A 72,089-nucleotide genomic window follows, 5' to 3' on the forward strand; every position below is an offset into this window, starting at 1 on the left:
GAAACAGGCAGTAAATGACATGTTAAAAATGCTAACATGATTTAATGAAATCATTATCTATACCTCTCTTATCACTGCTGTATTTTTTAATTTACATTTTGAAGCTACTTGAACAGTTTACAAATATTAAGCACAAAACACCTAATAGCCATCTTTCTGAGAACAACAAAAAAAGTCAAATTATCAGTTGTCAACTGTTTGTCTGAATTCTAATGTGGGTATTAAATATTTTTCTAAAAGTTTAAAATGATATTGTACTAGGGACTTCCCTGGCAGTCCAGTGATTGAGACTGCGCTTCCAATGCAGGGGACACGGGTTCGATCCCTCCTCAGGGAACTAAGATCCCACATGCCACGCGGAAAAAAAAAAAAAAGGTATTGTACTAAATTGCCATAATACAAAAAAGAAGAAAATAAGTTTTCCAATATCATAGCTATTTTTAAAAAATATTCAAGTATCTCATGAGATTATATACTTATTTAGCCACTCATTCATTCACTCACTTAATAACAGTGTTTATTTGTGCCATACACAATAATAATTTAAAAATACAAGTTGTAGAATATATGTGAGTGTGAATGTGTGTATGTTTATATTTAGAGAAAACAGTTTAGAGACATGTTCACTATTCCATTATCAAGCTTCATAATAATTACCTCTAGGAAGTGGTTTGGGATTAGGGAAAGTACAGAAGAACTTTTTTTATTTTACACAACTCTATATTGATTGATTGTTCCAAAAAGCATTTGTAACTTTTTAATTTTTAAAAGTCACATGTACAGAATGAAAAAGAAAAAGGTTTGAAAGAATGCAAAATAAAAATAAAGATTGGGCTTCCCTGGTGGCGCAGTGGTTAGGAATCCGCCTGCCAATGCAGGGGACACGGGTTCGTGCCCGGTCCGGGAAGATCCCACATGCCGTGGAGCGGTTAGGCCCGTGAGCCACACCTACTGAGCCTGCGCGTCTGGAGCCTGTGCTCCGCAACGGGAGAGGCCGCGACAGTGAGAGGCTCGCGCACTGCGATGAAGAGTGGTCCCCGCTCACCGCAACTGGAGAAAGCCTTTGCACAGAAACGAAGACCCAACACAGCCAAAAATAAAAATAAATTAATTCATTAATTAAAAAAAAAAGTAAAGATTGATGAGATAAAACTAAAGAAGTAAAGTTAGAATTTAAGAAACATGCTTAATTTATTGTCAGACTGAAAAGGAAGGACAAATAGTTAAAGGGAGGATTCATCATCCTTGATCATAATTTAGGAAAATTAACATGCATATGTATTTTTGTTTTTCAGACACATCTTAACTACTTTCTGAGATTTAATTAGAAGGAATGAAATTTTGTCTTTTAATCCATTGAAGCACGCTTTTCAACTCAGTAGAGAAAAGGTTAACTTCAAATAATAGTGGCAAACCAGTCAAGGAAAAACAAGAGTTCACAATTAAAGTCAAGGAGTCAAAAAAACGTTATATTTAGAAAGTCAAGAGCTTTGTTTTGGTTGCTTTAGAGGTTTTCCCCAATTTATGGGAGGTTCAAGGTTACTACACAGCATCTAGAGCTCAAAGTCACTCCAGAGTTTATTCAATATTACTGTTCAAAGATTTAAATCTGTATTATAATGAAAAAATTTGAAATCTGGGGCTACTGACTTTATGTGTAAGAAAATTATAGTAAAAGGTCACATGGGCCAGCTTACCTCTAGACAGTGGCAGAGAAAGCTACATTTAGAGGTTTAAAATCAAAGAACATTAAAACATGTTTAATTTCTTAACAAAAATTACAAGTTTTTATATGCATATTTAAAAATAAGACACTTCCTAGAACATATAAATGAGTAAAAAGAACTGAGATATTATGTGACCTGAATTCCATTTCTTCCACTCTAATAAACATTCTTACATGACTTTTTGTTTCACCTCTGCTCTTGACTTTCTGGCTTCATTATATAGTATCTACAAACTCCTTGGTTAATATTTGGAAAGACTGTTGTACCCAAGGAGATAAAGTGCAATAGAAATGCAAGAAGCTAGTGATATTTTACTTAACCTTTTAATTTTGATCAGTTACATAAATATATTGACTTAACTTCCTTAGAATTTTCCAGAATTTCTTGTAGATTGGTAACATTGTGTGTCAGCATGATTACTGATTTCCAGCAGAATGTGTTGGACTGTAATGAAGAGATCAGTTTCTAGCACAGTGATTAGCAAATATCAATGGCCAATAAACATTACTGAACGAATGAATTGTGTAAGTAGACATTATGCTCATAATGAAATTAACTGGTTGGCATACTCATATGAAGCAAGCTGTAGAAAAATGTTAACTCTTCTGAGGTCTACAGCTTTCTACTCCTATCTTTTAACTTTTATGTTACCCTCCTATCCTTTTCCTTCCTTTCATTAACAAATTTAAGTTTTCTCAAGAAAACTGAAAGAAAAAGAAAAACTTTGCAATTAGTCCATCTCTACTTAATCTCCCTCTCAAGGACATGTGTTTGGTTTAGTAAATACCAAACACAGATCTTTCCAATTACTTCTTTTCTATCACCTTCACTAATTCCTCTTTCTCTGTCAATCTCTGATCTGTTTCTCTAAAGTTCTAGTCACAATTTTTCCCTCATTCTGTACCTACCTACTTTTAGCTTCTATGATCTCCTCCACTGAATCCCCAGTTGATATTTCCAATCTCAAATAATCAATAAGTGATATGCATTCTTATTCATCTGTTTGTTCCTTCATCCTTTCTTTCATTCATTTACTCATTTATTCATGCAAAAAATGTTTGTGATTCCAGCCTTGCCCCCCTCTATCTCAATAAAGCAACTATGGAATCCTGTAATTCGAATCATGTCAGTTCCCGGCACAAAATCTCTACTGACACTTCATTTCACTCAGAGTCCTTACAGTTGTCTACAAAGCCCTAAGTTATCCTCCTTCCTCTTAAATTCCGATCTCATCTAATATTAGTACTTCTATTCACTCATTCTGCTCAGCCACCTTGATGTTGTACAAACACAAAATACACTCTTGCTGAAGAACTTTTACACTGGCAGTCTCTTCTTGGGACACTCATCTACATGGCTTAGTCCTTCACCTTCTCCTAGCCTTGGCTTAAATGTTACCTTTGCAGCATGATTTCACCTGTTCATTGCATTTAAAAATGAAACCCTTCACTCAAGTACTCCCCATCGTCTTTCATGCTTTGTCTTCATTTCAATCATCCTCTAACACAAAGGTTGGCAAACAATGGCCCGTGGGCCAAATCCAGCCTGCCACCTGTTTTTGTAAGGTATTATTGAAACACAGCCTAGCCCATTCTTTAACGAATTATCTACGGTTTGTTTTGTGCTACAATGATAGAGTCAAGTAGTTACAACAAAGACCACCTGGCTCACAAAGCTTAAAATATGTACTATATGCCTCTTTTCAGAAAAAGTTTGCCAATCTCTGCTCTAACATATCAAAAAGCAGGAGGATTTTTTTTATTTTTCCATTTTGTTCATTGCTATATCTGTGTTGCCTAGAACAGTAGGCACAGGATAAATATTTGTGAATAAATAAATGAATCTCCTAATACATACATGCCAAATGATGAGCAAGGACCTGCGCATGCAGAGGTTTTATTCTCCCTACACTGTCCTTGCAATCCTACTACATTTTTGTGTTTAATTGTGCTCTCTCAGTAAAATATCACAAAATCAAAAACAATGACAATTATTTCACATCTCTCACTCCTTAAACCTCAAACACCCCATTCTTTTTCACTCTCAACCAATGACGTTGCCTAATATTTACCTGAGTAAACAGAGGCAGTCAGAAAAGAACCACATCATATCCCAACAGTTATATATGACAACCTATTTGTATTCATCCCCATGTATAATATTTCTGTCTTCATGTTAGAGTTGATGATCAGTTCCACATCTCCCACCAGCTAAAAGCACTTTTTCTCCACTCCCCCTTAACAGCAAAACTCATCACAAAAATATCTTATACTTGCTGTCACTACTTAATCACTTCTCATTCTTAATTTGCCATAACAAGACTTTCATCCTCACCACTCCAATGAAAGCACACATATCAACGTTACCAACAATCTATCTTGCCAAAGCCAATGTTCAGTTATCAGTCCTCATGTTACTTGACCTCTAAGCATTTGGCAGAGTTGATCATTGCTTCTTTCTTAAAACACTTTCTTCTCTTTCTATCAAGAACACCACATTATTCTGTTTTTCTTTCTATTTCATAGGCTATTACTTCTCAGTCTCCTTTACTGTTTCTTTCTTCTCATTCTTCATCTCCAAATTTGGGGTGCTCTAGGCCTCATTCCTCCTTTTTTCTTTTCACTCCTTGAAATTATCATTCATTTCTATAGAGTTAAATAACATCCATATGCTTTTACCCACCAAGACTCTAGCAGAACATAGATGGCACATTCTATGTTGGTAATTTGAGGAGAGTTTAATTAAGGAACTATTTATTTACAAGGTATGGACAAGATATAGAATACCATAAGGGATAATACAGTACCCTGCGATAAATAACAGCAGAGCTGTTTTACAATGGTGTGGCAGAGCAGGCTTGCACTGGCTAGTGAAAACAGACTATTATAGTTTTGTAAGTTTGCAAGTCTTTGTCAAACAGCTATTATTAAAAATTAAGTTCTATAACCTTACAATTAAATAAATTACGTTTAAAGGAAAAGTAATAAATATTCAAAATCCATCATTTCTCAATTATTTTACTACATTTTACCGTTACATGTATCCTTGAGATTTATGTCTATTACAAATATATGACAGAAATAATATATAATAGGCTACTTTGCACCTCTTTCCAACTTCACATTCAATGATACATTGTTAGCTTAAAATTGGCGATGGATGGAGAAATTACACCACAGAAATTAGCATAGATTTGACAAAGTGATAGAGAAAGTATTAATAATGCAGATTATATTTAAAAGTGTTTCACGTCTGTAGCCATTACATTGTGAATAATAATTTAAAAATTTGGTAATATATTCTTCCAGTAGTCAAAAACTATTATCTGATTTAGTTAGGAAGTCACTCACATCATTTACAAACAAGTTCCAAAATCTATTTTGTTTCACTTTCATCACAAGTATTAACATAAATGAAAATATCAACCAAAATCCATGCTGGATCTACACTTACTTATCAATTGTAAGAGTTCAGCAAAAATTAACAAAAGCATTCTGTGAAAATCAATTGGCTATAGGGAATTTATCGTACTGTATATTTTATTTTTACTCATAAACTGTATTCTACACATCCTTTGTATCAGAAAAATTTAAAACAAACTTACAAACTTATTAATCTATTTGTCTATGTATGCATATTGTTTTTAGAGATCTAGCTGTTAAATATTTACCAGCATATCACTGTTAAATATTTACCAGCATACCACTGTTCTGTCACCTCTCTGAGGCCTGAGGGAGCAAGAAGAATAAGTACTTAAAGGAAACAAGAAAAGAGAATTATGTAGAGAGAGGGCTGTCAAATAGGAGTTATACCTTTTGGTAGAGGGATGCAGAAAGTCTTTAGTGAGGGGGTATAGGAGGGAGATAGGAAAATAAATACTTTGACCTCACCCTCCTCTCTCCCTTCCATCTCTCACCATGATCCCCATTTGGGCTCAACTCAAGTACAAGCCAAAGGTCAAAAGAGCTTAATATGTAGTCTATATAGCTTAGTCTCGCAGAACACAGAATGAGATAGAGAATGGTAGAGAGTGGATGTGGAGGAACAGATGGAATTTATATAGGACGATCGACCTTTTTGCATCTCAACATACATAATTGTGCTTCAACAGGTAGAAAATTTGTGTCCCCAAGACAAACGTCATATGTAGTAGGCTGGATAATGGTTCCCAAAGATATGAGGTCCTAACTCCTGGAAACTGTAAAATTACCTTATTTAGAAAAAGGGATTTTGCAGATGAGATTAAGTTAAGAATTTTATCCTGGATTACCTGAGTGAGCCCCAAATGCTATTACAAGTCTTCTTATGAGAGAGAGGCAGAGGGAAATTTGATACAGACCCAGAGGAGAAAGTGACGTGAAGACAAAAGCAGAGATTGGAGTGATGCAGTCATGAGCCAAGGAATTCTGGTAGCCACCAGAAGCTGAAACAGGCAAGGAAAATATTCTCCTCTAGAGTTTCTGAAGGGAGTACAGCCTTGCTGACACCTTGATTTTGACTCAGAGATACTAATTTGGGTCTTCTGGCCTCTAGAACTGTGAGAGAATAAATTTTTATTGTTTTAAGCCACCCAGTTCATGGTAATTTGTTACGGCAGCCACTAGAAACTAATAGAACACACAAAGTCCCATCAGGTGCCATATTGTCAACCGAGTGATATCAGTTTGGTCATATTACCACCTGAAATCTAAAACATTAGCCATCACCAATGTTATTCATATAAAGTAGCAATGGAGCATGGGATAGAGTTAATTAACATAAAACATTATGTTAATTAACTGAGACCTATGTTGACACATGTCATAAGGAATTTTCCATAAGATCATAGGCATGAGTTGACAGAAAGGTGGCAAAGCAGTTCAAGCCAGTACAATAGGAATCTGAGCCACCTGCTTCTGCAATTTACTTATGCCTTCTGAACTTGGAAGACATCATTTATACCATTTCCACTTTATAGCAGAATTGTTCTGTGCACTTCCAATTTTGTGGTTCCATGAATTAGATAACACCAATTAAAGATCTGCAATTGAGTTGCATAGTACTATGGTATCTATTGTTAAGGTGTTCAGTTTCTATCAGGTCCAGTAGCAAATGAGTCATTGCTTTTTCTTCTGAGTTTAGTTTATTAGCAGAAGAGAGCATGTCCTTACTCCAAAATTCTATGGGTCTATTCTGATTCTCCTATTGACAACTGCCAAAGGTTCCATGTTGAGGGCAAAAGAGGTTGTTATTCAGTCCATATAGTTTAGCCTCCTGGGGCACAAAACAAAGTGGAGAATTGAGGGGATGTGCTAGTCTGCCACAAACACTTCTAATGCCCTTGGGTTTGCTAGGTCATAAGGCCAAGCTGTAGTGCTTTTTCTTGCTCCAAGTCCCATTCAAATCTTGCAACTTTAAGGTTACTCACTAAATACATGAGAGTAGCATGCCCAAATGTGTTTCCTCCAAAATCCAAAAAGGCCCACCAAGCATTGTATTCCTTTCATCATGGAGGGTAGTGCATCAAATCAACTCCACTTTAAAGAGGATCTCCTAACATGACCCAGATCACTGGATTCTGAAACTTCATTAAAGTGACAGGCTCCTGCATGTTCATGGGATCTATCTCTTAACTCTTTGGTACTCATGTCTCATATTTAAGATGCCTCTTCTTTTGATTTAACAAGGCCAACGATCATGTTATTCTGTGAAATATCAAGGCAATCAAGTTCTCTCAGGACAGAGATGACATAGGGTAGGCCAAGAGAGTAAAGGCATATTGATATCCCTGCCTTGTGAAGGAAACTATTGCCTCTGTTTAACTTTACTAACAGAGGAAAGGGGAAAATGCATTTGTTAAGTCACTGGTGTCAGAGGCCATGTTGATTTCCTCCAGTAAAGATACTACATTGGGAATGTCAGATGTGATTGGCATCATCACTTGATTAAGCTTTTGATAATATGTCCTCATTCTCAAAGACCCATCTGACTTTTGCATTGGCCACCAAGCAAGTGGGGAAAATGAGGATATCGTAGCATTCATCATCTCTGTAATTGTTTAAGTATCTGGGGTGGCATATACTCTTGGGATGAGGTATTGCTTTTGGATTATCTTGGCAAAGGAGGACAATTCCAGGAGCTTCACCTTGGCTCTTATTATGCAACAGAACTCACTCCATATCAGGGAATTCTCTGTTACGAAATTTTCCTATTCTTACTATATATTCTTGGCCTGTAGGAAAAAAAAAAATGGATCTGAAGTCTCTCTGGGCACCTTCTGAAAATGGACTTGGGCCATCTGATAACACAGAATTTATTACCAGGTATTCATAAATCTTAACTCTGACCATTGAACCTCAGTGGTATTTCAGGTCTCCAGGCATTAGCATCATTTAAAAAACAATATCTTAAAAAAAAAAAAAAAACAACAACAACCAATATCTAATAACCCCACAAGGTCTATCTGCTTTCCTTCTCAAGTGCAATGATTCCCAAAGTGTGGTCTCTAAACCAGTAACATCAACATCACTTGAGAACTTGTTAGAAATATAAACTCTGGTTTTTCCACCCCAAACTTACTAAATCAGTAGGACCCAGGGATCCATGTTTTAAAAGTCCTCCAGGTGATTCTGATGCATACGTAAGTTTAAGAACCACCTCTCCAGGCACAGTCATTGTTAAATAGCTGCAGGTACCTCTGAGGCAGATGTGGAGAAAGAGTCATGCTATATATCTCTGACCCTATTGCCAGGTCATTCCTTATAGGGCCCAGCCTCCTTCTCAAATAAAGATCTGTAGGTCTGCAAAGTAGCTTAAATCTAGGAACAAGATAAGAAATAAATCCCCATTATTGTAACTCAAGTTAATTTTATGCTCACCAGGCCTAGGATTTTTCTTCCTGTATATGCCAAGAAGCTCCCTAGTTGGCTGCCCTTTTGTTTCTAAAGGCTCCATGATCAATGCCACCAAACATCCCCAGAGGTCAAAACATTCTGATTGTTACTTTGTCTCTGTGGCTTATTATGGTAATTGTGTCCACTTAGTCTATAATGAATAAGCACCCCTACTTGGCCTCTAACTGTCTGGCACTATTATTTCCACTATCATCAAGGAATGCAATTCCATTGTTCCATGCCCTACCATCACCTCTCACATAGAGAGAATAACCATCATAGAGCATTACTTCAGTTTTCAAGGATACTGGAACTCCTCCTTACCAAAGGATTCCTTAAGGTCTTGGTAAAGAGTGTTTCCTCAGGGTCTTCTTGGGTAATATAAATAAAGACTGGCTGATCAGGTTACACATAATAAACCCCTTCCAGTGTTACCATTTTTCTGAGGCTTGATTTCTGCCCCTATGTTGTGCCAGGGAAGTAATGTTATTCAGCCTCACTGGATTGGCCCCAACTGATTGAGTCTAGACTTTGGATAGCCAAGCTAAGAGACTATTAACACCACTCCTAGGTTCTCAAGACAACACATTAAATCACAAATCCTGAGTGAATAAACCCTTATCAACCTAATCCAGCCTAATATTTTTTCTTCCTTGGTCTACACTCATATAATTCACTCCTACATATACTCTCTAGATTCCTGCCAATTGAAATCAGTGACATTCTACAAGTCTTTCATTCAGTCAAGTAGATTCAATGTCAATAATATGGCTTAAACCTGTTTCTTCCTTTTCATTTTCTGTGATACTTTTCTGGCTCAGGACCTCTTGCATGGTTTATTAATATTCACTAATCTTATTCGTTGATTTTCCAATTCATCTTAAAAAGTGTTTTTGGAGTATGTTCCTAAAACCTGGTTCATCAACTTTATGTGTCTCCATCCTTAATCATCCAGCTCTTTACTACCTGCATCTTCATACCTCAAATTTATCGCACACACTCATATCTCCACATTGCACTACTTCTTCCATCTTGGAATTCTCCTTCTTTCCTTCTTTCCAATTTAAGTTTTCATACGTCTTTCAAAGGTAAACTTAGTAGTATTTCCTTTATAAAGTATTCCTTAATTGCTCTGGTCAGACTTAATTGCTCTTCCCCTTTGACTTCAATGCACATTGATTATGCCTTTATTCTCCCTTGAATTATAGTTATCATTATGCCTGTCTTTGTTACTATCTTGAAAGCCAGGACCATGTCTCATTCAGTTCTTTGATTTCCCCAGATTCTCAGCATAACACTAGGTAATATATGTAATAGGTGTGCAGTACACACTTATTTAAATGAAATTACAAGTAAAGATTGGCTATTTTGCTTTATGCTATTAAGGATGATTTTTACTTGATTTCTACTGACAAATTCAGAATATTTTTGCAACCTTTCTGGTGACCTCCAAAGATGAAACAATGACTTCAAACCTCCAAAGTAGCTTCTTACTTTTTAAAATGCTTTCATAACTACTCACTGAAGATCTACAACAGCCTCCTCAACTGCATAGCCATTGGTCTCAATTTTTCAGACAAAGTTACTAGATTTTTTTCCAGCTTTACTGAGATATAATTGATGTATAACATTTTGTAAGTTTATGGTGTACAATGTGTTTATTTGATACACTTATATATTATGAAATGATTACCACAGCAGGGTTAGTTAACACCTTCATCACCTCACATAATTACCATTTTTTGGTGTGTGTGAGAACATTTAAGATCTCTCAACTTTCACTATTGTTAACTATAATCACTATGCTGTACATTAGATCCCTAGAACTTATTCATTGTAAAACTGTAAGTTGGTGCCCTTTGATCAACATCTCCCCATTTTCCCCACCTCTCAGCCCCTGGCAACCACCATTCTACTCTGTTTCTGTAAGTTTGGCTTTTATAGATTCCACATATAGATGATACTATACAGTACGTATCTTTCTCTGTCTTACTAATTTCACTCACCATAATGCCCTCCAGGTCCATCCATGTTGTTGCAAAAGGCATGATTTCCTTCTTTCTCATGACTGAATAATAGTCCTTTGTCAAAGTTACTAGATTGATTCTTACAGTTCTTCATGGCAACTGAGACTTATCCTACTGCATAAGCATATAGACATGCCAGTTTTGGTAAAAGTTGTCAGAAATGGTAACAATCAAAACCTAAGAAATCAAGAAATATGATTTAGTAGCAGATCACCTCTCTTACATTAGAACTCTTAGTAAGTTACAGTATTTCTCAAAAACAAACAAAAATGTATAAAGTGGATCCAAATATTAAATATTAAGACAAGCAAGGAATCTATAGTTTATGTGAGTTTTATGCAAATTTTGAAGTGATAGACAATTTAAGAGAATCATTTGCCAGCCTAAGAGAATCATTTGCCAGCCTAATTTAGTAGTCAAAGCTTAAGCTTTTGCATTAATATTAAGCTAGCTTTCCACTAGATGCTTAAGGAGACAAATGTCAAATGAAAGAATAAATTCTTATTAAATCCAACATTCATTAGAAAACATCTCTCTTAATAATGATGCATTGCTATTTATAGAACAATAAATGCCTATACTGGCATCTATAGCGTTAAACTGTTAAACTGTTAAATTGGCAAGAGTCTTAATACAGTATCTTCAGTTGTATTCATCTTAATAGTTCTAACACAGACTTCTAGGTTTCCTTGATTGAAAACAAAGATTGCTGTACAAGGCTTTTAGATGCCTTCCCATTGTTTTTTTTTTTTTTTGTCTGCATTGGATCTTCGCTGCTGTGTGTGGGCTTTGTCTAGCTGTGGTGAGTGGGGGCTATTTTCTTCATTGTGGTGCATGGGCTTCTCATTGCGGTGGCTTCTCTTGTTGTGGAGCACGGGCTCTGGGCACGCAGGATTCAGTAGTTGCAGCACAGGGGCTCAGTAGTTGTGGCACGCAGGCTCTAGTAGTTGTGGCACGTGGGCTCAGCAGTTGTGGTTCGCGGGCTCTAGAGCGCAGGCTCAGTAGTTGTGGCACACAGACGTAGTTGCTCCGCCGCATGTGGGATCCTCCCGGACAAGGGATCGAACCCATGTCCCCTGCACTGGCAGGCAGATTCTTAACCACTGCACCACCAAGGAAGTCCCTCATTGAGTTTTTAAATGTAACCATGTTGGAGAAATAAATCTGGATCATAGATGACCTTACTATTATTCTACACTTACAAAAAGGTGGATTTCAGGAAAATCTATACATATATTTCAAGTTCTGACATCACAATTTCTGGAGATTGTGTTTCACTTGTAAGGATGCATTAAAAATACGTTTTTTAAATCCTCTCCTAGAGTAGTCAGAGGGGTTGTTGTCAATGTAATTAAAAGTATTCTCCATAGCATATGTCAGTATTTTGGTTGGGAAATCGCCTTCATTAAGAGCAGTTACTGGGCTTCCCTGGTGGCTCAGTGGTTAAGAATCTGCCTGCCAATGCAAGGGACATGGGTTCGAGCCCTGGCCCGGGAAGATCCCACATGCCACGGAGCAACTAAGCCCGTGTGCCACAACTACTGAGCCTGAGCTCTTGAGCCCGCAAGCCACAACCACTGAGCCCACGTGCCACAACTACTGAGGTCTGTGCACCTAGAGCCTGTGCTCCACAAGAGAAGCCACGACAATGAGAAGCCTGTGCACTGCAACGAAGAGTAGCCCCCACTCACCGCAACTAGAGAAAGCCCACACACAGCAACGAAGACCCAACACAGCAAAAATATATCAATAAATAAATTTATAAAAAAAAAAAAAAGAGCAGTTACAACAATGGCAGTTAGTAATACGAGAGAAAATACAATTATATCAGCTGATGGGTCTTAAGTGGCAGAGCCAGGAAATGGTTGCTATTGGTTTCCATCAGTATAAGACAGCAGCCATATTTTCTGGATGTCATAAGAAATTAACTAACAAATAGGGATTCAATACTATAATTCATTCCACCTAGATGATTAGAATCTTTTGGAGATATTATAAATAAGTAATCATTCTATTCTTCATTTCAATACTTTTAAACTTAATATTTAAAGGTTAATACTTTAAAAGTTAATATTATGCTTGTGAGTAGATACTGAGCAGAAAGAACTAAAAATAATGGTTTATGCTAAGGTTACCAGATGCCCAATATTATTAAATAACTCAGTCTTGATCCCATAAAACTTCTCTAATAGACTGGTATTGTTGATATTTTGCAAAGGTTATGCTTTCCAGCATAATTTTGGTTAAGTCAGCAAAGCTACTATGTTGTAAGTTATAGATGTGGAAACACCTTAGAAGATAATTCTAAAAAAAAAAAAAGAGAGAGAGAAAGATTATTAAGAGTCCAAGAGTCCATTTACAGGTGAAATAGGTGGACTGGTAAAGAGGTAAAGAAGAAAGAAGAAAAGAAAAGACTTAGAAATAAAACAGATGGAGAGATGAAATTTGTAGGAATGTGTTGAGAGATAGCTGCTGGTAATTTGACAAATATTAACAGACAGTCACCATGAAAAAAAAAGAAACTGCCCAAAGTAGATAAATTGCAAAACATAAGACCATTAGAACAGCTCAAGCATTTCCAGGAAAGAGCTGGAAAGGCAAGTCTAAAAACTTCTGGAATGCCAGGAATTAAAAAGAGCAGAGAGTAAGAGGACAAAATTTATTATCAGTTTTCTGAGAAGAGTGAAGACAGGGTTAATACAGACTTTTTTTTCCCAGGTAAGGGGCACCAGGCTAGTAACCCTGATTTTACTACCAAATAGATCTAGCATAGGAGTGATAGAACAGGCTTCAACCCTAGAGACCTACTCTAGGAGTGGCATGATAGCTCTTTAGAGTTAAGGGAATAGTTGATGGGATGCAAATTATGATGGCTTTTTTTGCATGATATTAAAAACTATACAGGGACCACCAAATGGGATTTAAATTGAGCTAGTGCTGTTTAGAGTTGTTATTTTAATTTTTTTATAAAAAGATGTGAGGTATAAATTAGAAATGTTCCCTTTGACATAAGAGGAAAAATATATAACAACATGTAACATAGTGAAAATGTTAAGCAATACATAAAATATATAGAATTTTCTAGCCTATGTGTCATTTTTACAAAATTGCTCCTACCCATTAAAGAGCTGTGGCAACTCATCTAATATAAGCCTTCCCCCCCCACCCCCCATTTAGGAATTTTGTTACTAATCAGGCATATTCAGGTACTCTGAATTTGGCTCTTGCAACTTTTTCTCATCTTAACAAATGCATTTCTTTTTGGCCGCTTTTATTCCTTTCTAAATAAAATTCTTCTTTACATTAATACTGACTAAATTACAGCTTGCTTTCTTTTGCTCAAGTCTGTCACCATACAATGATAAGAGGCTTGCCAACTCCGATAATGTGTAAAGCATTGTCTTATTATTTTTTATCTGTAAAGAATTCTAGGATTTGAGTGGAAGCAATAGTAACAAAAAAAAAATGATAGTAAGAACTGAGAAAGATGCTCTTACATAATATAATAGCCTTTTAAAAAGTCATGATGTGAAATTCAAGTTGATAATATTTGGCAAAAAAGAACACAAAAACAATGATAATCATTTTCACTTGTAGTTTTGAGAAAACATGAAACCATTTCATATCTTACATTCTTAGGTATCAAATGACTATTCTGTAAAAAGCTCATTTAAGAAGATAAGTCTGAATTAGAACCAAGCTCTAATTTTGTTTCTATCATACCCAAAAGAGCTCCTTTCTACAGTCAAAAACTACCTGTATAAGATTAGTGTACTAGCGGTTGTAGAGCAAAATGAGTATTTGGCTAATGGCTAATAAATTCCTTAAATTTGTAACTGCAACTGTAAAGTCATTTTGACACTGGTCAATGACAAGCATATGCACAATGAAATAGTTACTATAACATTATTAATGGCCTGCTATATCACTTTATATTTATGCTCTACAAGCCTTCCATAGCACCATGAACAGATAGTCACTGAGTAAACAATTTTTTGATGATGAAAATTATTATGTGCCAGTTTGGCTTTTTGCTTATTTCTTTTATGACAAAATGGGTCTTAGCATTAGATGTTTCTTCTTCTAGGAACATACATCCTCAGATATTTATATGGTTGATTCCTTTGCATCATTTGGGTCTCAGTTTAAAAGCTGATTTACTTAAAAAATAAACAAATGGGACCTAATCAAACTTATAAGCTTTTGCACAGCAAAGGAAATCATAAATGAAAACAAAACCTATGGAATGAGAGAAAATATTTGCAAATGATGCAACCAGCAAGGGCTTAATTTCCAAAATATACAGTTTATACAACTCAATATCAAAAATATAAACAACCCAATCAAAAAATGGGCAGAAGACCTAAATAGACATTTCTCCAAAGAAGACATACAAATGGCCAACAGACACACGAAAAGCTGCTCAACATCACTAATTATCAGAGACATGCAAATCAAAACTACAGTGAGGTATCACCTCACACCCGTCAGAATGGTCATCATCAAAAAGTCTACAAATAATAAATGCAGGAGAGGGTGTGGCGAAAAAGGAACCCTCCTACACTGTTGATGGGAATGTAAACTGGTGCAGCCACTAGTATGGAGGTTCCTTAAAAAACTAAAAATAGAGTTACCATATGATCCAGCAATCCCACTCCTGGGCATATATCCAGAAAAGACAAAAACTGTAATTTGAAAAGATACATGTACCCCAATGTCCATAGTGGCACTATTCACAATAGCCAAGACACAGAAGCAACCTAAGTGTCTGTCAACAGATGAATAGATAAAGAAGATTCATGGGCTTCCCTGGTGGCGCAGTGGTTAAGAATCCGCCTGCTAATGCAGGGGACATGGGTTCGAGTCCTGGTGTGGGAAGATCCCACGTGCGGCAGAGCATTTAAGCCCGTGAGCCACAACTACTGAAGCCCATGCACCTAGAGCCCGTGCTCCGCAACAAGAGAAGCCACCACAACGAGAAGCCCGCACACCGCAACAAAGAGTAGCCCCAACTCGCTGCAACTAGAGAAAGCCTGGGCGTAGCAATGAAGACCCAACGCAGCCAAAAATAAATAAACAAATAAATAAATAAATAAAAGAAGATATACACACAGACACACACACACACACACACACACGAATATTACTCAGCCATAAAAAAGAATGAAATAATGACATTTGTAGCCACATGGATGGACCTAGAGATTATCATACTAAGTGAAGTAAGTCAGAAAAAGACAAATATTATATGATATCACTAATATGTGAAATCTATAAAATAATACATATGAACTTATTTACAAAACAGAACCAGATTCACAGACATAGAAAACAAACTTCTGGTTACCAAAAGGGAAAGGTGGAGGGAGGGATAAATTAGGAATATGGGATTAATGGATACACACTACTACCTATAAAACAAACAAGGATTTACTGTGTAGCACAGGGAACTATATTCAATATCTTGTAATAACTTATAATGGAAAAGAATCTGGAAAAGAATATATAAATATCTATATATATCTGAATCACTTTATTGTACACCTGAAATTGACACAGTATTGTTAATCAACTATAGCTCAATTAAAAAAAAAGTTTCTTTCTTTGACCACCAATCTAAATAAACTCCCAGTTATTATTTTATTTTCATTTTAGCACCTGTATTAGTTTGCTGGGCCTGCCATAATAAACTACAACAGATTGAGTGGCTTAAGCAATGGAAATTTACTTTCTCACAGTTCTTGAGGCTGGAAGTCCAAGCACAGTTGGTTTTCTCTAAGGCCTCTCTCTTTGGCTTGGAGATGGTTACCCTCTTGCTGCCTCTTCACATAGTCATCTCTTTGTACACACGCATGCTGTTGCTCTGTGTGTCCTAATCTCCTCTTCTTATAAGAACACCAGTCAGATTGGAGTAGGGTCCACTCTAAGGGCCTTATTTTAACTTAATTACCTCTTTAAAGGCCCTGTCTCCAAAGACAATCACATTCTGAGGTACTGAGGTTAGTGCTTCAACATGTGAATTTTGGGGGGACACAATTCAGCCCATAACATCACTTAAAATACATGAAACTATAACATTTATATTTACTTGTTTATTATCTTTCTTCTCTCATTAGAATGTAAGCACCATCATATACCTCAACTGTATTACTAATTTCTGTATTCTCAGCAATTAGATCACAGCCTGGTACCTTCAGTATGTATGTGTAGAATGAACAGATAAATGAATGATAAAATGATTTAATTATCAAATCTTTCATATTTATACTACCATTACAATTTTAATAATTTGACATTCAAGAGTCATGAAAAGGAAGCATTTAGTTTTTTTAATCTTAAGAATACTAAGCAAATATTATTTTCCACACATATTCAAGACTCTTAATTTATAATTAAAAGATATCTTATTTTTATGTTTACTGATTATATCTCAGAATCAGAAAGTAGTGAGAATCTATGCCCTATCTTCAAAACAGATAATGTTGCAAAGATTTCAATCCGTTCAAAAGGAATGAGTGTCTTTGGGAAGGTTAAGGCAGAAAAAATCAAATATTATTTTTCTCTACTAATAGTGATTGCCACCTCTGTGAGCTAAGAAAACTAAATCATGACTGTGACAGACACTACTAGTTGCTTTCTTTATTAACAGAATCCATGTTTTAGGTGAGTACATTGGTCACTTATCCAAGTGACTACATTTCTTAGCCTCATTTGCTGCTAAGTTTATGGCCATCTGATTTAGTTCTGGCCAGTGAGGTATTGGGTTGACCAAAAAGTTCCCTTAGTTTTTAAGTAAAAATAAGACACATTTTTCATTTTCACCAAGAACTTTACTGAATAACGTATTCACCATTTTGTTCCACCACCTTCTGCCATTTTTCAGGCAACTTCATAATTCCATCTTCCCAAAACTTTTTATCTTTTTGAGCAAAGAACTGTTCCAGGTGTCATTTACAGTCTTCCAGGGAATTGAAATTTTTTCCATTAAGAGAATTTTGTAAAGACCGTAATAAATGGAAACACAAAGGTGCAATGCCTGGTGAATACGATGAATGAATCAGAACTTCCCGGCCAAGCTGTAACAGTTTTTCCCTGGTCATCAAAGAAACATGCGGTCTTGCGTTATCCTGATGAATATTATGCGTTTTCTGTTGACTAATTCTGCATGCTTTTCATAGAGTGCTGCTTTCAGTTGGTCTAACTGGCAGCAGTACTTGCTGGAATGATCTGTTTGGTTTTCCGGAAGGAGCTCATAATAGAGGACTCCCTTCCAATTCCACCATATACACAACATCACCTTCTTTGGATGAAGACTGGCCTTTGGTGTGGTTGGTGGTGATTCATTTCGCTTGCCCCACCATCTCTTCCATTCTACGTTATTGTACAGTATCCACTTTTCATTGCCTGTCACAGTTTGTTTTAAAAACGGAACATTTTTGTTATGTTTCAGTAGAGAGTTGCCTGAGGAAATACCGTCAAGAAGGTTTTTTCGTTTAACTTATGTGGAACCCAAACATCAAAGCGATTCACATAACCAAGCTGGTGCAAATGATTTTCAATGCTTGATTTAGATATTTTGAGTATGTCGGCTGTCTCCCGCTTGGTATAATGTTGATTGTTCTCAATTAATGTCTTGATTTGATTGTTAAAAACTTCAACTGGTCTACCTGACAGTGGAGCATCGTCCAGTGAGAAATCTCCAGCACGAAACTTCGCAAACCACTTTTGACACGTTTAATCAGTCACAGCACCTTCTCCATACACTGCACAAATCTGTTTTGTGTTTCAGTTGTGCTTTTACCTTTCTTGAAATAATAAAGCATTAATATGCCAAAAATGTTGCTTTCTTTCTTCCATCTTCAATATTAAAATGGCCACACAATTCACCAACTTTGATAAGTTTTTTTTTTAAATGCACACTGATATGACAGCTGTCACAATACAATCTAACAAAATTGTTTCAAATGAACTTAAAGACACTACTAGAGCCATCTTATGGAAAAAACCGAACCAACCTTTTGGCCAACCCAGTATATAGGAAAGTGTTCAGTGATACATCAGGGGAGTCTCCTTAAAAACAAAAGAGGGTTGAACCTTTTTTCTTTTCTTCTTTCATTTTCTTGCCTGGAAGATGGATATGAAAGCTAGATTCCAACAGCCACCTTGGACCATGAGATTGAGGACCAAATCCTAGGAGTGGTAAAGTATTGTGCTGGAAGGAAGGAGCTGGCATCTTTTATGACTTTATGGAGCTGCTACAGCAGCACTGGACTCCTTTAATCTTAATTTAATGAATGTAAGAGAAACAAAATTGTTTGAACTACTTTTATTTAGGGGTTTTCTGTGATTTTAACTAATATAATGATCAGCATCTCTTTCTATAATATTCATTAAAAGCCTGGATAATCTCCAACTGGGTAGTGTCTATGATCTTTGCAATCCTTGCCTTGCCTGAAGGTTTTTTCTTAAAGCCACACCTTTAATGACTTTAACATTGCAGCATTGACTTCCCTAGAATTCCCACATATACCTCTGCTGTACAAAACAGCTTAAGTTTACAGAGTTTAATTTTTTTTTTTCTCTATCTTTGAGGGCAGTCTTATGCACTCCCACAGCATCATGAATTAACTCTTAACTTACCACAATGTATTATAATTGGCAGTTTACTTTTCTGCCTTTCTCACTATACTGTATACTCCTGGGAATAGGAGACTTGTTTACTGTTGTATCCCTAGCACTTTGTGCAGATCCTGGCTAAGTATTAAATGCTCACTTAATGACTAAATAGGCTTGCTAATATTTTATCTATCTATTCATCTATTTTTCTCATATTCCAGGAGAGGTGTATTAAAGGCAGGTTTTATTACAATTCCAATGGACTGAGTTAAACGTTATTCATGATACTGTAGTGCTATTTAAACCTTTTACAGAATTTGTAGTGCATTAGTAGTGGTTCTCAAAGTGTGGTCCTGTACCAACATCAGCAGCATTATAGCTCTGATGAGACTGTTTAAGAGGCTAGATATAAGGATAAGGATAAACAATGCTACATAGTCATAGGGAGGCAGTATGGCATAGTATTTAAAGAACACAAACTTTGAAATGAGGACTAAGATCAAAATTCCAGTTTTACTACTATTTCAGCGAAGTAATAATTCTACTTTATAGAAGTGTTATCAGGATTAAATGATTTAATAATCAAATCACAAATGCATATTTTTAAAGTGCCAAGTTCTTAATATGGCATATGGCACATAGAAAATGCTCAATAATTATTAGCCGTATTGAGCATAGTTTGCTACTAGGAGTTTAACAAAGAACTCAGTGTCACATTTTTTTCATCTTTCTGTCTAGTACAAGCTGCTCTCTTTCTTTATTTGTTATCAATTCTTTATCAATAGTGCATTCTATGATGTACTGGTTTAAGTGGTAAAATTTGGCAACAGCTTAGATTCCCAATTTACTGATAAAAATTAATGACCAATTATAGGGTTTCTCTTGTAAAATAGATCTATAGTGACTTTGCAAAGCAGTATGTTTGTTTTTATGCCTAACTTCTGCTTGCAAAAAACATAATTATAGAGAAACATTATATTTCAGATCTTAAATTTTGAACATATATTTATATATTAATTGTAAATTTTATATTTTTTTAAAAAGATTTTTTTCTGGAAATTAGGCATTCATTTTCACTACGAAAATAAAAACTATTCTCAATAAATTCAAGTCGACAAGAGTTTTCACTTTTTATCCCTCAAAGACCAAGAAAAACAGCTCTTAGTAAAATCTCATCTCACTGTACCGAGTGAGAATATCAGTCATTTAGTAATCGGCTTAATATAACTCTCTCAGTGAGAGCAAAAATAGGGAATTATTAGAAGAAAACTTATAAATTTAGCATGACATGGGAATAAATATCTTACATCCAATTTATCATTGTTTTTGTGCATTCACTGTACTGTAATCCTATATTTTGGGAATCCATTCACTATGATGAAGCACCCAAAATCATTTGCACAACTTTTCACTAAAATTAGTAAATAAAGTGGAACAACATATTTTTTCAAATTGTCATCATAATTACAAGGGAATTAAATCTGTTAAAAAATGTAGATTGAACTTTGTCCTAATTGGTTTACATTTAAAGATTCTTTGATCTGTGATAACAGTAATATATATTAACATGTTGCATTTTAAAGTGACACTGCCTTTCATTAATCAAGTGTCTGTATGGTTGATTAATTTGTACAAGATTTAAATTGCTATGAAAATTTATCATTCATAGCCATGATCTCCATTTACATATATGTTAATTATGGTAAATGTAATCTTTTTCTGAATCCTCTGGGCTGCATACTAAAAAGACAAAGTGATCAGAGTGACTACTTTTCCTATTACAAAGTGAACTCTTACTGTTACTCAGTACAGTCTGTTGTAGTTGTCAAAGCTAGGCTAAAAACATTAAAATATTTTCTGCTGAAGGCAAGTTCAGATTCTAAAGATGGTATTTCCTTTTCAAGTGATTGCTTTATTAGGCAGTCACAGCATTTACGCAAACAGAATTACTATGTTTATTTACTACAGTATTTAGTACTATCTCTGCATGCTGCCAGATATTTCTTTTGCTTTGAAGCATTTTCCTGTATTAACTCTATGATAAGTTTTTAATATATCTGTAAAGCAGAATGACTTGAAGTTAGTTGGAAAAGTCTTTGTAATAGAGTTAACATTAATTGTTAGAAATAGAAACTTTTGAGGTTACAATTTGGAAAATTTAATTATTCCTATTAAATGTCTATAATTTTATGCTTAAATTGTTACTATTTACATAATATATTCACTTCAAGAGAAGCCTCATTTTTTAGTGACAAATTAATAGAATTAAAATACCCATCTTGGAAACCTTTGCAAGCATAGCATCTCTGACTACCTGACGAGGCTATATTTAAAGACACTTATTTGACAATTTTCTTATAGTCAGCCTAATCACGAGAAGCAAACTAATATGGCACCTGTTCTGATAGATGTATGTTGTACCTTTCATCCCCTGATCTCAGACCTTGCAAAGAAGCAACACTTCCCTCACCACAGAAATGCATCCACCTCTAAACTGGAAATAGCAAAAGCATAGGACAGAAGATGAGGAATATATTATCCAACTAAAATTACAGAGAAATTTTAAGTAGGCAGAATATAATTGCCCAATTTGGAAATTAGCCAGGACACAGGGTTTAACATCATCTTTACTCTTTTGAAAAGTGCCATGGGATTTTTAATAACTGCTGGTGGTCAAGACCTTGGTTTTACCCTCATCCATTAGACGACACCTCCAGCAGTGCAGTGCCCCCTCATACCATGCTGGGGCATCAGTTCAGTACTGACTCAGTGAAAATTGTGCCACCTACTGAATCATCCACAGCTCATCTTAGAGTGCCCTGGCTTTTAGGATTTTCTCTGGAGAGCTGTTATGAAAGATGGGACCAGGCTCAACGATGCTTAATTTATGAGATTTCAAGGTTTTAAATGGTTAAGATCTCAGACCTGAGTTTTACTTTCAATTTAAGCCAACAGATTTTTCATGATTTTTCCATACTCATGGGCTATAATTATGGTCTGAATGATTAAACTATACATTATACACATCTCTCCTTGGAAATAAGGGAATAAAGACAATAACACACATACCTATATAAATATGTGTTTATATATACTGATGCATTCAATAAAAAGCAGATTCCCTCATTTGTAATATATTTGATTCTTTTGAAATGGAAAAAGTACCACACTTTCACTGAAAAAAAAAAAATCCATGTAAACTATATTCCACAAGGAGTTTATTTTACTTTCTAGATTTTTAAGGACCTAGGAATATTTTAAAAAGTAAAAGCAATCCTTGGAGGGAGTGGACTTCACTGGCCAAGTAAATAAATTTTTGTAAAAGAAAACCTTTATTCTAGCTTTCCAGATAAAACCTTGTCATCTACAAAAGAATCTCAATACAGCTTAATTGTTCCAAAAATAACTGAAAGAAAAATCAAGATTTTTAGACAAAAGTCAGATACATCCAAACATAAATGGTGAAACACTGATGCTTCCTAGTCTCTAGGCTTCATTTTACCAATTTTCTTCATCCATGTTAATGTGTGTACACTGTATACAATTTGTTTGGGGGAAAAAAAAGGGCTCATGGTATTTTCAGAAACCTTGGTCTTTGAAATGATTTTCAGAAATTCTTTTCTGGCTGCTAAAAGTATCAGTATCCTGGGATTGACAAACTGTTTCTGAAAATGTTTCTTGAGGTGTTACTTCTGGAAATGACATTGAGTAAATCCTGTTGGTGTGTGAGAAAAACAGAGAGTTGGAAATGATTATAAAGAATTGATTGAGACAATATAGCTGAGGCTGCAAAATAGATTCCAACATATCCCTGTGTTTTTGCTCACTCCTGTGTCAAGGATTCTCAACACACACACACACACCCCCACACCATATACATAATCTTCTATTTTCCTTTTCTGATCTCATCAGTTTCTAACTCTATCATCTGCTTTTCCTTTGAAGAATCATCTATAATGAACAATCCTTGTTAAAGAGAAAATCTTTCTCAACTCAATCCACTTCCCAGAATTCCCTTACATTGTTCGGCTATGACTTGATTATTCCTTGCCAGTAAATTAATAACTCAAATATTCGAGGGTTGGAGGTCAGGGAAAGAAAAACTATTCCAGGCAACTTAAGTCTGATTTGGTGAATTGCTACTGCTGTGATATAGTTAATATGCCTCCCTAAGTGCCGGGTTTGCTACCAGATGGAAATATCAATCACTTTCTTTCATTATCAACACAAAAATCACAGATGATAGATAGTCTTCCATTGTAAAAATGAAAATCTGAGACACAAAAACTCTCTGGCTAGGTCAAATAGCTCCTAGCTAATCCACGAAAAGGTTTGTGTAAACTGTAGACTGTCATGGCTTTGATACTATGTTTCATGTTGAGATGACCATAACCTTCTACAGAGTTCAGTTAAAAATACAAATTGTCTTTTATTTTCCAATCAAACAAAACAGTGCATTTGATTGTGAATTTTTTCCATTTAAGTACTGTTTTTCTAGTATTTTTATACATTTTTCATATATAATATAGCTGTTTTGAATTCCATTATATTTTTGTTTCTAATGTTATTTTCCTTTTCTCAAAGTATCATTCTCTAAACCATTGTTTCCTTCCCCAATGTTCTTTATTCATGCTAATTCCTAACTTCCAAGTACATTTCCAAAAGAAGATAATCTTGGCTAAATATAATTTAAAAAAAGAGAGAAAATGTAATCCTGGGAAACAATCAGCTCAGCTGTAATCTGTCAGTATTTCAGCTAACAAACACTAGGGTCTATTTCTATCAATGATTATTATATATATATATATATTTTTTTTTTTTTTTGCCGCTTTGGGCCTTTGTTGCTGCGCATCGACTTTCTCTAGTTGTGGTGAGTGGGTGTTACTCTTCATTGCTGTGCGCGGGCTTCTCATTGTGGTGGCTTCTCTTGTTGTGGAACACGGGCTCTAGGCGCGTGGGCTTCACTAGTTGTGGCGTGCGGGCTCAGCAGTTGTGGCACGCGGGCTCTAGAGCGCAGGCTCAGTAGTTGTGGCGCACGGGCTTAGTTGCTCTGCGGTATGTGGGATCTTCCCGGACCAGGGATTGAACCACACCATGTCCCCTGCATTGGCAGGTGGATTCTTAACCACTGCGCCACCCGGGAAGTCCTCTATCAATGATTTTTATATATGTGTACAATAAAAAACATATTTGTCTTTCTAATCTTTTATAAGTAAGGCTATCTCGTAAGTATAAGAAATTTAAAAAAATATACATAAACAACCATAATGGATGCTCATCTTGCTAATTTCCCCAATTATTGTTAACTACAATTTATATGTTTCTCTAATGTATTTTTCTCCTATTAAACCATTAATTCTTTGTCAATGTACTTCAAACAAATGATTGTAACATATGGTTGATTTTGATAGCCATTACCTCGGCCTCTTCCTCTTAGATTATGAAAATGAGCCGACAAAGGACATATGATTTCCTACACCCAATACGAACCAAATATTTTCCTCAGTGAAATTCTTATAGTCCTAGAACCAGGTCATCAAAATTTTATAGAAATTCCTAACCATAAAATCTGATAGATTAAATACAGTTTTTAAGCTAAGTGTTGAATATATATATTAGTCATTCAAGCTGTATTAAGGCATCATGAATAATTTGTTTTCAAAATGAAAACATACGAAAAATAAGAAATATCAAATGAATAAATCCCCATATATATTGGGTTAAATCTATGTTTATGATATGTCCACATCAAATTCCTAGAAATTCTAGGATATGTCCCAAAGATACGTCCACATCAAATTCCTAGAAACTCTAAATGTTACTATATTTGGAAAAAAGATATTTACGAATGTAATTAAGATAAGGTTCTTGAGGAGACCATCTGTATTACCTAGGTGGGCCCTAAATCCATAATGTGCCCTTAAGAGAAACAGAGGAGAGACACACGACAAAAGAGGAGGAGGCAAAAACACAGAAGCAAGGATTAGAGTGATATGGCTACAAATCAAGGAATGTCAAGGATTAAAGGCAACCACAAAAAGTTAGGTGGGAGGCATGGAACGGATTTTCCCCCAGAGCCTATAGAGGAGCATGGCTGACCTTGATTTCAGGCTTCTAGCCTCCAGAACTGTGAAAGGATAAATTTCTGTTGTTTTAAGCTACCTGATTTGTGGTAATTTGTCAGAACAGCCTCAGGAAATGAACACTATACAATCTAGAGATTACATAGAGACGATCAGAATTTCTAGAGCATGACCATTCTCTTTTTCTCGGTGAAAAGAAATCACTTCCTTCTAATTACAAAGTTACAGAACTCACAGAAAGAACTGTTATATTTGAATTTCAATAATAATTAGATAACAAAATAATGTTTCACAATTGTATAATCTGTACTGAGATACACAATTGTGGTAATGATAGTGGCACAGGAAAAAAAATCAACTAGTAAAACCTATCAAACAGATGAGTGACAGTATGAAGAGTTTATTTCATGCATTTAATATACAATGTTATCAGAATCCAGTGGATTAAGAGATCAAAATTTCCCACTAGAGGTAACATCCACCCATAAAAGCTAATACCTCTACTTTCCTCATAGTAAGTACAGAGGTGAACTATATAATAAAATGTTATAAACTTGAACCACAATCATTCCAAAGGCCCTGAGGAGAAAAAGAGATGACATGTTTCAACAGCAGAGAGCAAATAACAAAACCCCCAAAACTCATGTGTTTAGAATGTGATGTGAGGGAAATGGAGCACCTAAAAAGAGGTCTAAGAGATCAGCAAGGTCCAAACCATGCAGGCCTGGGCTCCTGAAGAGATAACAGTCGCCTATACTAAGTTAGTGAAGTAGGCCACTATCTTGGGATACAGTCCCTATTTTATTGATTTTTATGTCTTTAAATTCTAACAATGTTCCTGGGACACAGTGAACATTGTTATATAGTCTGAATGGGCAAATTAATTTTACAAGTAAGACTTCAATGTTTACTTGACAACAGTTTATTTTTGATCATCCTCAAAAACCCACTTAGTGCTGGTTCCTTCCACTACATGGTAAGTTACTTAAGATCCTTTCACTATTATATCCTGGCAAGTAGTAGTAAATGCTCAAGAAATATGTTGAATAAATAAATGAAACACCCAATTATTTTTCAGTGGAATATTTGGTACCCTTTTGGTAGTAACTAGAAGGAGATCAGGGCTGAACTAACTTGGGCTATATCATATGCAACTGGAATAGTAGTTAGTACTGGCCTTAGTGACATGGCTTGCCACTGCATGTGAACTATCTTGTTCTTTATAAAGTGTCTTTTGGCTCTAAGTATGGATTTTCCTTGGCCTGATCTTCTTATCAGGCCTCATATCTCTACCAAGCCTAGGCTATTTGCTATGTGGCTTCTATCCACAGTCATGACACTAAAATTTCTTATAACTGACAAACTAATTACGATTACAAATGCTCCTTTAAGGCATTATACTAGGCAATAGTTTGTTAGTCTAATTCTAGCAATCATATGCACATCAACGAAATAAACTTACATTTTAATGTAGTATTTTATTTATAATTTTCACTAATTAAAACTCTTTCAATTTGTTAAATTAAATGTTTATAATAATACCATTACACAGAGAAAATCAGAATTTCTAGAGCATGACCAGAATGTCTCCTTTTCTTAGTGAAAGGAAATCAGTTCCTTATAATTACAAAGTTATAGAATTCACAGAAAGAACTGTTATAATTGAAATTCAGTTATATTTACACAATGAAATAATTTTTCATATTTGTATAGGTTGTTGAGGATCATTTCAGTTGCAAACTGATTCAAGCTTTTATATTATAGTCTCTTTAGTGTAAAAATTACAAAAATAAAAAGGTATGTATACAATAGGAAGGGATGTACAAATGTACATGCATAGCCAAGCATATGCTGAAAGAAATACTTAAAATACTCACAGAACTTTTCTCAACATTAAAACATGAAACAATCCTTTCTCAACCCCCAGAAAATCCTATCCTTTTGGAGACAAAAATACTTATCAGAATTTAAAATTTTCATACAAGAGTATGGTTATTTATTTCTGTATATCTTGAGAGTTATAGTCAAGCTTAAGCTGAAGCTGTAAGATAACAATAGTGCAAGATCTAGGGTGAAACAAAAGAAGGGGAAAAATCCCAGAAGTTCCCAGAGGTACTTGGGGAAAAAAAGGAAAGATAGGGGAAATGAGGGAATCAAAGAAAAAAGAATGAAGATTCAAGGATGGGTAAATCTCCTCTTTACTTAGCTTTTCAAAAGGTTTGTGATAACCAGCTTTTGTGTAAATGGATTTGATGGCTCTGGGCTGAAGGTGACTGACAGCTGAATCTAGGCCCCCTCGAGAAGTGTCACCCTGGGGATTGCCATTGTTGCAGACTGTTTCTTCTGACTGACCCAGAAGAATCATTATCTCAAGGGGACTCTAACATCAGCCCGCCCCCCTCCCCAAGCAGCCTAAGAGCTAGAAGCAACTTAGTTTCTCTCTTGGCAGTAATTACAAAGGCGAACAAGGGGTGTAACTGAGTTGAGCTTAAGTCCTTCTCCAATCCCCAATTAAAAAAAAAAAAAAAAAAAATTAAAGTAGTCAAATATTCCAAGATTTTTCCCAAGCAAAAATGTCTGATGCTTTGTTGTTGGAAAAATAAACAGACCTCTGTGCCCTCCTCAGGAAGCGCTTAACTGAAGAGGTTATTTGTAGGTAAATGTTCCAGTCTTTTTTAGTAAAGCTAATGTGTTTACTTTGGGGCTACTTTGTTACTAGTCAGCTAAAGTCTGGTCATACTGCTTTAATATCATATAAAACGAACTCCTTCCAAATAGTGCTGTCACAATGGCAAGTTATATAGGGGTATTTCACCCATCTAGTTACAAGAGTTCTGCCCCCAAACCCTGTCCTCCCCGCGCCACCAGCCAGCTCCACGGAGCTGACCCACGCACTAAGGTGGCTGCCTGAAACGAGGCAGTCTTTTTCTTCTTCCTTTAAACCTCTAAAAAGGCTCCACAGGAACCGTCAGGGTAGTAAAGTTGTTACCATAACCAGACTAGTTATTTGAAAAATTAAAAAGCTGATAAACTTAGCACGAGGCTATAACCACAATTAGGCCACTCTTAACTGCTGTACCTCACAAACCTCCAGTCTCCCGCAGACTTCCGTCTCCACCTGAATTCGGTCTCCAGCCTTTCTGCCGGGGGGGGAGGCGGGACTTCCTGTCCGGAGAGGAACCAATCAGAGAAAGGAACGGGAACTACCGGAGGCTTTCTGTAGGCGTGCGCTCCGTTCGCGATGTTTCTATTTGGCTGAAGGCGTCTCTAAGGTAAAGAAACAGATGAAACAGTTATTTCTGAAACTAAATCTTATTCTTCCTTAATGAAAATCAGCAAGTTTTCAATTGTCTGTGACTTAAAGTAATTTGGAAAATTTTCGTGAAACAGCGTGACGGAGTTTTTCTTGGCGGTCTCATTTGGTTCTTGGGTCTCAGTCTGACCGCAGGTGTTTGTATTTAATTTTTCCTTACTCTTCTTTCTCTTGTTTATATCTCCTTATTTCTATATCAAAATACTCTAGAAAGTAAGCACCATGAGGCTAGGACTTAGCATAATGCCTGACATACTAAGACGTCTATATATATTTGCTAAATTTTGATCCCTGCTTTAAAATGAATTGTTCTTAATCACTTCTCATTTTTTCTAGTAACTTATTTTTACTTTAAAAAATTGTCATTTCATTGTTTTCCCTTAAGAAGAGATTGTTGTTAAGTCGTCTTGGGGTGTATTAGCCTTTTTGGGTTGTTCACACGTGACTGCAGAAATGTTTTTCTTTCAGATTTGTAGTGGAGGAAAGTGGAGCAAGGTAGTGAAAGGTAGATTCTTGAACTTGGAACTAGAATCTTGATTCAGTAGCCTGCAAATTACTTAACATCTCTGAACTTAAGTGAACTCACCAGTAAACATTTTATAGCAGGGTGGTGTACGAGGATTTAATGAGATAACATGTAAAATTCCCTGGCTTATCGTAGATATCCAGTAAACAATGCTTTGGATAGGAGAAAACATTTGTGATAGTAAGACAATTTCAAAGTAACATAGAAGCTTAAGAACCTAACTGGAAAGCAAAAATTCTCTCCTTCAGTTTCAGTAGTACCACTGGTTGGGATATGACTCCAGGAACATTACTTAACTTCTGTGTCTATTATTAGCATTTGTAAAATGGGGTAATAAATTTTAGCCACTTGGCAAAGTCCCTGCGTACTGTTACAAACAAGACAAGCCCAGAATGGAATCACTTATGCCAAGCCTTACCTCACCAAGCTGAGACTTAATTACAGTTTTGGTTCTCCCAGAAAGGGGATCCTAAATCAGTCAGTCAGGAATCACATGCGAGCACTAGCTAGGCAATCTGCCTGATAGACCCCTGCCATCCCTAAAGGAAAGTAATCTTGCAATAACCAACTGGCTTTTTGGCCTAGCATAACTTCCTTGTTCCTGCTCCCATCTGCCTATAAAAGTGTTTCATTTTGTACAGCTCCTTGGAGTTCCTTTCTATGTGCTAGACTGGATGCTGCCTGATTCGAATCCATTTTTGCTTAAAACAACTCAAAGTTTTTAATATGCCTCAGTTTATTTTTTAACAGTACATTAGATACATAGTGTAAAACACCGTGGTGATAAAGAATATTGTATAAGTCAACTGTTATTCTATTTTGTGTGATAAAATGCTGTTTTAGATAGTAGAATGAGTTGGTATGCAAAACATTGTTGTGTTAATTAAACATAGGATTGTGTTAAGTCATTAGATTAATTTTCCCTGAATATTCTGTAATCTTTATATTAGTTACTATTAACTAACACAGCTTGACAAATGCTTCTATTACTTGATTTGTGTGTGGTGCTATTTTCGATGAAAAATTATTCAAAATACACTGGTTAATCGGAATGGTATTCAGGAGCTTTTAATGTAGCTTTAGACAGATCAGACCAGCTTGTGAATGTTTCTCTGAAGTCTGAAATAATGACCATGTTCAGTTCTTGGTCTAGCAAAAAATATCTGGGCCAGGCAACCCCAAGAAGGTTGCAAATTCCAACTCAGTAGGAGACTGACCTATTCCTCAGAAATATCATACTGCTGTCGAAGTCCTATTCCCTCACCAAACACATAACTGAGCTGCAAATAAAAGTTGCGGTATCATTGTTGGAGGTTGAGGAATGAAGAAGAATTTACAGAAAAGGGAAAGGTGGTCTGGTAACAACTGCCTAATGAAGGGAAAAAAAAACAGTATAGGGATTAAATCAGATGTACTGTAGATTTGCCTTGTTAATTTTTAACTTTGTTTAGCTGTTTCTTTGCCTATTTGATCTTAGAAAGGTGTTCATCCTGTCGTGTTTATTTACTTACCTGAAATAAGGGTGTAAGGTGCATACTTTTCAGTTAAAATACACTATTTTTAAAAACCTCATATGTGTATAATATATGAAGAATTTAAATTCTTGATACTTCTCTCTTTCAACTTGCAGTATGCCCACTGGGTTGGGGAAAAAAAACAGGAGGAGAATTTAAGCAGAATCACTGTCATCTTAGGACATACCTTTCCTAAATGATTATCCCCCCCTCTTCTCCCTCTTGTACTTATTTACTTGTTTGCTATTTCTATTTGGGGAACAGTGTTAACAGAAAACTCCCTAGTAAATTTTATCTTCATGGAGGTGCTTGCCAAGGTAGGGTTTTAGAAGACAATTCTTGAGAAAAACTCAGAATGAGTAAAGAGGGCTCTTCTCTCCTCTCTCCATTCCTAGGGAAGAACAGAGCTAAATATATAATAGTTATAAAAATAAGGCTTAAGTTTATGAGCAGTTTGAAATCCCAGGTAGAGCTAGAATGCTATAGAGACAAGGCCGTGGACATGGGATTGGAAGACACTGGTGTCAGGCTTGGCCACACCACTTACTAGTGTGTGCCCTTGGACAGTTTATTTCACATCTCCAAGCCTCTCAATTTCTTTGTATTTATGGTGGGATACTTTCTATTTCGTATACCTCATCAGATTGTTATTGAAATCATATAAAATTATATATGTAGAACAACTCTCCCCCTCTCTCTCTCTCTCTATATATATATATACACACACACACACACACACACATACACATATGGAAAATCCAACATGGTAGTTTTCATAATGTCTCAGTAGAAGTTCAGGAAACTCTGGCGGAGTCTATGGAGCCAGCCCATAGGCAGATCTATGTTTCTCCCTAGGACAGCCGCTCTACTTTTATATATTTTATAAGCTGATGACACAACTTTCTTTCATTGATTTTTAAAGGACAGAGTTTTAAATGTACATATAACAAATATGTTCATTCTTTACTCATAATAATAATATCAACTGCAATGTGTTTAACACTATATAGAAAGCATTGAAAGCATCAAAGATACAGGCAAGGATGTTGTTGTGAGGTGGGCCAGATGACCATATTTTAATACCTTTCAGACTTTTTGGTCTCAAGACTACTTTATACAAAATAACTGATGACCCCAAAGAGTTTACCTAGAAAATCCTCCCAAACAGAAGAATACACATGCATACACGTTCCATTAGCTTCCAGAGTGATGATGTCATCATATGTCATGTGGCCTCTGGAAAGTCCACTTGAACTCTCATGAGACATTGAAAGTGGAAAAAGAAAAAAAGGTCTTAGTATTATTATGAAAATAAGTCTGACCTTGTGAGCCCCCTGAAAGAGTCTTAGGGACCCTCAGGGGACCCGAGACCACACTTTGAGAACCACTGGCGTATTATTTTGAAGGAAACACCAAGGTACTGAATTATACATTAAGTTGGGTGTGTATTTTTTCCATCTCTGCTTCAGGCTTAAACGAAATTGGAATGATGAGTGAAATTTACTTAAAGCAGATGTTATAAAATGTTTTCAGTAATATCTTCACTCTTTAAACCTGTGTTTTAAGATCTTTTTAAAAGTTATGTTGGGCTTCTTTCATTGAAGCATAGCAGCCACTTTTCTCTTCCATGAAGCAAAAATCAACCACCAATTTCAGTTAAAATGGAATTTGGACCTCTCATTTAGTCATTGACAAAATGTTTTGATTTGATTACTTATTTGTTTAGGTCTGTGTATTCTGAAAAATGAGTCTGTCAGTCAATGACGCGGCCTTTCAGAAAGTTAGAGGTGTAGGGCCTCATCACACAGATGTACATACTTTCCTTTAATAGAGTGGTTTTTATTTTAGGTCATCCTTGAGTAGTAGTAGTTGTAGTAGTCATTCCTTTAAACAATTCATTATACTGCTTACTTAATATTTCAGTAATACGTTTTAATTGGGCACAATTTGCTCCTTTTGTCTAAAATTTTTTTAAGTTATCTGCCCATCTATAAGCAAAGACAAAAGCATGTCAGTTCCCAGAAGTACTTTCTCTGCTTCACTTTGAGGACATCTGTAGCCTGAATAGTTTTTAGTCCCTCCCAATAGGTCTCCTCTCAGCTGCTCTGTGTTTTTACATCTCTCAAGAGGGGTTAATTCTTTACAGCTGTATCCTGCCTTCCAGGAATCTAACATGTGCAAATTATTAATCTTTTTCTATTGCTACAGTAACTCCCCAGGCCATAAACACCCCCTACGTAAAACTGGCCTTTTTCCAAGAAAAACTTCGGTATTCTTTCCCTGAAAAGATAATTTGGTCTCCTTTGGTTTACATTGTTATTTAGAACAATTGATAAGATACAGGAATTTACTTCCAAACAATTATTTAGAAATAGAAATTCAATTTTTAATTTTAAACCTCTATCCACTGTTATATAATTTGAGTCAATTTGACATTCCATTTATTTAAGAAATCAGGCTGCTCCTTTTCAAGAGTATACTTTTCAAGATTTTTTATTAAGTATTATGTTAATTATATCAGGTAGGACTTTTTTAATAGAAAGAAATAGTGTGTAGCCTTTCCTTCAGTGTAAGTAAATTACATTTTTTCAAACATGACCTTCATGTATTTATACTTGCAGTCTGTCATGTTTTTGTATATAAACATATTAATATTTACTTGTAAGGAAGAAAACAAACAGAATATTATGGTAAAACAATTTATATTAATATACAAATATGTTGACCAATCATAGCCAGCTTCTCAATTTTCATATAAAATATACTTTATTCTAGATTTTTATATCCTTCAGGACTTACTGTAAGATGGTCACTTCTTGGTCATTTCTCTCTGCCTCTATGATCTACGTTTTCTCCATTCCTTAGCTGCTGGTTGAATACTCTTATGACACCTCCAGCCTTCAAAATAGATCATTTATTTTAAAAGTTAAATATGTCATTATAAAATATTAAGAAATTCTAGGAATTGCATTTCTCAGTGATTACATGCCTCTAGTGGTATTCCAAATCACAAGGCAGAGGGTCCAGTGATTTTTACCACCTGCCAAGTGCAATAATCCCCCAGAACTGCAAGGCCTGAAGCATCTTATTGCTGTTATGAAACAGAATTTATAAATAAAAATAAGGAAAACAGCCAGAGCCATGAAATTCCTGGGCTCCACTGACATTGATATGACAGCCTATCAGAAATTTCCATTTATGCCAAGATTGCCAAACCAATAATTTTAGCAATAAAGCCTACTCCAAGAAGTATTAAAATGTTTTGCCTCTAATATATTTTTAAACACAAAGGAATTTTAAAGGTAGGTTCGTTATAATTCAGACATACAATCATTTTAATATATACAGAAAACCTCCCTGTAGACCAATTAAAAGAGCTTCCAAACAATACAGATTCTTAATTCACATAATATTATAACTCAAGCAAGTTATATTTCAACAGTTTTAGATAAGCTGTATAAGAGTAGAAAAAAAAAAAAGGATTAGGACAATAGTGAGATTTGAATTGCATTTTGTATTATTTCAACTACATTTTAACAGGCTTTATGACTGAAAGAGGGAATAAGAATGCAGAAGGGACAAACTTGCGTAGATTATTTTTTCATTACTTGCATTATTCCAGTTTAAAAATGTCAGTCGCTTGTCATGTTAACTAAGAATGCATTCACTATTGTACATATCTAAAGCTGGAGTTAAACTGAGGATTTTGCAAGGGACAGATACAAAGAAGTGATTTTTCCTTCTCTCTGTATATAAAAATAGAACTTTCAGAAATGTCATGGCTGACACATTTAGCTGCTGGACATTGAAAATCCTCTTTCTGACTCACAACCTGTGACTGGAACTCTGTCAGAGTAATCAAGAGATGTTATAGAGCACAAACAGTAGAAGACGCTTTGCTATTTGGCCTTGCTTTTAAAGCAAAAGGGATTTAAATTTGGATTATAAATAAACGTTTCTTATACTCCTCATCTTTAAAATACAGAAAAAGAATTCATTGTGTAAGGTATTTGTACAGCTGATTATCTAATTCAATGAGTATTTTAGAAACGTGGACTATTGAAACAGTATAACATGGTAAGAGAGAAACATGACTGAATAAATATGCTGAATTATTTTTCTGAGATTGTATTGCAATTAGTGATGACCATAAAGGAATACAATGAACCTTTAAAAAACACACCCATACTTCAAAAATTGAAAGGCAATTCTTGAATAGTATTTGTCTCCTTCTGATCTCATATGTAATTAGAGTCCCTCTTTTTTCAAGAGAGATCAAGGGAATTATGGCACACATTATAATATATATTTTCCCCAGTACTCTATAAAAATTCAGAGACGCTGGGTATTCAGGTTTTTATTATGTCTATGAACATTTTCACCAGAGCATACTTTAAGAAGGATTTTGGGCTTCCCTGGTGGCGCAGTGGTTGAGAATCTGCCTGCCAATGCAGGGAACACGGGTTCGAGCCCTGGTCTGGGAAGATCCCACATGCCGCGGAGCAACTAGGCCCGTGAGCCACAATTACTGAGCCTGCGCGTCTGGAGCCTGTGCTCCGCAACAAGAGAGGCCGCGATAATGAGAGGCCCACGCGCCGCGATGAAGAGTGGCCCCCACTTGCCGCAACTAGAGAAAGCCCTCGCACAGAAACGAAGACCCAACACAGCCATAAATAAATAAATAAATAAATAAAAATTAAAAAAACCCAAGGTTTAAAAAAAAAAAGGATTTTGTTGTAATTGTCAATTTTGTGAAAACAGAATATGACTGAATAGGCATTCACATGAATATCCATTAAATGGATGAAATAAGACAAGTTCTTAGTAAGTGTTCACAAAATTGTTCCTGATATTTTAAAATTAGCATAAGGTATGTCTTCTTGATTTACCCTTACTTTCAGAAATAGCAACATCTAAACTTTTGAAGGTGAATGAATGACCTTAAGATATTTAGGCTCACTGATACAGCTGATTATGTGATACTACTATAATTTAGGGGAAGGTATTCCAAGTTTCAGTTGTTAATTGTTAATTGATTTAGGGTCCAAGTTTTATATATTTATACTTGTTGGAAAAGGGCATCTTTAATGAAACTGCAGAACCTAGTCATATTCTTGCAAATGAAACAAGGTAGGTTCATTCTCCCCCACGCCATATCTCTCAAGTCTGTTGACTATAGGCCAAGCTAGGAAGTAAATGTTTGTCTGGTGATGTAGTGGAAAGAACTGTGGCTTTCGAGTTAGATTCAAATTTTGCCTCTGACAGTTACTAGTTGTGTGACCTTGGGCAAGTTACTTAATCTTTATGAGCCTAAATTTTCTCGTCTTTATAATGGGGAAGATACCTAGCAGCTGATAGACTATGAGGTTTAACAAATCAGGTAATAACATGAGACTAGCACCATGTCTGGCCTCAAAAGGGCATTTGTTAAAACAAATTATTCCTTTCTTCCTTAATTCCATTTCAAAATTTATTTTTGCCCTTTTTGGCCCAAATTGTAAGTGACATTTTCCCCATGTCCACATTTCCCAGGGATCTCATGTTTTACCTTGATAGTCCAAGTCCATCCAAATGAGCAATACTCCATTCTCCAGTTTTCCTTGAATGTATGTTTACTAGAGCATAACTATTGTCTTACCCATTCTCTCTGGTTTTATCTAAGTAGAAGCTTACTATTCTAGGAAATAACAGGCGAATGTATTTTTATTAACGTGAAGAATCACAGAATCTTAAGAGCCTGAAGGGACCTACTGAATTAGAGATCGCAATATCAAATGCCTACAGGGCTAGGCAGATGCAGTAAATGAGTAAAATGGGCTGGGTGAGTGCAGATGCATGTTCAAGACTAAAGAATGGAGGGAGGTGGGCGAAATGGTGAAAGGGAACAATTATTATGGTGACAGATGGTAACTAGACTGTGGTGATCACTTTGTAGTATGTACAAAGATCAAATTATTATGTTGAACACAGGAAACTGATACAATGTTCTATACCAATTTTACCTCAATAATAAAAAAAAAAAACTTGAAGAGTATAACTGAAACCAACTAAAGGGAGCTTGCATCTGTAGAGGGCAGTCACTACCCAGCTCAAGCTAAGTGTTGCCATATGGTAATTTCAGCACTGCATTGGGACAGATTTTTGAGTTAAAAGAAAAAAAGGAAATTTTTATGTGAAAACTTTTAATTAAAAATGTTGTTGTTGTTTAAAAACACCAGTCTAAACCAAATATATCTACTGGCCAGATCCACACAACAGGTCGCCATTTTAGAACCTCTGTTAGATCATCTGATACTAATAACCTCATGTTCAGATGAAGACACTGAAACCCAGAGAGTCAAGTTACTTTCCCAAGGTTAGTTGTGGCAAAACAAGGAGTATAACTCAGGTCTCTAGACCCATGGTATAAGAATGTCTGCCACATTTGGCCACTTTGCTACTTCATTCCTCTCAACATACATATGATGTTTTGGAAATGTATTATTTTCTTCAGGTTACAGGTGTAATATATAATGGTATTCTTTCTTTATGCTAAAGAATCATCTAGTTCACTCCCAAGTGGTGTATGTATACAGGATTTGATCAAGAAACTGATACCTTAATATTCAAAACCAGTTTGTATAGCTTCTCCAAATATGAGTTTACCTTCCTGCTAACCTTTACCACACTCTAGAGTTATTTACACTTTGGAATTATTTGCCTTGAGTTTATTGTTATATTATAATGACATTTTAATATTTTAGGAAAATTTAGGGCAATTTAATATTTCACTGTACTCAAATACATAATTTAACTCTTTGGGATTAACTCAAAATGTTTCAGATTAGCTTATGTATATGTATAGTTCACTTGGTCAAGTTTAGACTTTCAGAAATCAAAGATTAGTAAGTGCGGACATATTACTTTGGGGAACATCAGCATGTCATTTCTGTATTATAAAAATGGAAAAGAAGTCTTTTGTTGATTTGCGCATGGAGGTTTCTATATTCAGGGTATCCCTAACCTCTAAAATCTAAAAGCTGATTAGCAGTTTGTGGGCAAATTTGAGGTAATTTTGGCATTTTTACCTTAGAGTAAATCATAAGTCTAAAATTCTATTAGGCAAATTTCTTATATTATTATACGTAGCTTGGTACCAGTCGTTAAAAAAAATCTAAATTCCCTTGAGGCTTCTCATTTGAATATTTGAATTTTAATGTGGCATGCCTATATTTTCAACACTAAATATAAACCCATTCTGGCCACATACTAATTGAATAGAACTGTCCATTCTAATTGTGGGTAATGGGGATTAGGATGCTACAAATGCAGTGTGTTGATTAGGTCACATGGTATCATTTCAGAGCTGTGAAAAATTCTTATCTTTGGTTTTGCCCTTCCCTTGAGGTGCCCAGTCTTCTCTGTGACCACAACTTGCTTCAAGATTTTTAAATGTGCTGCTAACTAAGGTGGCTGCATTTTCTGACCTTACTGGTGGGAATAAAACAGAAGTCTCTCAAGTGCTGTAGGAACTAATTAATATGCATATTATTCCAGGAAAGAATAATCTTTGTGGGAGATATACATGAAATAATTTGCTGCCATGATGGTTACTTACTAAGGCCAAACCCATTGCTAAAACAGAAAGAGATTCTTTATTTAATTATATTTTACTTCTATAACTTAAAGCACTTAACATAAATTTGTAAATGTGTATGTGTACATATATGAAGTTTTTTACCACTCTTAAATCGCCTTTCTCTGATTGATAAGCAGTATATCAAAAATAGGCTCAGAAATTACAAAACTTCCTTCACATTTGGAGAATTTAAAAATTTACATGGGATTAAGGAGATAGTTAAGGGAAACAGTTGTAGTCATTTTACTTAATTTAATGCCACAAGCACTTGTGTGATTGTAAAGAGCAAAACACCACTTTGTAACAGGCATAAGAAATACCATGATAATGGTCTGTCTCTGAAATTTCCTCTCTTTATTGACCTTATTCACCTAGGTTGGAAGCTGAGTTGCTTATGACACAGGCCAAACCATGAACTGATAGGCATAAAAGAGAAAACCCAGTATCAGAAGAGATTATTGATAGCTAGTAGGTGGTTATCTAGACGAAGCAGCCAGTGTCAGGGTGTAGCCGGGAATGAATACAAGGTTAGACTTTCAGTTCAAGAACAGGACTGGGCCTTAGACATTAATATGTGGCAGATTTTTGACACAGGAAAACTGGAATACAGCAACAGGAAAAAGATTGAGTTACTAGACTGGGGATGTAAAGTGGAAATCTGAGCCAGAGGTACGTCAAACACCAAGTTCCTTGACTTGAAAACTACCTTGACTTGATCTTTAACCTACACACAAGGTAGAAGACTTATTGATTTGAGGAGTTTGAACACCTCTGTCTAATCATTGGATGACTACTAAACTATGCAGAGACACATGGGGGTGACCCACTGGACACCAGGCTAAAACTTAAAATTAGGATAAAATATACTGAATAGAGACATTGGCAGCCACACACTATGAGGGAAACAGGTTCCACAGATTAATTCCTGATTAGATTCTAAAATAAACAAACACACAAAAATGAAAGAAAATATATTCAGAATGACAGTCCTCAGGAAAAAAAAAATCAAGAGTTGGTATAATATATAATCTAAAATATCTACTTTTTAACAAACATAAATAAAGAACCATGCAGAGAAAAGTATGACCCACACTTAGACAAAACAGCGACAAGTCAATAGACTGTCTCTAAGAGGGCCTAGATCTTTAACAAAGATTTCAAAGCAGGTATTTTAAATATTTCAAATAGTTAAAGGAAATCATGTTTAAAGAATTGAAGGAAAATATGATAATAACTCATGACATAGGAAATCTTAATACAGAAATAGAAACATAAAAATAAACAAATGGAGGGCTTCCCTGGTGGCGCAGTGGTTGAGAATCTGCCTGCCAATGCAGGGGACACAGGTTCGAGCCCTCGTCTGGGAAGATCCCACATGCCACGGAGCAACTAGGCCCGTGAGCCACAACTACTGAGCCTGCGCATCTGGAGCCTGTGCCCCGCAATAAGAGAGGCCGCGACAGTGTAAGGCCCGCGCACCGTGATGAAGAGTGGCCCCCACTTGCCACAACTAGAGAAAGCCCTCGCATAGAAACGAAGACCCAACACAGCCAAAAAAAAAAAGTAAATAAGTCAGGAGCTCTAAAAATAAATAAATAAATAAACAAATGGAAGTTCTAGAGTTGAAAAGTACAGTAATGGAAGGGTAAGATCACTAGGTAAGATCAATAGCAGATACAAGATGGCAGAAGAAAGAATAGGAGAACTTGAAGATAGATCAATAGAAGATGGATAGATCAATAGAAATAATCCAGTGAAGAAAATATAGAAAATTGATTAAAGAAAAATGATTAACATCTCAGAGACCTGTAGGACAACATCAAATATGCCAACATATGCGTAATGAGAGTCCCATGAAGAGAGGAAAAAGAGAAAGATATAGGAAACATATCTGAAGAATAATGGCCAACAACCTTCTCAAATGTGTTGTTAAACAGTATACAGATTCAAGAATCCCAGTGTATTCCAATTGGGATAAAGACAAAGAGATTCATGACCCATCATAATCAAATACTGAAAATTAAGAGAACATGGTAAGATTAATAGCTGATTTCTCATCTGAAAAAACGGAGGCAAAAAGGTAGTGTAGTGACATGTTTAAAGTGTTGAAAGAAAAAAAAAAGTGAGAATTTGTTGCCAGTAGACCTACCTTAGAGGTACTAAAAGAAATTCTTCAGGTGAAGAAAATTATACCAGACAGTAACTTGAATCCACAGAAGAAATAGTGCTGGAAAATATATGTGTAAATATTTAAAAAACCCCAATTATATCTGTTTTTTCTCTCCTTGTTTTGATTTCTCTAAAGGATATGATTGTATAAAGTAATAGTTATAACACTCTGTTGTTAGTTTGTAACGTATCTAGATGTGATAAAAATAGCACAAAAAAGGTGGGAGGAAATGGAACTCTACTGGAACACGTTGCTATATTTTACTGGGATTAAGCCAGTGTTAAAATAGATTTTGATAAATTAAGATGCATGTTGCAACCCCTAGAGAAACCACTAAGAAAATATCTTTAAAACAGATTAAAATATTAACAGAGGAATTAAAATCATAACACTAAAATACATTTAACAGAAAAGAAGGCAGAAAAGAAGGAAGAGAAGACTAAAGATATGACATTACTAAAAAACAAATAACAAAGTGACAAATATAAATCATATTATATCAGTAATTACATTAAATAGAAATAGATTAAACATACCAATCAAAGTAAGAGATTGTCAGACTGAATAATAATTGAAGATTCAACTATATGCTCTGTAAGAGACTCACTTTAGATACAGAGACATAAATATGTTGATAGCAAAAAGATGGGGAAAACTATACCATGCAAACAATAATTGTAACAGAGATGGAGTAACTATATTAATAGCAGAAAAAATAGAATTTAAGAAATATTATGAGAAACAAGGACATTTCATAATAATAAGAGGGTCAATGTCAGAAATATACAAAAAACCATTATAGATGTAAACACACCTAACAACAGAAACCCAAAATACATTAAGCCGAATGTGACAAAATTGAAGGAGAAATAAAACAATTAAAAAATTATGGTTGGACGGGACTTACCTGGTGGCCCAGTGGTTAAGAATCTGCCTGCCAGTGGAGGGGACGTGGGTTCGATCCCTGATCCGGGAAGATTCCACATGCTGCAGAGCAACTAAGCCCGTGCGCCTAGAGCCTGTGCTCTGCAACAAGAGAAGCCACCGTGATGAAAAGCATGCGTACTGCAACAGTAGCTCCCGCTCGCCGCAACTAGAGAAAAGCCCATGTGCAGCAAGGAAGACCCAACGCAGCCAAAAATAAATAAATAAATTTATAAGTGCATCCATTCTTTAAAAAAAAAAAAATTATGGTTAGAAAAAATTTTGGTTAGAAGTTTCAACCTGGTGTTAAATTCTCCAGCTACTCTCAAAAAGTAGTAGAGCAACTAGACAGAAAATCAGCAAGGATATAGAAGACTTGAACACTTCTGTCTACCTAACTGACCTGACAGTTTTAGAACACATCATTCAACTTAGCAGAATACATATTTTTTTCAAATGCACACAGGACTTTTTCCAGGATAGACCATATACTAGACCATAAAAATTTTTTCAGTGTATTTTATTTATTTATTTGTTATTTTTAAAATTTATTTTTATTTTTTGGCTGTGTTGGGTCTTCATTCCTGCCTGTGGGATTTATCTAGTTGAAGCGAGTGGGGGCTACTCTTCGTTGGGGTGCGTGGGCTTCAGTAGTTGCGGCACGTGGGCTCAGTAGTTGTGGCTCGCGGGCTCTAGAGCACAGGCTCAGTAGTTGTGGTGCACGGGCTTAGTTGTTTTGCAGCATGTGGGATCTTCCCAGACTAGGGCGTGAACCTGTGTCCCCTGCCTTGGCAGGTGGGTTCTTTACCACTGCGCCACCAGGGAAGTCCCAATTTTTCGGTATATTTTAAAAGATAGACTTCATTCAAAGTATGTTTTCTGACCATAACAAAATTAAATAAGAAATCATCAGCAAAAAGAATTTTTAGGAAGATTCCAAATATTTGGAAAGTAAGCAACCCATTTCTAAATAATCCACGGACCAAAGAAGAAATCAGAAGAAAATTTAGAAAACATGTTGAATAAAAATGGAAACATAGCATATCACAGTGTATGAATACAGGTAAAGCAGTGCTTAGAGGAAAATTATGGTTTTAAATGTCTATATTGTTAAATAAGAAAGGCCTTAAATCAATAACGTAAGCTTCCACCTTAGGAAATAGAAAAAGGAGAGTAAATTGAACAGAAAATAATAAAGATCAGAATGCAAATCAATAAAAAAATAGAAAAAAAGAAAAATAGTAGAGAAAAATCAGTGAAATTAAAAGTTGGTTCTTTGAGTGGTTAAGACTTCATGCTTCCCCTGCAGGGGGCATGGGTTCAATCCCTGGTTGGAGAACTGAAATCTGGTGTGCTGCGTGTCATGGCCAAAAAAAAAAAAAAAATTTGGTTCTTTGAAGAGTTCAACAAAATTGATAAACCTTTAGGTAGACTGACAAAGCAAAAAAAAAACCCCCCAAATTAGCTAAATCAGAAAAGAAAGAGTGAATATGTTCACCAACCTTAGACATTAAAAGGATTATGAGCGAATATAATGAACAACTTTGTTGTCATTTTTAGAAGTTGACAAGCTGATTCTAAAATTTATGTGGAAAGTCAAAGGACCTTGGATAGCCAAAACAATTTTGATGAAGAAAGACAAAGTTGGAAGCCTTATATATTATCTAATTTCTAACCTTATTCTAAAACTATAGTAATCAAGGCAGTGTGGTATTGCTATAAGATCAATGTGACAGTGGAACAGAATTGAAAGGTCAGAGATAAACCTTTATATTTATGGTCCATTGATTGTCAACAATACTGACACTGCAATTTAATAGGAAAGTTAAGATCTTTTCAAGAAATGGTTCTAGGAAAATTTAATATCTATATGCAAAATAGATGAACTTAGACCATTACCTCACACTATGTCTGATATGTATGTGTACAGGAGTTTAAAGGGAAAAGCAGTTCTAGTGTAGTGGTAAGATGCAAGGCTGTGGAATAAAACATGTTGACGTGATTAGGAGCATAGTATCTGTAATTGTAGGTATGTAGAGTTAAGAGGAGTCTTGGAATGACAGACTAGGTCTGACATTATCCTAAAGGCCATGGGGAAGAACTAACCACATAATCTCTAGCCCTGTCCTCTCCTCACACTTCAGACTAAAAAGTCTTATTAGTAAGACATATCCACTTGGGATGTCCCCACACATCTTAAATTAAACATGCTCTAATTTGTTCCTAACTCTTTTCTCTGTTCTCTTTCTCAGTTGATGACCATACCATTCATCCAAGTTGCTCAGATAGAAACACCTATTCTTAATGCTTCTGTGTTTGCTTCTCCATATCAAATCACTCAAGTTTTATTACTTTATATTTATATATACTTCTATATTTTTTTCTAATCTTTCTATTTCTTTACCTCTATACCTCTGCTGTCTTACATCAGACACTTATCTTTTCTCTGGACTACTGAAATGATCTTCAAGTCAGTTTCCTTGTTTCTAGTCTTGCCTCATTCATTATATTTACAACATTGCCTTCAGTGAGTCATTTGAAATTCAGACCTGATCATGCCATTCCTTGCTTAAATCCTTTCAACTGCTTCTCATAACTTAATGGAAATAGTTCAAAGTATTCATCCAGACTTTCCATTTCTGACCCAGGCCTATCAAAATAGTATAGTATCAAAATAGTATCCCTTAATACTTTTTCAGGCTGTCTTACCAGTCCTGTTTTCTTTTTTTGAATTTTATTTTTTATTATACAGCAGGTTCTTATTACTCATCAATTTTATGCACATCACTGTATACATGTCAATCCCAATCCCCCAGTTCATCCCACCCCCACCCCCCACTGCTTTCCCCCCTTGGTGTCCATACGTTTGTTCTCTACATCTGTGTCTCAATTTCTGCCTTGTAAACTGGTTCACCTGTACCATTTTTCTAGATTCCACATATATGTGTTAATATACGATATTTGTTTTTCTCTTTCTGTCTTACTTCACTCTGTGTGACAGTCTCTGTGTCCATCCATGTCTCTACAAATGACTCAATTTTGTTTATTTTTATGGCTGAGTAATATTCCATTGTGTATATGTGCCACATTTTCTTTATTCATTCGTCTGTCAATGGGCATTTAGGTTGCTTCCATGACCTGACTATTGTAAATAGTGCTGCAGTGAACATTGGGGTGCATGTGTCTTTTTGAACTATGGTTTTCCCTGGGTATATGCCCAGTATAGTCCTTACTGTTTTCTTACCTTATCTTGCCTTTATGCTTTTTTCAGTCTTCCCATGTCCACCGAATTTAACTCCACTCATAAGGCCAAACTCAGTACCTCCAAGGAGCTCTTTATGAACTCTATCTCATTTGTGCTTGATTAGATGGTCTTGTTACCACATTGGGCATTTAAAAAAATCATTGTTTATCCCATGTTGCATTGTAATGAACAGTTCATGTGTGTCTGTCTCCCTCTAGGTTGTGAGGCCCCTGAAAATAAGGCTGTGTTTTTCTCGCATTTGTAATCCAGAATCTACCACTATATCTGACACACAGGATAAACACAGAATGTGTTTATTGAATGAAATGGATGATGGGTCAAAGTAGATAATTGCTGGTGATGTAGAGAATGGATTGGAGAGGGAGACAGCCTGAGGAAATGACATCAGTTTAAACTTGGTCCAGGTGAGGGTTAATGAGTCTCCATTTTAAAAATTTTAGCAATCAAACAAAACATTTTTTGTGAAACTTTAAAAGTTGATTATTTTTTAGTACTTTTGAACTTGACAAGACTTAACAGTACACAATGCAAAGTACGTTTAATAGCATGCCATAGCAAATATGATAGACGTGAATCTGAAGCATGTCACTGTGCTTTGTTCTGAGCTCAGAACGTCAAATTATTGCCATCTCAAGTGCTAAATATCATTGTTTAGTGGCTACCAAGAGTGCTGTGTTTAGGACTTTAAAACCAGACCCAAGTTCTGTAGAGAAGATTGCCATAGTAGATAATTAATATCTGTCATGGCTGTAGGACAGTAGTGTGCCTTCATGAGGTTAGAGGATTTCCCAAACCTGTCAGTGGCCTTTGTCTTATTCAACATTATATGAATGAGTTGAAGACACAAATGGCATGCTTATCTAAATTGTAGATATTGCAAACCTAAGAAGAATACAAATATTTTGGTCAGCAGTCACATCAAAATGAATTTATAGCTGGCAACATTGCTCTATCAAAATTAAATGTAGCTGGAATAAATGTAGAATCCTACACTTGCATCAGACAAATCTACTGTACAATTTCTGGATTTTGGAAAAGAAGAATACGTAAGAATTTGATTTAACAACAAATGCTGTAGGAGTAAATAGCATGATGAGCCAAGAAGCACAATGTCCTGACCAAGTTCTAGTTCACTCTGTGATGACCTGACTTCACCGGGCATTTGTCCTTAAAATTTGGCACTCACTTTAAAAGGAACTTTGAGAGGAAACATGAAACCATATTAAACTGGAAAAGTTGAATGAATCTGAGTGAAAAGTGGAGCATTATCATATGGAAGATGGATCTTACTTTTCCTAGATCTGAATTCTAGAGCAACATTAGACACGTGGATAGGCCAAAGGAAAGGAGACTCAGGTTTAGTTCTAAGGATTAGAGGAGTCCGAAAATAGAACTGGCTCCCTCGAATATTTCAGGGCATCATTGGAAGTGCTCATGACAAACTAGAGAGACAGTTGCCAGGAACCCACTGTATTACTGGTTTCTGTCCAGAACTAGTACCGAGGTCTCTATCTAACACCAACTAATTGAATTTTTCACGAGTACAGCTATGGGTATTATTACAATGAGATGCTGGAGATGTAGTTGTGGTCCTGGCTTTGCCACTAAAAAACAGTAATGAGAGAAATCCTTTCAAATACAAATCAGATTATATCATTTAGGTCTGTTCAAAGCCCTCCAATGGCTTCCCATTTCATCAGAGAAAAATCCAAATCCTTTCTTGCCTTCAAGGCTCTATACCTTCTGGTCTTTATCTCTCCAATTTTATCTTCTACTTCTCCCTGCTTCATCTCCTGTTTGTCTCACATGAAATACCCACACTGACTTCTGGGCTATTCTTCAAATATCCCACACACACTGTGACCAGAGCTTTTGTTCTACCTGAGTATTGTTTAAAATTTTTCATTATTTGATAGCGTTTCAGAATGCACAGTTTTGACTTGAAATTTTAGATGTGTGGCCTCCCTTGAAATGTTGGAAAATTTGACAGTGATGGACTCACATTTCCAGATAACAACATCAGCCAAAGATGCATGGTAGCTTTTTCCTTTAAATGGGAACTGAGCTTTCCAGTTCACAAGTCTGAACTGGGCTGAGTCACTCATTTATTACTGGCTTTGCCTCCATAAGCATTTAAGTTTGAGATCCCAGTGTTATCAGGATGCTGGTGCATTAACAGTGCTTCTCGAATTTTAGTGTGTGTAAGAATCATCTGGAGAATTCGTCAGAGTTAAGACACCTGGGCCAACTCCAGGTATTTTTACTAAGAAGGTCTGGATCGGGGACCCCAAATTTGCATTTTTAACAAGCTCTCAGATAATGCTGATGTGGTCTCAGGACCAGACTTGAAGTGGTACTATATTACAATATTTTCATTGATAGTAGTTTTTTTTTCACAGAAATATTCACTTTTAAAATTAATAATCAGGAACTGGTATTTTTAAAAATATGTCTTATTGGGGGAATTCCCTGGTGGTCCAGTGGTTAGGACTCCGCACTCTCACTGCCAAGGACCTGGGTTTGATCCCTGGTTGGGGAACTAAATTGCCACAAGCCGTGTGGCATGGCCAAAAAAAATATATGTGTGTGTGTGTGTGTGTATATATATATGTATTGTTAAAATCCTTATTGTACTTTCTTGTATATAAATGGTAACAAGCTGCTCAGTCGCTTATATGTTAAGCTGTGAGATTTTTGTTCTTGTTCACCTCCCTCAGCGTGCTTCAGCTGTCTTCTGATTTTACCCTGAGTTACAGTGTTATGAATTGGTCCTTTAGAATAAGCTTGACAGTCATTAGCATTTCAATAGCAATCGATCCAAGTTATTTTGAAAATACCATCTGGTACCAAATATTAATAACTTCATGGTAACAGAAACCAAGACTTTTGGCTGGGAGGTGATAATCATCATCAAATTAGTACTTACGGAGCACAGGAGACCCATCGTTCAGGCAAAGCTGGGACTAGCATTTAGTGTCACTATAAACAAGCAGCAGAGCTGGTTACAGAACTGAGGTATGAGGGGGTTGGATGACTTGACTAAGATCACACAGTTGTCAGATGCCCAGTTGCTTTTCCAACAGTGCTGTTCTGCTTTCCACTGAAAACCATAAATCATATAATTAACAAAATAATGTATGAAAGTAGATTAGAGGTAAAACTATCTCTAATTCTGCAGAAGTGGAATAGTTTCTTCAATTATAGGTTTTGTAGCACTTGCCTGACCCTCAGCAGGGAAGCCACCATGGTTACTGTGTTCCTCTGGGATCCTCACAGGCAGGTGTGGAGCATCTAGCAGAGATGCTAGGGAGGTGAGTGTCTTCAGGAGGTGTGTCTTGCAAGCTGCTTGCAGGAATGACCATGAAAGACCTAAGGACTGCTTCATATTCTAGTGGGTTGTTTAGGGTAATCTCCGATACCTCACCCACAAGTTTCAGGAGTCAGAGAATTCACATGGCATTCAGGAACAGTGGTTGCTGACCCAGGCAGCAATCCTAGGAACTCATTAGAGATCTTTAGTGGGACTGGATATGGCTTCATAATTAAGACTACTTCTTCTGAGAGGACTTCTCTCCCATGAAATGGTGACAGAGGCCTAATTCTATCAAAATCTAGAGGGAAAACTCAATAAATTGATTATCGGGGCTGATACTTCTTAGGAACTATTACTTGGGAAAATAGAGCAGTCACTGACTCTTACTCTGTTTGTGCTAGTTGTGAGAAAGAATCCTGACCTTTGATACCAGTGGAACATGAAACATACATTCTTCACTTGAAGTTGAGGCAAGTAGCAGCCTCTCATCTTGGCGTTCCTTCTCCCAGTGTTTCTCTAGATTAGAGTCTGACATCTCTTTTTCTGGAATGAGCCGTCCAGGAGTCAGTAAACAGTTGCTGAGTGCCTCCCGTGTGCCAGACACTGTTCTAGGCACAGGAAATCCAGCAGAGAACAAGAGTCACGCCCCTGTTCTCAAGGAACATATATTCTAATAGGGGCGATGGGGAAGATAGATAATAAACACATAAATGAAAAAAGCTAAGTCTGTTTACTAATAAGTGCCTTCAGTCAGATAAAACAGGGTAAAGTGGTGGGGAGTGACAGAGGTGAAGGGGTGCTTTACCTGAGGAAGCCAGAGAAGGTCTCTTTAAGGAGGGCAGGTGCTTTGAATAGGGGAATGGCATGTAAAAAGGCACTGAGAGAAGAACACATTTGGACTTTTCAAGAGAGCAAAAGAATGTGGAAAGTATAGGGAGATAAGGTTGGAGAAGTGGGTGGGACCAAGATCACTTATGACCTCCTAGACAGTGTCACATGTTTCTGTTTTATTGTATACATAATGGAAATCCATGAGAGGTATTTAAACATAGGAGTAACATAATTTGCTTTATATTTTAGAAAGTGCTGTGTAGGGAATGAGTTGTAGGGTACAAAGGTGGAATTAGAGGGACCCATTAGGAACAGTTCTGTAGTTCAGGCTGGTGATGATGGTGGCTTGGAATTTAGTTTTAGGAGCAGTGTTGGTAAGAAGTGGTAGGTACAATAGGACATATTGATGGATTGGATATGGGATGGTAGGAAAAGAGAGAAATCAAGAATGGCTTCTAGATTTTTGACCTGATCAGCTGGTGGAGAGTGGTACTTCTCTAGTCTCCATTTATGAACTATGGAAGGACTGGAAAGGGCTTGAAAATGTATTTAGATGGAGACCTTGTATGGAATCAAGAGTTCTGTATTGGCCATATTATGTCGAGATGCCTAGTGCATGTCCAAGTGGAGATATTGTGGAGGTGGTTAATATTATAAATCTGGAACTCAGGATAGGGCTGAAGTTGAAGTATAAATGTGAGAGTCATCAGCGTATAGATGGTATTTAAAGGGATACATCTGTTATATGTCCCACTGGTTAAAGAGCCCTGACAGAATGACCCTTTCAGCCTCAAGGCACCTTGCTAGGTTAATGCAGAAAGGACTCAGGATTCAAGAGTTAAGATGAGGGAGCAGATATCAGGAACTGGGTCTTATAACTCCAGGGAACTAGCAGAATCATTTTTAGGTGCAAGCCTTTGGACCGCTGGGGGGCATCTAGACAGGCTGAAGTTTCGGGTGTTCGTTGATGAGGGTGGTTGCACGTTTGGATATACAGGAAAAGTTAAACATGTGCATTTCCACTGATAATGACATAGAATGGGTGCACAGAGATGTTTGACTCACCCTGTTGGGGGTAAATATCTGCTAGTATTTAACTTCTAAACTTCCATGGACTTTGAAATAAAGATGGTACAATATTATACCCTAGGGCTTGGTGCAGTGGTAAATACTGGGCAAAGGAGACAGAGAGACCTAGATTCAAATTCCCATTTTCCCATTTACTAGTAGGCAGGTAATTTGGCCAGTTTCCTCATCTGTAAAATGGGGCTCCCTAATTTGTTGTTGGAAAGATTAAAGATAAAGTATGCTATCTGGCACCTAGAAGTCTCCCAATATCTACTTTAATGGTAGTTAAAGCAGGTAACTTTATTTTTAAAAATGATATGTGGATGTTAGAGCTTGAGATCAGTTTATGGAAATGGCAGGTCTTATTTTAGAGAGACTGCTTAGATTAATAACTAACATAATAATACATGATTTTCTTTTCCTCTTTTGTATGTTTGAGCTGATTCTATGATGTCTATTAACTGCTACTCGGCTAAGCATTCCAAAGCATTACTATTTGGCATCCTGAACCAGAAGCCCAAAGAAGTGAACAGAGCCCTTCAATAAGTCAAGAGAAACCAGGAAACACATATGGTAGAGTTAGTCATGTGTCCTTGGCCCAGTGTCTTAGCTTCTCTAAGCTTCTCTAAACTCTCTTAGAGTTTCCTCATCTTTAAATTGGTGATACCTGTGGCTATACCTTCTTCATGATTTTTTTTAAAGCACCTAGCACAATGGAAAAAAAAAAGTTCCTCCTTCTCTTCTCCCTCCTGTTTCAAGAATTTGAATTCATGGACAACAGCTATTCATGATAAAATACTAGCGAGATCTTCAGTCTTTCACATGGGCCCCACACCATGAATTACAGCAGGTTCTTTGCTGACATTAGGTCTTATGAAAAGACCTAGGAACAGTTGTGTGGGCTCTTTCCTTGTTCAGAGTCTGTCTTGCTCAGCTGAGCCTTTGCTGCTTTCCTTGTGCAGCTCAGAACCAAATGAATAATTAAACTCTTAAGCCAAATAAATGATTTTCAGCAAGTGAATTTCTCCTGTGAAGTGTGAGAGAATTTAGTTGAACTGGGTACTGCATGCAAATCTATTATTTTATGGAGCCTAGAGGTTTCTACAAACCCTAAAAATATTCGTTTTTGAGTGAACAGTGTATTATGGTACGTGGAGGGTTACTTTAATAGCCTAAGTAGTGTGACTGCCAGATTGGTCTCAGGAGCCCACTCAGCCTCACAGCCCCTAAGCTCCAGAGGGGTTCCTTAGGCAATAGCTGTACCTCTAGATACACAAAGCATGTTGACTGCTAGGTAGGCTGTTATATAAAGGTAAGAGGGGATGACATTTGGTACATGGCCTGATTTTCTTTTTTTTGAAGACTGATAGAAAGAACTCTGCTTGCAAATATCATTTCAACTGCATTGTGTGAAATTTCCTATTAAAATTTATTTGTTCTTTTTTTTTTTTTTAATTCAATGCTCTTTCGGAAATCCCCTGTTAAAATTTAGATTTCCCCCCAGTACCTAACACATTAATTTGCCATCAGTCATTAACATCTTAGAGGAGACTGATATAGGTGGGAAGAAGATAAAAAATAAATTTATTTTACTAGGCAGAGAATCTAGACTGTGAGTGCTGAGAAAAGCCTAGTTGTCACATTATGAGAGAGCAAGCATAAAGGATGCTGAGATAGTGCCAAATACAGGTTTTCCTACTTTATGGTTTGGTCTTTGGACAGCTTTGGTACAGAATAACAATAGCATCCTGCCTGAGCCAGTGTGTCGTTAAACAGAATAGAGTGGCTTAGTTTGTGTCAGAGGACCTCAAACCCTGTGAGGAGAACAGGCAAACTGTCCAATAAAGTTGACATGTGATCACTGTCCTTCTGCCTGCCTATAGTTGAGAGTTAAGCGGTGGTAGCTTAAGACCTTCAAAAGGGGCCATATAAGAAGACTCATGGGTAGGGGTAGCTGTTTCATTTAGGGGCACTTGACCTGAGGTAAGGAAAATGTTAAGTAGTTATTCTGGCTTCATACTGATGAATATGAATAGGGAGAGTCATATGATAGGTTATATAGAAATATGTGTATGTGTGTGTTTGGGATTACAGTTTTCCCTTGGTGTCCACAGGGGATTGGTTCCAGGAGCCCCTGTGGATACCAAAATTCAGGGCTGCTCAAGTCCCTTATGTAAAGTGGTGTAGTACAATGAATGCAGTCAGCCTTCCTATCCGTAGTTCGTTGAATCTGTGGATGCAAAACCCATGGATACAGAGGGCCGACTGCATCTTAGATGCCAGGTAACACTAATGAAAACCATAATCTAAGCCAAAATGGTGATTTATAATGTGGAATAGGGGTACTAAGATTTCATTTCCATCCTCAGTTTTTACCATGTCTCAGTTTATCTTTCAAGACAAAAATTATGTCTTATAGAAATGTCTTACAATATCCTTAAATGTGGTCTGCTTGCTCTTGGAAAAGATCTTTAAAAATTAGACCCTATTTTCCAGAGTGTTCTGGATGCATCCTCATTCTACAGTCTTATCCTCTAGTATTTCCCAAAGTGCATATTCTGTGTTAGTAGGTCATTCTTCTCACTGGACTGGTTTCAGTACATTTATTCCTGATACTACAAATTTTTCATGCTTTCTCCATGTCTAAGAGGTATTTTCCCTTAATCTTAACATATCAGATACTGCTCATCATTCAGGGCACAACCCAACTTCTACTTCCTCCATAAATTCTTCCCTATTCCTCTAAAACTATATTTGAAATTTTAAGCTGGGGTTGGCAAACTTTTCTTAAAGGGCCAGATAGTAAATATTTTAGACTTGTGGGGTCACACAGACTTCCTTGCAACTACTCAGCTCTGCTATTGTGACACAAATGAGGCCATGGATGATATATTAAGGAATGGTCAGGGCTTGGTTCCAATAAAACTTTATTCATGAGCACTGACATTTAAGCTGTACCGGCTTCATGGGCATGTGACCTCTGCAGTTGCTCAGAGTCCTGCATTTAGAAGGGCCTTATGCTTTTAAAACTCTGCTGTCATCATCTTCAAATTCTTAATAATTTTTGAACAAGAGGCCCCGCATTTTTATGTTTCAGTGGGCCCTTAAGTAGCTGATCTTGGATAAGAGTATATAGTCTATTAAATGTCAGGACTTGCTATAAAGCTATAGGAATTAAGACAATGTGGTTTTATTGCAGGGTTAGATATATCGTTGGATTTCACAATTCTAAGAGCAGAACAGAATTCAGAAATGACTTATAAACAGACCCTTGACTTATAATAAAGGTGACATGGCAGAACAGTTGAGAAAAACTGTACGTAAAATGGAGCTGAAACAATTGGGTATCTATTTGGAAAAAAATGAAATTAGATCTTGGACTCGTACTCAGACATTAATTAGCATGGATTAGAGACCTGAATGTGAAAGGTAAAACCAAAAAAAGGTTTTAGGAGACCATATAAGATCGTCTTCATTTGTGCGTAGGTAAGGGTTTCTTATGTAAGACATGAAAACAATAACCACAGAGGAAAAGCTTTATAAATTCTACTACAAAAAAGTGTAAAAGTGCTCTTCAAAAACCAAAAAGAAAGGGAGGGAGAGAGAAGAAAAAAATACTTAAAAAAATCAACTCCAAACAAGGGTTCATGAGTATATGGAGCAACAAAAACTCCCATACACTGCTGATGGTGATAAAAAATTGGTGCAACCATTTTGGAAAAAGTTGATATTATCAGTGAACTTGATGATATTCATTCCTGTGACCCAGCTGTTGTGCTTCTGGTACCTTCCCTGAAGTACCAAAAGCTTATGTGTACCAGGATACATGTACAGGAATGTTCTTAGCAGTGGTGTTTATAAAAGAGCAAAACTTGAAATAATGCAAGTGTTTATTAATGGAAGAATAAATAACTTATGATATAATAATATGATGAAATACCAAGCCATGAAAAGTGAACGAACTATAGCTACCTATAACAACATGAATGACATGGAAAATGATGCTGAGCGAGTGAAGCCAGACACCAAAGAATACATACTGATTAATTCCAATTATGTCACGTTCTAAATTGACAAATTGTGGAGGTCTCTCAGAATGGGTTAGGGGCTCAGCATCACAACAGCCTCATTACCCACTTCTATACAGGCATAGTCTCTTCTATCTCACACTCTACTAAAGTTCTGTGCCTTTTACTGCAGGCAGGAATTATCTTGTGCTGTGGTGACTCTATGGGTTGGCCGCCAGGCTGCACACCTCTAGATACCGCCATCAAACTTAGGAACTGCTACTTTTTGTGTTTCTTTCCACCCATCCTTCCCCACTGAGCTCTGATTATTTCATCTCTCACCTAGAAAGATAATGCGTATTATACTCCTTACCAAGAGCTGATTGCTACATTTATCATTTAGCAGTAGCTGATCTCTGTGTATTCCCTATTCCTTCGTTAAATATTTTCTTTTAAATTATGTTTTAGCTCCCTAGAGTTTTTAAAAATTAGTTATTAATTTATTTTTGACTGCATTGGGTCTTCGTTGCTGCACATGGGCTTTCTCTAGTTGTGGCAAACGGGGGCTACTCTTCCTTGTGGTGCGTGGGCTTCTCGTTGCGGTGGCTTCTCTTGTTGCAGAGCATGGGCTCTAGGCGTGTGGGCTTCAGTAGTTGTGGCACATGGGACCTTCCTGGACCAGGGATCGAACCTGTGTCCCCTGCATTGGCAGGTAAATTCTTTTTTTTTTTCTTTTTTTTTAACTTTTTTTTTTTAAACATCTTTATTGGAGTATAATTGCTTTACAATGGTGTGTTAGTTTCTGCTGTATAACAAAGTGAATCAGCTATACATATACATATGTTCCCATATCTCTTCCCTCTTGCATCTCCCTCCCTCCCACCCTCCCTATCCCACCCCTATAGGTGGTCACAAAGCACTGAGCTGATCTCCCTGTGCTATGCGGCTGCTTCCCACTAGCTATCTATTTTACATTTGGTAGTGTATATATGTCCATGACACTCTCTCACCCGTGACATCTCACCCCTCCCCCTCCCCATATCCTCAAGTCCATTCTCCAGTAGGTCTGTGTCTTTATTCCCGTCTTGCCACTAGGTTCTTCATGACCTTTTTTTTTTTTTTTTCTTAGATTCCATATATATGTGTTAGCATACTGTATTTGTTTTTCTCTTTCTGACTTACTTCACTCTGTATGACAGACTCTAACTCCATCCACCTCATTACAAATACCTCCATTTCATTTCCTTTTATGGCTGAGTAATATTCCATTGTATACATGTGCCACATCTTCTTTATCCATTCATCTGATGATGGACACTTAGGTTGCTTCCATGTCCTGGCTATTGTAAATAGAGCTGCAATGAACATTTTGGTACATGACTCTTTCTGAATTATGGTTTTCTCAGGGTAGATGCCCAGTAGTGGGATTGCTGGGTAATATGGTAGTTCTATTTTTAGTTTTTTAAGGAACCTCCATACTGTTCTCCATAGTGGCTGTATCAATTTACATTCCCACCAACAGTGCAAGAGTGTTCCCTTTTCTCCACACCCTCTCCAGCATTTATTGTTTGTAGATTTTTTGATGATGGCCATTCTGACCGGTGTGAGATGATATCTCATTGTAGTTTTGATTTGCATTTCTCTAATGATTAATGATGTTGAGCATTCTTTCATGTGTCTGTTGGCCATCGTATATCTTCTTTGGAGAAAGGTCTATTTAGGTCTTCTGCCCATTTTTGGATTGGGTTGTTTGTTTTTTTGTTATTGAGCTGCATGAGCTGCTTGTAAATCTTGGAGATTAATCCTTTGTCAGTTGCTTCATTTGCAAATATTTTCTCCCATTCTGAGGGTTGTCTTTTGGTCTTGTTTACGGTTTCCTTTGCTGTGCAAAAGCTTTTAAGTTTCATTAGGTCCCATTTGTTTATTTGTGTTTTTATTTCCATTTCTCTAGGGGCTGGGTCAAAAAGGATCTTGCTGTGATTTATGTCATAGAGTGTTCTGCCTATGTTTTCCTCTAAGAGTTTGATAGTGTCTGCCCTTACATTTAGGTCTTTAATCCATTTTGAGTTTATTTTTGTGTATGGTGTCAGGGAGTGTTCTAATTTCATACTTTTACATGTACCTGTCCAATTTTCCCGGCACCACTTATTGAAGAGGCTGTCTTTTCTCCACTATATATGCTTGCCTCCTTTATCAAAGATAAGGTGACCATATTGCGTGGGTTTATCTCTGGGCTTTCTATCCTGTTCCATTGATCTATATTTCTGTTTTTGTGCCAGTACCAAACTGTCTTGATTACTGTAGCTTTGTAATATAGTCTGAAGTCAGGGAGCCTGGTTCCTCCAGCTCCATTCTTCGTTCTAAAGATTGCTTTGGCTATTTGGGGTCTTTTGTGTCTCCATACAAATTGTGAAATTTTTTGCTCTAGTTCTGTGAAAAATGCCCTTGGTAGTTTGATAGGGATTGCATTGAATCTGTAGATTGCTTTGGGTAGTAGAATCATTTTCACAATGTTGATTTTTCCAATCCAAGAACATGGTATATCTCTCCATCTGTTTGTATCATCTTTAATTTCTTTCATCAGTGTCCTATAATTTTCTGCATACAGGTCTTTTGTCTCCTTAGGTAGGTTTATTCCTAGATATTTTATTCTTTTTGTTGCAATGGTAAACGGGAGTGTTTTCTTAATTTCACTTTCAGATTTTTCATCATTAGTGTATAGGAATGCAAGAGATTTCTGTGCATTAATTTTGTATCCTGCTAGTTTACCAAATTCATTGGTTAGCTCTAGGAGTTTTCTGGTAGCATCTTTAGGATTCTCTATGTATAGTATCATGTCATCTGCAAACAGTGACAGCTTTACTTCTTCTTTTCCGATTTGGATTCCTTTTATTTCTTTTTCTTCTCTGATTGCTGTGGCTAACACTTCCAAAACTATGTTGAATAATAGTGGTGAGAGTGGGCAACCTTGTCTTGTTCCTGATCTTAGTGGAAATGGTTTCAGTTTTTCGCCATTGAGGATAGTGTTGGCTCTGGGTTTGTCATATATGGCCTTTATTATGTTGAGGAAAGTTCCCTCTATGCCTACTTTCTGCAGGGCTTTTATCATAAATGGGTGTTGAATTTTGTCAAAAGCTTTCCCTGCATCTATTGAGATGATCATATGGTTTTTCTCCTTCAATTTGTTAATATGATGTATCACGTTGATTGATTTGCGTATATTGAAGAATCCTTGCATTCCTGGAATAAACCCCACTTGATCATGGTGTATAATCCTTTTAATGTGCTGTTGGATTCTGTTTGCTAGTATTTTGTTGAGGATTTTTGCATCTATGTTCATCAGTGATATTGGCCTGTAGTTTTCCTTCTTTGTGACATCTTTGTCTGGTTTTGGTATCAGGGTGATGGTGGCCTCGTAGAATGAGTTGGGGAGTGTTCCTCCCTCTGCAATATTTTGGAAGAGTTTGAGAAGGATAGGTGTTAGCTCTTCTCTAAATGTTTGATAGAATTTGCCTGTGAAGCCATCTGGTCCTGGGCTTTTGTTTCTTGGAAGATTTTTAATCACAGTTTCAATTTCAGTGCTTGTGATTGGTCTGTTCATATTTTCTATTTCTTCCTGGTTCAGTTTTGGCAGGTTGTGCATTTCTAAGAATCTGTCCATTTCTTCCAGGTTGTCCGTTTTATTGGCATAGAGTTGCTTGTAGTAATCTCTCATGATCTTTTGTATTTCTGCAGTGTCAGTGGTTACTTCTCCTTTTTCATTTCTAATTCTATTGATTTAAGTCTTCTCCCTTTTTCTCTTGATGTGTCTGGATAATGGTTTATCAATTTTGTTTATCTTCTCGAAGAACCAGCTTTTAGTTTCATTGATTTTTGCTATTGTTTCCTTCATTTCTTTTTCATTTATTTCTGATCTGATCTTTATGATTTCTTTCCTTCTGCTAGCTTTGGGGTTTTTTTGCTCTTCTTTCTCTAATTGCTTTAGGTGCAAGGTTAGGTTGTTTATTCGAGATGTTTCCTGTTTCTTGAGGTAGGCTTGTATTGCTATAAACTTCCCTCTTAGAACTGCTTTTGCTGCATCCCATAGGTTTTGGGTCGTCGTGTCTCCATTGTCATTTGTTTCTAGGTATTTTTTGATTTCCCCTTTGATTTCTTCAATGATCACTTCGTTATTAAGTAGTGTATTGTGTAGCCTCCATGTGTTTGTATTTTTTACAGATCTTTTCCTGTAATTGATATCTAGTCTCATAGCGTTGTGGTCGGAAAAGATACTTGATATGATTTCAATTTTCTTAAATTTACCAAGGCTTGATTTGTGACCCAAGATATGATCTATCCTGGAGAATGTTCCATGAGCACTTGAGAAAAATGTGTATTCTGTTGTTTTTGGGTGGAATGTCCTATAAATATCAATTAAGTCCATCTTGTTTAATGTATCATTTAAAGCTTGTGTTTCCTTATTTATTTTCATTTTGGATGATCTGTCCATTGGTGAAAGTGGGGTGTTAAAGTCCCCTACTATGATTGTGTTACTGTCGATTTCCCCTTTTATGGCTGTTAGTATTTGCCTTATGTATTGAGGTGCTCCTATGTTGGGTGCATATATAGTTACAATTGTTATACCTTCCTCTTGGATCGATCCCTTGATCATTATATAGTGTCCTTCTTTGTCTCTTGTAATAGTCTTTACTTTAAAGTCTATTTTGTCTGATATGAGAATTGCTACTCCAGCTTTCTTTTGATTTCCATTTGCATGGAATATCTTTTTCCATCCCCTCACTTTCAGTCTGTATGTGTCTCTAGGTCTGAAGTGGGTCTCTTGTAGACAGCATATATATGGGTCTTGTTTTTGTATCCATTCAGCCAGCCTGTGTCTTTTGGTGGGAGCATTTAATCCATTTACATTTAAGGTAATTATCGATATGTATGTTCCTATTCCCATTTTCTTAAATGTTTTGGGTTTGTTATTGTAGGTGTTTTCCTTCTCTTGTGTTTCTTGCCTAGAGAAGTTCCTTTAGCATTTGTTGTAAGGCTGGTTTGGTGGTGCTGAACTCTCTCAGCTTTTGCTTGTCTGTAAAGGTTTTAATTTCTCCATCAAATCTGAATGAGATCCTTGCTGGGTAGAGTAACCTTGGTTGTAGGTTTTTCTCCTTCATCACTTTAGGTATATCCTGCCACTCCCTTCTGGCTTGCAGAGTTTCTGCTGAAAGATCAGCTGTTAACCTTATGGGGATTCCCTTGTGTGTTATTTGTTGTTTTTCCCTTGCTGCTTTTAATATGTTTTCTTTATATTTAATTTTTGATAGTTTGATTCATATGTGTCTTGGCGTGTTTCTCCTTGGATTTATCCTGTATGGGACTCTCTGTGCTTCCAGGACTTGATTAACTATTTCCTTTCCCATATTAGGGAAGTTTTCAACTATAATCTCTTCAAATATTTTCTCAGTCCCTTTCTTTTTCTCTTCTTCTTCTGGGACCCCTATAATTCGAATGTTGGTGCGTTTAATGTTGTCCCAGAGGCCTCTGAGACTGTCCTCAGTTCTTTTCATTCTTTTTTCTTTATTCTGCTCTGCAGTAGTTATTTCCACTATTTTATCTTCCAGGTCACTTATCCGTTCTTCTGCCTCAGTTATTCTGCTATTGATCCCGTCTAGAGTATTTTTAATTTCATTTATTGTGTTTTTCATCGTTGCTTGGTTCCTCTTTAGTTCTTCTACGTCCTTGTTAAATGTTTCTTGCATTTTGTCTATTCTATTTCCAAGATTTTGGATCATCTTTACTATCATTATTCTGAATTCTTTTTCAGGTAGACTGCCTATTTCCTCTTCATTTGTTAGGTCTGGTGTGTTTTGACCCTGCTCCTTCACCTGCTGTGTGTTTTTTTGTCTTCTCATTTTGCTTATCTTACTGTGTTTGGGGTCTCCTTTTCACAGGCTGCAGGTTCGTAGTTCCCGTTGTTTTTGGTATCTGTCCCCAGTGGCTAAGGTTGGTTCAGTGGGTTGTGTAGGCTTCCTGGTGGAGGGGACTAGTGCCTGTGTTCTGGTGGATGAGGTTGGATCTTGTTTTTCTGGTGGGCATGTCCACGTCTGGTGGTGTGTTTTGGGGTGTCTGTGGCCTTATTATGATTTTAGGCAGCCTCTCTGCTAATGGATGGGGCTGTGTTCCTGTCTTGCTAGTTGTTTGGCATAGGGTGTTCAGCACTGTAGGTTGCTGGTCATTGAGTGATGCTGGGTCTTGATGTTGAGATGGAGATCTCTGAGAGATTTTTGCCGTTTGGTATTACGTGGAGCTGGGAGGTCTCTTGTGGACCAGTGTCCTGAAGTTGGCTCTCCCACCTCAGAGGCACAGCCCTGATGCCTGGCTGGAGCACCAAGAGCCTTTCATCCACACGGCTCAGGATAAAAGGGAGAAAAAAAAAGAAAGGAAGAAAGAAAGAGGATAAAATAAAATAAAGTAAAACTATTATAATAAAAAATAAGAAAAAAAAATTAAATATAAATTTATTAAGAAAAAATTTTTTTTAATTTTTAAAAATAGATTTATTAATTTTTTATAATAAAAGATAAGAAAAAATTAAAAAATTTATTAAGAAAAAATTTTTAATTTTTAAAAATAGAAAATATGAAAAAACTTATTAAAAATTTTTTTTAATTTCTAAAAACAGGAAATAAGGAAAAAATTATTAAGAAAACATTTATTAGGAAAAAAAAATTTTTTTAAGTAAAAAAAGAAAAAAAAAAAAAACAAAAACGGACGGACCTAACCCTAGGACTAATGGTGAGAGCAAAGCTATACAGACAAAATCTCACCCAGAAGCATACACATATACACTCACAAAAAAAGGAAAAGGGGAAAAATTAATATATCCTGCTCCCAAAGTCCACCTCTTGAATTTGGGATGATTCGTTGTCTATTCAGGTATTCAACAGATGCAGGCACATCAAGTTGTTTGTGGAGCTTTAATCCGCTGCTCCTGAGGCTGCTGGGAGAGATTTCCCTTTCTCTTCTTCGTTCGCACAGCTCCCAGGGTTCAGCTTTGGATTTGGACCCGCCTCTGCATGTAGGTCAACTGAGGGCGTCTGTTCCCCGCCCAGACAGAACGGGGTTAAAGGAGCAGCTGCTTCGGGGGCTCTGGCTCACTCAGGACGGTGGGAGGGAGTGGTACGGAGGAGGCGGGGCAAGCCTGGGGCGGCAGAGGCTGGCGTGACGTTGCAGCAGCCTGAGACATACCGTGCGTTCTCCCGGGGAAGTTGTCCCCGGATCACGGGAGCCTGGCCGTGGCGGGCTGCACCGGCTCCCGGGAGGGGCGATGTGGAGAGTGACCTGTGCTCGCACACAGGCTTCCTGGTGGCGGCAGCAGCAGCCCTAGCGTCTCCTGCCCGTCTCTGGGGTCCGCGCTGATAACCGCGGCTCGTGCCCGCCTCTGGGGTCCGCGCTGATAGCCGCGGCTCGCGCCCATCTCTGGAGTTCGTTTAGGCGGCCCTCTGAATCCCCTCTCCTTGCGTGCCGCGAAACAAAGAGGCAAGAAAAAGTCTCTTGCCTCTTCGGCAGCTGCAGACTTTTTCCCGGACTCCCTCCTGGCTAGCACCGAAGGCCGAGCCTCAGCTCCCAGCCCCCGCCCGCCCCGGCGGCTGAGCAGACAAGCCTCTCGGGCTGGTGAGTCCTTCTCGGCGCCGAGCCTCTGTGCGGGAATCTCTCCGTTTTTCCCTCTGTGCCCCTGTTGCTGCGCTCTCCTCCGTGGCTCTGAAGCTTCCCCCCTCTGCCCCCCGCAGTCTCTGCCTGCGAAGGGGCTTCCTGGTGTGTGGAAACCTTTCCTCCTTCACAGCTCCCTCCCACTGGTGCAGGTCCTGTCCCTATTCTTTTGTCTCTGTTATTTATTTTTTCTTTTGCCCTACCCAAGTACATGGGGATTTTCTTGCCTTTTGGGAGGTCTGACGTCTTCTGCCAGCGTTCAGTGGGTATTCTGTAGGAGCAGTTCCACGTGTAGATGTATTTCTACTGTATCTGTGGGAAGGAAGGTGATCTCCTTGTCTTACTCTTCCGCCATCTTCTCTACTGTTTGGCAGGTGAATTCTTAAACGCTGTGTCACCAGGGAAGTTCCAATCATTAAATATTTATTGAACACCAAATACCATGTTGTTGGGAATACACTGGTGAACTAAAAAGAAAAAAAAAACCAAAACCCAAACTCAAAAATCCCTGTCCTGAGATCAGCTTGGTGCTTTGTGACCACCTAGAGGGGTGGGATAGGGAGGGTGGGAGGGAGGTGCAAGAGGGAGGGGATATGGGGATATATGTGTACATATAGCTGATTCACTTCATTATACAGCAGAAACTAACACAACATTGTAAAGCAATTATACTCCAATAAAGATGTTAAAAAAAAAATCCCTGTCCTTATTGATCTTACATTCTGTTGATGGAGAAATAAATAATAAGTAAGTTAATGAATGTTATGAAGAAAATTATAGCAGGATAGAAGAGATAATGAGTCCTCTGGTAGAAGCGAATTTGCAATTTAAATAGTGTAGTTCTCAATGAGATACGTTTGAGCTGAGATTTGAAGGAGATGATCTGAGAGGGTATCTGGGCGAAGAGGATTTAGAGGGACAGTCATACAAAGTTCTTGAGTTGGGTGCATGTTTTGTATATATGAGGAGCTATGAAGAGACCACTATACCAAGAATGTAAGATTAAAAGGGAAAGGTAGTAGAGGAAATCAGAGAGTTAATGGCAGAGGGAAGAAGTGAAGAGATAGAAACTATGTAGACAATTTAAGGCCATTTCCCTTCTAAAGATAAATGATTATAGCCCATTGATTACATTCCAAATATTATCTAAACTCCTCTCAATGGAAAGTCTAACTTCTGGGGATTGTTCCAGTTATCTATTCTAATATAACAAATGACTCCAAAACTTAGTGTCGTAAAAGAACAGTAATCATTTATTGTGTGCATGAATCTAAGATTTTGGCAGGGCTCAGCAGGGACAGCTGGGGAAGCTCAGATGAGGATAGAGACCTGCTTCTAAGATGGTTTGTTTACATGGCTGGCAAGTTGATTCTGGCTTTTGGTTCCTCTGCATCTCAACATCTTATGAGACACCTTGCGCTTCCTCACAGCATGGTGGCTGCGTTTCAAGAGCAAATGTTCCAAAATAATTGAGAAATGAAAGCTGCCAGTCATTTACACCATGCTCTATTCAAATAGTTACAAGAGCCCAGGGGGAGGAATTATAGACTGCATTGATCAATAAGTGGCATCTCAGAGAATTTTGGGACCAAATTTCCACATGGGCCAAAGCAAATGTGAAATTCAGGAGACAGAGTCATGAATTTGATAGCCTGGATGATGACACAAGATTTAATAAAGAGATATCTGAGGCCATCACTGGAAATACAATGATCTGTAGTTTGTCTTGATGCACAAAGAGGATCGATTCATGCACTGTTTCCTAGGTACAGGACACATCCATTTGTTCCATGATCATGTAAAGAAATGCGTATGATTTTTTTGGTAGTCAGAGAAGGTGCTGACCATTAGATGCATTCAAGAAAAATTTTTCAGGTTTTAGGTTTTTGGCTGAAGTGATTAAACATACCCAATACGGGAGAAAGCGAATATAAAACCCCTCAGTTTTAAAGGGACCTTACATATATATATATGCCTTGTATTCACAGCTGCAAAATTGTGCCATAACAATAAGGCTGATTGCACACTCAAAATGACCAGTGGCTGCAGAATAAGTAAATAAATAAATAAGCTTCTGTTTAAAAATGCTTTAAAACGCTTCCAATTTATGGAATTGCTTGAATTTGCTTAGTCTACACATGGAGAAAACTCAGACAATTAAGTTTTGATAGTCGTATTTCTGATATTAGGGTGGCTTATAAAAATTGTAGGATGTCTTCAGGAATAGAACTGAGTGTGAGTAATACTGAAGTCTGTTTGATCTTTAGTTCATATTAGGAGAAAGGAAAGAAAAGGGAGGGAATTACCTTTCCCTGAGTGCAGGCACTGGACCGAGTGCTTTTGATCTGTGATCTCATTTATCCCTCAAACAACCCTCTGTGGCAGGTATTTATCAACCCTCTTTTTACAGTGAAGAAAGTGAGGCTCAGAGATACCAAGTAACTTGCCCCAAGTAACACAAAGTAGTCTTCACAAATAGGATTTGAACCCATGGCTGTTTGACTACAAAGCCCTTGCACTTTCCAATATATTAAACTGCCTCTGGAATCAGAAGGCTGTCCACAGAAAGAACTTGAGAACTTGGTTGGTGTTCAGCTTGATATTAGAGGAAAAATTGTGGAGTGTTAAAAATGTTGCCCATTGAATTGTTCAATGTAGCCCATTGAAGCTAATATACAATTTTACATTGTGTGCCTTTTAGGATCATAAACGCTAAGTACTTCTACATGCAAGTATACAAGAACGAGTTGACGAATTAACATTTTCACATTGTCTTTGAGAGAAGCACAAAATCATGCTTTGAGTGGGCATGCTTTACCTGCAGTGGGCTTGATCATCAGGTATGTTGGAATCTCCACTGCAAAAACAGGCCAGTGGGGAAGAAAAGGAAGCTAGGAGAGGAAGCTGCAAAGATCAAGGGCTGGGAGAAATGATCCAATTTTAGTGCTGGCTTTTGAGAGAGGAAGCAAACAGTCTAGTACAATTTCCAAAGAAACCTGGTGAACCTGAGATGGTGCAGGTTGGTGTCACCCATTATCCAACTGGAAAGAAATTAAGGTAATGGCCATGCTCAGCTGATTTGGGAGTAGCATCATGTTTTGGCCTTGTCAGTCATTGGGAGAGGGAACCAAGGCACTGGTTAGGGTCAAGGGACAGAGTCCAGCCTTTCCTACTCTGACAGAAGATAGAAAGGAAACTAAAGATTCAAATACACGGGCTGAAGTTTAGGGCTGAACTTTAATCTGGAAGGTAAGTGGAGCTCTGAACAGGAAACCTAAGGCAGATGCCTAGGCACACAGACTAGGGAACACAGCAGCCCCAGGAAAAGGCTGTATGGAATATGATAGATACGTGAGTGCTTAGTGTGTAATGCAGGCTCATCAGATACTATAAAATTAATTCCAGGCTCCAGTGGCTGATGAGTCTGAGCTCACAGAATATTCTGCCTCCCTTGCTTTGTATTAATTTAAGAATTTAAGACATAAGATCCTATAGGACAGATTGGGCTGGAAAAGGTAGCAACTGAATGGGCAAAGCAGTAAATATTAACTTTCATTCAATCATTACTTCAGTTCTTCATTCATTAAACAGTATTTATTCCAGGCCTTTATGTGTACGGCTACAGGGAATTCCATTATTATGTAACATTTATTAAACTAGTAAATACTACAAATACTGCTTATGTAAATCATATGTGATTACTTTATTTGATCTAATACTTACTTCTAATCAATCAACAAGCATATAATCAGTAAGTGCCTATTATGCACTAATCCCTTTACTTAACCAAGAAACTCTATCCTTTCTGATAGCTTTCTCCATCAGTAATTCCTTACCTGTCCTGCATGTTTAGTTTCCCTTAAAATTCTCTTTTTTCCCTCAGCATGAAAAGATGTTCAAGTGTCTGTGAAACAAAAGAATCTTCCTTTGATCCTTATCAAACATTAAAATAATGCCCAGTATGTGCTGAACACAGTTCTAAATGTTTTATATATAGTAACTCATAACAACCTTACGGACTGGATATTATTTCTACATTTTATGGAAAAAGACACTGAGGCACACAGAAAGGTCAAATGAATTGTTCAAGATCACACAGGTAGTGAGAGGTTGAGCAAGGATTTAAACTCAAGCAATCTGGCTCTACTCTGTGCTTTTCCTACTATGTCATACTCCTTTCCTGGAGTCCTCTTTACCTTTTACCCTTCTCTTCTCACTTTTCCTGAAGCAGCTGTTTGCCCTGTCAGATTTCACTTACTACCTGTATTCCATTCACCTTATGTACCTCTCCAGATTTTTTTGGCCCCTGCTGCCTCCTAGGTTCTCGGCTGCTTGCTCAGTGGAGAACTCCCATATGCAAAGCTGTCTCCTCACCTATTGTCTGTTGGGAGTCCCCCAGGACAAGGACTGGGCACTGGCTTGGCCATGATCACACTTCCCCAGGAAAGAGTCACAGCTGTTCCAGTGCCAAGATCTGAGCTGACTGGATCCACAAAGGCTCTGGCTTCTTCCACCACTTAGGACTCAGATGCAGAGCTGTGAGGCATCAACTGCCCTGAAGGGCTGTGTAGCACAACTGGGAGGCAGGAGATGGAGGGTTGGGTAGGAGGAGATCCAGCAGGTAAATTCCTCTTTTATACCCCCTCTGTTGGATTGTTCCACACTGTGGGTGGTTCCGTATGGCTTATCCAGACACCAAGCAGCTGGCTGGATTTCTCAAAAATCTGTAGACTGTTCACAATGCACCTCTTTATATTTGCTTTCTTTCTTGCCTGCTTCATATTCTTTTTTTCTCAGTCTTGCTGCCTTGGGATTGCACCTCCCATTGGTGCAATTAGCTTTGGGCTCTAAATTCTATGGATCACCAAGACACTAGGTTTCTTCTACTGCAGTAGGCTTATATCCCCACTTCTCCAGTCAAACTGTTTTCACTGAGATTACCGGTGATCTCATTGTTAAATTGAATGAGCATTTTTCAATCCTTATTTTGTCTGAACTCTGCACTGCATTTATCCCTTCTGACCATTTCTTCCCAGTACTTCATGATAATTGGATCCTCTGTTTCTGTTTTCACCTAGTCAGTGCTGCCTTTTATATCATTTGTGCACTGTTTCCTTGTTGGAGTTATTCAGGATTCTTCCTTTGGCTCTTTTTTTTTTTTTTTTTTTTCACCCTTCATTAGTTATTACATCTACTCTCATTGTTTCAACTACCTGTAGTTTAATAGGTCTAAATCCATTTGTTTAGCACAGATCTTCCTCCTGAACTCCAGATCCTGGATTTCTGTCCCCATCTGAATATCCTATGAACACATGCCTATGAACACTTGCTATGTGCGAAACTAAACTTACACCCTCAAGTCTATGTCTGTGTTGGCTATTATTCATTTATATTTCAAGGTCTACTTTCCACCCTTAAGCACCTGCTTTGTGCTCTGGAAGGTGGGTCTGCATGGACTACCACAAATGCTTTCTTGCTCTCCAGCTTCTGGTTGAGCCGCCACTTGGTAAGCACAAGTAGGGCATGAGAGAGGAGAAAGAAACTAAAATCCGGCTACTTATTGCTTCAGCATCCTCCCTGAGGGATCAACATGAGCTGGCTGCATCCGTTGATATAGGGTCACAGTTCTTGCCAGGCAGCCCTCTGCACAGTTGTTTTGGACTCTTTTTTATCAATATGCTATAGGTTCTATCACATTATACTGTAATTATTACCTTCTCTGTCTCTGCCATGAATAAATAAGACTTTGCCCTATGCTCAAAGAGTTGACAGTTCTTTTGGATAACTAAGACTAGTATTTGGAGACAGTTAATTATTAGGAATTAATAAAATGTCAGTTTCTTCAACAGTTCAAGAAATTGACTTCTCAGGATGTAGAATTTTCTGTGCTGTCAGGGGTCAGCAGGATTTTAGAAACTCAAAGTATTAGGTATTGGAGACTTTAGCCTCCATATATCAGGTTATAAATAAATCACACAACCAAAACTCAAAACAAAACAATCTCCAAAAAAGAAACAGCAATAGCAGCAAAAAACAAAAAACATTATCAACCTTTTCTCTTTCCAATGCCTGCATTTTTACTTAAAAATAAGTGCAGTTGACATGCTTGGTATTCATTCTAAGCAAAGAAATGACTGGCTATTTCCAAGGTTGACTTAAACGTCATTCAGAGTTCTCTCTGCAGGTATTGAACTAACCTGACCTGAGGCTTTGGTTTTAAAAGATTATGGAAATTGGGGACGTTAGGCTGTGTATTTGTGTGTGTGTGTCTGTGTGTCTGTGTGTGTGTGTAGGGGTGGAAAGGGAGGAGCCGAAGACTGTTCCAGAATTATCAAGATTAGAAGTAGAAATCCCACCAAGGCAGAGAGTTTTTGTGTTACAGTATGCTGCAAACCATCTTGCCATTAAAAAGCCAATTAACATTAGCCTTGCAGTATAGCTTAGCTTCAGCACATACTGTTTTCTACAAAGTAGCAAAGAATTTTTCCTGTCCATATAGTTGGAGTGCGCTGGTTTTAGGGAACAATAACGCCTGCTCAAAACTGTCATTGATACATTCATTACAATAAGTGAGTATGACGCACACATATTATTTTTCTGTTTTAATTGTACAATTCTGTGCCTCTAAACTCACCAGGGTTTCCTACTTAGACCTGTTGTTTGTAATAGCTCATCAGTGAGGTGAAATATGTAAACATGCTGAAAATAAATGAAGTGATACATATTAATTTCTGGTATAGCATGAAATACAATGTGAACAAACATCAATGAAGGGTAATAGAAGACTCTTCGTTTCCATGGAGTATTTGTATTAGTATCTCTGAACTGTCAGCTGTGTTCTTGTGTGCCTTAAAGTTCTTCCAACTTTTTCAATTGTGGACTCCTCAAGCCTACATCTGGTTCACTGGAATGCTTTCTACATGCCAATGAGTACAGCTTCTGACCATATTACCTACCATATACATACTGCCTTTTGACTGGATAATTCACAAATTAATTTCCAAAAGACCCAAGTCCTGCATTTAGATCTTATGTCATAATGACTGGTAGACAGAGGCCATTTGTACAGTTGCTTTCCTTGTGGACTTTATGATCATCAGGATTAAAGACAGAGGACCTGAAATTGGGGTAATTATTAGCTTTGGGGGCATAGTAAATCAGTATAGAGGTGTGAACATGCTTTTAAAGATTTTAAACTTGAGTAAAGAGTAGAGTCAATGTATAATTAGATGGCTCAGAGAGAAAGCTAACCTAATACATGCAACACAAAACCTTTTTTTAGAATTAGACAAAAATATGTATTGCAGACCATTTTATGGTAGGAGTTACCCATTCATTTATTGAACAAACACATTGAGTATACCTCTTATGACAGATGTTAAGCCCTGTGCTGGGGAGGCAATAATGAAAAATTTCAACAATGATTGGGGAATTTAGTGTGGGGAAGACCAGATTGGTGCTGGAAATGCTCAAAATCCAAAGACATAAAGTACCTGGGCATTTGTGAAGAATCAAAAATAAGTCTATGATTTGTGGTATGAGTTGTTCATCTTAAGACATGTGGTGAGAGGCAGCCAGTTGGTACAGTGATTTTTTGTGATAGAGGAAAAAGGAGGAGCAGGTACAGTGGAAAAAACTGAAGTGAATTGAGTTCAAGTAGGAATGATAGTGAGTTCCACTGCAGGACCCAGTGTAGTGCCTCTCTGGATCCATTAGTTTTATAAGACAGTCTTAAGTTGGTGGAAGATAGATTAAAGCCAGAAGTCAAACTTGTTTCATTGCAAATGAAAATATGGAAGTCTGTTTTTATTCATTTGAGGAGCAAACCATTTGAAAAAGATATTTTCTATGCCTATTATTTAGATTTCTGAATTTATTTTGTTTTTGTTTTTATATTTTTCTTTATACTAGCTAGTAATTTTCCTCAAACTAATCATGATTTGGTCAAATATGATGACACACATTGCTAATTTTTATCACAGAGGATGGCATTGACAGTGATTGAGAACAGAAAGCTCAGAGGTTTGATCACAGTGGATCTTGTGATCAAGATCCATTGAACAAGATCTTGAGATCTGGACTCACTTTAGAAATTTTCGTTCATAACTGCAGAACCTTCTTGCAGGTATACTCACCCTTTGTTCTTCTTTTATCCATGTTGGCTTGAAAATTTGGCTCAGGAAGATTCATACTATAAAGGCCTGGGTATCCAGGATGTCCTCCTGGATGTTATTTTCCAGGTGACTCCTTAGAGCATTTTTTCTACCTCTTCTACTTCAGCCTAATGACTATACAACAGTTGTTTTAGTATCTTGTTACATCTATTTTCTACAAATATCCATCTTGATGGAATTGTATTTTGTTAAGTGGTACTTCAATCCTGGTAGACCGACTACATTCTAGTGATTGATTCAGTCTTCCATTCATTGTGAAGAATGTGACACCTCTTCTTCAAACACATTGCAGATTCAGTATCACCAAGGTTTGGATACCAGAATACCAGCTGTAGAGCATCATTTTGGCATGTGTATGTGTGTGTGAGAGAGAGAGACAGAGACAGAGAACTGTAGAGAGCAGAGTCCATAATATCTTTTATAAGACAGAACAGAAATAACTTTAAAAATATACTCAGAATATATTCGATGACTAATGACACACTTTCTCATAAAATTGAAGATCCATATTTCACTTTCAGGAATAGACCCACTATTTCCTTTCAGCTATAGACAAAGCCTCTTTCAGGTAAGACAGTATTTTACCTTACAATCACACATGTAAAACGAGAGTCATTGTTTTAAAGGAACTGAACCTTCTGCCATTTCAGCAACCCATAAGTGCTGACTGTTAACATGCTTTTCTTTTCCTTTGATGTTACTGTGACAAGAAACAAATCCATAGAGAGATTGGTTCAAGATGGCAGAGTAGAAGGACGTGCACTCACTCTCGCTTGCAAGAGCACCAGAATCACAACTAACTGCTGAACAATCATCAACAGGAAGACACTGGAATTCACCAAAAAAGATACCCCACATCCCAAGACAAAGGAGAAGCTGCAGTGAGACGGTAGGAGGGGCGCAATCACAAATCAAATCCCATAACCGTTGGGTGGGTGACTCACAAACTGGAGAACAATTATACCACAGAAGTCCACCCACTGGAGTGAAGGTTCTGAGCCCCATATCAGACTTCCCAACCTGGGGGTCTGGCAACGGGAGGAGGAATTCCCAGAGAATCAGACTTTGAAGGCTAGCGGGATTTGATTGCAGGACTTCAACAGGACTAGGGGAAACAGAGACTCCACTCTTGGAGGGCACACACAAAATAGGGTGCCCATCAGGATCCAGGAGGAAGGAGAAATGACCCTGTAGGAGACTGAACCAGGCCTACCTGCTAGTGTTGGAGGGCCTCCTGCAGAGGCAGGGGGTGCCTGTGGGTCACCGCGGGGACAAAGACACTGGCAGCAGAAGTTCTGGGAAGTACTCCTTGGTGTGAGCCCTCCCAGAGTCCGCCACTAGCCCCATCAAAGAGCCTATAGCCTCCAGTGCTGGGTCACCTAAGGCCAAACAACCAACAGGGAGGGAACTCAGCCCCACCCGTCAGCAGACAAGCAAATTAAAGTTTTACTGAGCTCTGCCCATCAGAGCAACACCCATCTCTACCCACCACCAATCCCTCCCATCGGGAAGCTTGCAAAAGCCTCTTAAATACCCTCATCCACCAGAAGACAGACAGAAGAAGCAAGAAGAACTACAGTCCTGCAGCCTGTGGAACAAAAACCACATTCACAGGATGATAGACAAAACGAAAAGGCAGATGACTATGTACCAGGTAAAGGAACAAGATAAAACCCCAGAAAATAATTAAATGAAGTGGAGATAGGCAACCTTCCAGAAAAAGAATTCAGAATAATGATAGTGAAGATGATCCAGGACCTTGGAAAAAGAATGGAGGCAAAGATCGACAAGATGCAAGAAATGTTTAACAAAGACCTAGAAGAATTAAAGAACAAACAAACAGAGATGAACAATACAGTAACTGAATTGAAAAATACACTACAAGGAATCAATAGCAGAATAACTGAGGCAGAAGAACAGATAAGTGACCAGGAAGACAGAATGGTGGAATTCACTGCCACGGAACAGAATAAAAAAAAAAAAAAAGAATGAAAAGAAATGAAGACATCCTAAGAGACCTCTGGGACAACATTAAACACAACAACATTCCCATTATAGGGGTCCCAGAAGGAGAAGAGAGAGAGAAAAGACCCAAGAAAATATTTGAAGAGATTATAGTCATAAACTTCCCTAACATGGGAAAGGAAATAGCCACCCAAGTCTAGGAAGCACAGAGAGTCCCAAGCAGGATAAACCCAGGGAGAAACACGCTGAGACACGTAGTAATGAAATTGACAAAAATTAAAGACAAAGAAAAATTATTAAAAGCAACAAGGGAAAAATGATAAATAACATACAAGGGAACACCCATAAGGTTAACAGCCGATTTCTCAGCAGAAACTCTACAAG

This window comes from Eschrichtius robustus, chromosome 5 (genome assembly GCF_028021215.1).
Source record: "Eschrichtius robustus isolate mEscRob2 chromosome 5, mEscRob2.pri, whole genome shotgun sequence".
NCBI lineage: Eukaryota > Metazoa > Chordata > Mammalia > Artiodactyla > Eschrichtiidae > Eschrichtius > Eschrichtius robustus.